We start from the raw sequence: 72,089 nt of genomic DNA on the forward strand, positions 1-72,089 counted from the left end.
TCAGTTCACTCTGTACTCACCTCAGTACTTGTCTATCTCCAGACCTGAAGGTTTTTTCCTTCTTATTCAAAAGTTCTTTCAGGTCTCTGGTGATCCAGGGCTTGTTGCTGGGGAAGCAGCATACAGTCCTGGCAGGCAAGATGGTGTTCACACAGAATTTGATACAGTCTGTGATACAATCAGTCATTTTGTTCATGTCCTCCCTATGTGGCTCACGTAACACATCCTGGATCTTATAGAGGTGTACAAAATTATGAGGTGTATAGGTAGACTAGATGCATGCAGGCTTTCCCCCTCAGGTTTGGTAAGACTAGAACTAGAGGTCATAGGTGTAGAGTGCAAACTGAATGTTTAAAAACATTCTGAGGGGGATCTTTTTCTATTCAAAGGTGGTGTGAGGGTAGAACCAGTTGCCAGTGGATACAGGTTCAGCTGGAACATTTAAGAGAAGTTGGGATAGGCACATGGATGAGCGGGATATGGAAGGCTACAGTCTGGGTGCAGGTCGATGTGACTTGGCGGAGAAGCAAGTCAGCATGGACTGGATGGGCCAAAGGATCTGTTTCTGGGTGTGATGTTAGGAAGGTCCACCTGTGGAGGGATGAAAACGAGGTTTATAAAAAGAAAACTTGGGGGATAAAAAGCTATGCAAAAACAGTATGGCTGATGCAGGCACAGACAAACCAGAGAAACACAGTGAACTATTAAAAGCTAAAGATATAAATTCCTAAAAGTGCAATTAGTAGTATCTCTACCTTACTTACTTGAAAACCTCAGGGTGAAACCCCTGGAGGAGAAACAATCGCGACAAAAGATTTATTGAAGCTACAGCTATAACAAACAACAGCTGTAACAAGGGAATGTCAGCAGAGACAAGTGTCCAAGATATCTACTGGGTAAATGGGAATTAATTCTGTAAAATCACACCAAGGGATTAGTTCAGTTAAAAAACTTTTACTGTCCCAAGTGTATAATTTGTGTGTGAAATATGTTCAGTAGTATTGTAACTGAGAAATATTTGGAAATAACAGTGTAATATTGAGTTATTTTGAAATACAGAATATAATATATAAAATAACTTAATCCTGTTGTATACAGGTCAGAATTTTATTTTTGTGTAAGTATTGTGAGTTGACTTTCTGTGGATGAACCACCAATTCATCCAATGAATCAAGAAACATGATGGTGAACCTCCCAAGATTGAAGAACCAGTGCGGGAAAGAATGTTTCAAGACGTGGGTTATTTAATACGTTGGATGTAGAACTTTGTTTTTCATTTGAGGGACCTGAATTTGATTTTATGAAATAACTGATTATTTTTGCAAAGACTTTGATAAGTTACTGAATGAGATTTACTTTATTTAAAATTTGTAATGATGGAGAATTTGTCGTGAAAGGAGTTAAGCTGTATATTTATATTTTTGGCGATGTTGAATATGAATTTGTAGACAGTCTGACCTGGAACTGAAACTGAAGTTAACCATAATACTTAAGAATAGGAATTCAATTAATTTTCTAATGAACTAGGGATAAATAAAAAGGCAATTGTTTGTAAATCTTTAAATAGGGCATAACACTAGATCTAATTAGTTAGAGAAAATGGAGTAATAGAAGTTATTCTAATGATTCTAACTAAAAAGGAAATTAGTTTTTGTTTGATATTTGAAATCTAAACAGAATGTAGGAATTTTGAATTGTTCTTACTCATGTAAATATTTCATAGTGTGTTTTCTATTCACTGCCTCCTTCCGATATCTAGAGCTTCTGATGGCCCACTAGCACCAAGTGTAGGACTATGTAATTTGATTTTCTCATGAAGAATGCGGCAGCCAGTCACACAAAATAAGACAAGCACTACACAGGTGTTACACGTGTTCTCGGGCCTATGACTCTTGCTGCACAAGTTCTATTCAGCCAGACAGAACTCATTCAACCTACCAGAGAAATTCAACCCATTATCCTCTCCCTCCTTCTCTGCCAGCCACAACAACTCACCTTCCCCTCTTCACAGTTCTGATGAACCACCCCAGGCCTGAATCATTAACTGTACCTCTCTTAACAGAAGCCATCTGACTTGTGGAGTTTTTCTTGCATTTTCTGTTTTTTATTTGAGATTCACATCGACCGTGATACCTAATAAGTTATTCCCATTTGCCTGATTTGGCCCCAATCCCTGTAGGTGTCAAAATGTCATTTAAATACTGTTATTGTACCTGCTACAACCACTTCCTCTGTTGTGCTGCTGAACACTGAACACTAAACAGTTGCAGGATCTTCCACATCTACTAGCACAAATACACACAAACACACAGAGAGAATAAGAGCCCATTTGCATTCTTGAACACTTGCATTCTTCTGGCATCACTTACCTGATGTCAGTGAACTGTTCTGACCACCCTATCATAGGAAAGATGTGGTTAAATTGAAAAGGTTTATGAGGATATTGCAATCACTGGAAAAGTGCTCTAGACTAGGTCCTTATTCCTTGGAAGGGAGGAGAGGAGGGGAAATCTTAAAGAAATGTTTAAAGTTATAACAGGCATAGATAAGTTGGATGGGAGCAGTCTTTTTCCCAGGGTAGAGAAGTCCAGAACTAGGGAGCATAGGTTCATGGTGAGTGGGAAAAGATTTAAAAGGGACTTGAAGAACAACTTTCTCATAATAGTATCATTTGGGACACCTGGACAGGAGAGGTATGTGGAGGGGTATGGGCTGAACATGGGAAATTGGGACAAGTTGTGTGGGGGCTGTGGTCAACATGGATACTTAGGGCTGAATGGCCTGCATCTGCGCTGTATTGATTTATAACTCTGTGACTCTATCTGCTGTCACTTATGTTTCTGTGTTTCCATGTTAAATTCTAACAGCCCAGTTTTCACCCACTTCTGTAATCTATCCATATCGCTTGCAGAGTCTCGGCTTTGTCATTATCACCTAGGACCAGGAAAGCCAGACCTAAGATGAAGGGAGACAAGACTGTCAAATAAAATGCTAGAAACACTCGGTGGGTCAGCCAGCGTCCATGAAAGAAGATACGGACTTAACGTTGAAGGTCAAAGATCCTTTTAGACTGGGAAAAAGTGAAGAGGTTGGTATTCATTTTCAGAATTCTTACTGGAGGGAAGGATAGAACAAGGGCAATAATAATAGCTGAGGCTTGTGTTTGTGAGTGTTGTTACGCAGACTGGTCAATGCGCTAATGGCAGCAGTTTGAAAGTGATAATATAAACAAAAGACTGAAATGTTACAAAATAGAGGGCTGTTGGTCAAGCCCAGGTCAGGTGGTGAGCTTCTATTTTCTTAGAAGTTTGTGAAGATTCAGGTTGTCATCCAAAACTTCAGCAAACTTCTTTGTACCATGGAGCGTGCACTGACAGGCACATCATGGCCAGGTATTGAACACCAATGCCCTTGAATGGAACCGCCTACAAAAAAATGAATACAGCTCAGTCCATCACCGGTAAAGCCCTCCCCACCACTGAGAACATCTATAAGGAGCTCCGTAGCAGGAAAGCTGCATCCATCATTAAGATACTCTACCATTCAGGCCGGGATATCTTCTCATTGCTGTCATCAGGAAGAAGGTACAGGAGTCTCAGGACCCACCAGGTTCAGGAACAGTTATTACCCCTCAACCACCAGGCTCTTGAACCAGCAGCACGAGTGAATCTGCAGATGCTGGAAATAAATAAAAAGCAAAAAACACAAAATGCTGGCAGAACTCAGCAGGCCAGACAGCATCTATGGGAGGAGGTAGTGACAACGTTTCAGGCTGAAACCCTTCATCAGGAGTGAAATAACATGGGATGGTCGAGGGGGGATAAGAAGTGGGGGGAGGGATGAAGTAGAGAGCTGGGAAGTGATAGGCTGGAGGGAAATGGGCTAGGGGGAAGGTGGAGAATTATGGGAAATAAAAGAGAAAGAAAGGTAGGGTTGGGGGGAGATTGTAGTGAAGGGGGAAAAAGAAAGAGAAAGAGAACCAGACAAAATTATAGATAGGGATGGGGTAAGGGGGGGGGGGGGGCAGGGGTATCAATGGAGGTCTGTGAGTTGAATGTTCATGCTGGCAGGTAGGAGGCTAACTAGGCGAGAGATAAGGTATTGCTCCATCGACCTGCGTGTGGCCTCATCTTGATTGTAGAGGAGGCCATGGACAGACATGTCGGAGTGGGAGTGGTCTGTGGAATTGAAGTGTGTGGCCACAGGGAGATCCCGCCACTGCTGGAGGACTGAGCACCGGTGTTCGGCGAAACGGTCTCCCAGTCTGTGGCAGGTCTCCCCAGTGTATAAATGATCACATCGGGAGCACCGGATATAGTATATCACCCCAGTTGACTCACAGGTGAAGTGGTGCCTCACCTGAAAGGACTGTCGGGGACCTGGGATGGTGGTGAGGGAAGAAGTGTGGGGGCAGGTGTAACACTTCTTCCGTTTGCAGGGATAAGTGCCTGGAGGGACAGGCTCTTGAACCAGCAGGGACAGTTTCACTCAATTTCACTCACCCCAACACTGAACTGTTCCCACAACCGATGGACTCACTTTCAAGGACTGTCCATCTCATGCTCTCGATATTTTGTGTTTACTTATTTATCATTTGCACAGTTTGTTGTCCTTTGCACGAGTTGTTCATCCATCTTGTTGTGTGCTGCCTTACATTGATTCGGTTGTGTTTCTTTGTATTTATAATGAATACCTACAAGAAAATGAATCTCAGGGTAGTATATGGTAACATATACGTACTTTGATCATAAATTTAATTTGAGCTTTGAACTTTCAAGCTTTAACTGGCACCTTTCTGTATCTACAGTATGTCTTTGATGGTGGATAGGCTGGTGCTGTCAATGCGTTATATATCTTTGACTACCCATTTTAGGGTCTTCCTGTCTGCTGTAGTGCAGTTTCTGTACCATGCAGTGATGCCGCATGTTAGGATATTGTCTTTTGTGTATCTGTAGCAGTATGTGAGTGTAGATGTGCATAGTCTTGCTCCCTTCAGCCTCCTCATAATGTAGAAGTGTTGGTGAGCTTTCTTAATTTTGTTGGATGTGTTATGAGACCATAGGAGCTTGTGTGAGATGTGCACTCTTAGCAATTTGAAACTGCTTGCGGTTTACACTGCTGGGCTGCTGATGTAAACAGAAATATGGGTGGTATGAGTTCTCCTAAAGTCAATAACCATCTCCTTTGTCTTGTTGACACTGGGGAAGAGGGTATTGCCTGCAACCAGGCCTTGAGCTCTTCCATCTCCTGTCTGTAGGCTTACCTCATCCCGAATGTTAACTGATCACCCCTGATGAGGCCCTGATGTGGGTGGAGAAGAGGAGAGAAAAATCTGTACCTTTCCTTATTGTTCAGTCTTGGAATTGTTACGAACCCCTTAACTGGGTCACTTACCAGCAAAGATAGAGACGTCTGTTGAAGTCTGATGATACTATTTTTAACAGTATTTATTAGAAAAAATACACAAAAATAATATCAATGCAAATATACAGATAATATACGTCGTCAATACTAAATCTAAAAGTGTGGGTATAATAATAATCAATAAGAAATAAGCTCTATCGTTGTCTAGGGGATAATGAATTGTCTGATGGAAATATAGAGTTCACTACAGTTCCACAACCTGCCGTTTTTTTGTTGTCGCTGTGTTGCACTTTGTTGGAGGGAGAGGGAGAGAGGGAGAGAGGGAAAGAGAGAGGGAGAGAGGGAAAGAGAGAGGGAGAGGGAGAGGGAGAGAGAGAGAGAGAGAGAGAGAGAGAGAGAGAGATCCGTGGTGAGCCCGCCACCCAGGCAAGGGAGGACGCACACGAGCTCCCACCGCCTTTCACTATAAGACGCTGTCACGGGATTTCTAGCGTTTCTCCTGGTGCGTCTCAAGGGGTGTTCCCCAGACCCTCTTTTATCCTTACTCAGGGTCTCAGATGTCAATCAGGTTGGGATGATGCAATCCCTCAACCAGACCACTCTGGTTGTCCCCTGAGGGGTTTCAATGAATAGTACGGTACTCAATACACAATTCCATCTCCAAGAGACAATGGCCGTTGTCAGTGGTTCCGTTCTGCTGATGTCAGGACACTTACCAAACCTTGTGTATTCTGGATGTCTCTCTCTCATTTCCTGGGTCCCAGACCCGAAATAATAGTGATCTTGCGATTCTCAAAAAGGAGGGGGCAACTTTGTACCCTTCGGCCCCTCAGAGTTGCTCCACCTTCGTAACAGAATGAATTGTTGTTTGAATGACTGACTTCAGAATCATGATCGTTTAATCTGGGCAAGAACAAAGAAAGCTTTAGAATCAGAATCAGGTTTATCATCACTGATATATGACATACTACATGACATTTGTTGTTTTGAGGCAGCAGTACAGTGGAAATGTAAGGATATATAAAACAAGGTTCATGGGTCAGAGGGGAAGAAGTTGTTACTGATGTGGGTCCTGTACCTCCTCTTAGTGGGTAATAACAAGAAGAGGGCATGCCCCGATGCTGATGGATGGAGTTTTCTTGAAACTGTCCTCAATGATGGGCTTGGTTGTGCCTTTGATGGATGTGGCTGAGTCTGCAGCTCTCTGCAACCTCTTGTGATCCTGTGCAGTGGAAAATGTGTCTAAAAATCATATCAAAGTAGGGCTGTCTAAGTCATTCTTAGCTAAAACCCCAGGAAAATACCATCACAAGAAGCAAGGTCCAGCATTTGGAACTCAGAGAATTCTACGTACTGGAGTGAATGTGGCCAATGTCATCTCATACAGGTAGTATTTATGCCAAAGTTGTGAGTCTTGTGATTTTATATAATTGATAAGTTGTAATAGTCAATTAAATGTGAATTTGTTATAAGTGGTAGGCGTTCATGTTTAAGTTACTCAAGTGCTAATAAAGATTGTTGATACCCTATTGAGGCAATATGGTCAATAAATCTGAGGCGCATGTATAATGATATGAATCTGCTATCTGTCATAAAATAGCCAAATGTATTCCAGCTGACTCACTGTTTATCTGCACAGTACCCTTTGCTAAGCAAACCCAGTGTTTACAGTTCCTTATCTTTCTCATTGGACCAGTTTTGCCAGCATTAAATATTGAATTATCATATTGATAAATTCATTAATCTTCCTTTCACATGGAAAGATTTATAAATTAGTTTGTAAGATTTTCTACCTCCTCTTTGAAGAGGGTATTTATTGTGAGGAACTCTCTGTTGAATCTGTAAGGGGAGTGAAATGAGACTAGGTGCTTAACTCTTACCTAAAGTTGTCCAGATTGTTTTCACTGGCACATCAAAGGCGTGGGAAGATTTATGATAAGAGAGGAAAATGATAAGAGACTCAGAGAGGATAAATTGTAGGAATTTTTTCCCCAGGGTGGGAATGTAAAATACATTGAGATGAGGGGATGTGTTTGCCATCTGTCATGAAATGGACATACACTGTCCAGTTTACTCTACACTTAGCGGCACAATACTGTCTGCTGGGCAAATCCAATGTTTACCCTTTCTGATTAGGATGAGGGTTGCCTTGGTAACTTTATCTGTACTGATTACAAATCTCCCACTCTCCTAACCTAGACAGTCATCTCTAAACTCTATGGTTGTGCCCTTTAGCATTCTAACCTCCTCAAAGATAATATCTGCTATTTTATCATCCCTTGTCATCAGTTTTGCTCTTTGTGGTGCCATGTGCTGGAATTAGAACATAGAACAGTACTTCATGATACAGACCCTACAGCTTACGTTGTTGTGCCAACCTTTAATTCTACTCCAATTTAACTCTTCCCTTTCATATAACTCTATTTCCTGTTAAATTCCCTAATGGATCTACCTCTACCACCAACACCACCAGCAGTAGGTTCATTGGCATCCCCTCTCCGTTTTCTTGTGTTTATTGCAAGATGTGGGAGATTTTGATGAAGTCAGCACAGGCTGATTTTACCTAAATGCTTCTAGGGATTGGCAAGTAACAATGTTCTGCACATTTCCCATGAAAAAGTCAGTTGCAACAAGGCTGTCTTGTCTAATTGTTTCCCTTCAACAGTCAAAGAAATTTTTATGCTGAGTCCATAGAATTAGCCGGGTAAATTAGTAAACTGGCATTAGGATTCCCCCCCAAACAATCCCTTTGTTCTCTCCAGACCCCCATTTTCTTTCTTCCATGGCCTTCTATCCTTACCTATCAGACTCTCCCTTCTCCAGCCCTGTATCTCTTACACCAAACAACTTCCCCCTCCTCCTCCTGGTTTCACCTATCACCTTGTGTTCCTCCCTCCCCTCCCTTCCCTCCACCTTCTCACTCTGACTCCTCATCTTTTTTTCTCCAGTCCTGCTGAAGGGCCTTAGCCTGAAACGTCAGCTGTTTACTCTTTTCCATAGATGCTGCCTGGCCTGCTGAGCTTCTCCAGCATTTTGTGCGTGTTAACAATTTACTTTTATTTTTGCACTGTTTACTTATTTGTAATTTATAGGCATTTTATGGCTTTGTGCTGTACTGATGCCATAAAACAAAAAATAAATCATACCATATAAGTCGGTGATAATAATCAGATTTTGATTCTGTAATTGTATCTGCCCCTACCACTTCCTGTGGCAGCTCATTCATAGATCCACCTCCCTCTGTGTGCAACACCTGCCCCTAAATTCCCCTTTAAATGTTCCACTTTACTGTCTGCAGCAAACATTCCAGAACTAGTGGAGTTCAGGGGGATGATAAGCAGAACATCCACCATCTCTTAGTCTCTTTTTTTTAGTACTGGAGGACACAGTATAGCCTGTCTTTACTGGGTTGACCCTCTTGTCTTCAGGTATCAGAATTTACAAAGCTCAATGAGGACCTCTGCTGGTGGAAGTTGTCTTGTTCTAAGGCAGGACTGCAACCACCTGAAGGAACTGCTTTGAGTAAGACGTTAACATACAGGAGCAAACCACTCAGCCCATCAAGACCACTCCACTGCTCAACCATTGCTTAATTTTTTCATCTCTGCCTTCTTCCCATAACCTTTAACAACTTACCAAAAAGAACCTATCAATCTCTCTTAAATACCCCAAATGACTTGGTCTCCACAGCCCTCTGTGCAAATAATTCATCAGCCTCTGGCTGAAGAACCTAATCCAAAGTAAAGCACACCCAGACCTTTCTGCCCACAATGTTGTACTGATCTTTTAACCCTTTCATTCCACATGGTCCTCCTTTTTTCTTTCATTTGTGTGCACATCTAAGAGCCTCTTAATAGTCCCTAATATATCTGCCTCTACCGCCACTCCCAGCAGTGCCTTCCACGCACTTAGACTTTCTGTGTAAAAAGCCCCACTTTGACCCTCTTCCCATGACACCCCCCTATACTTTCCACTAATCACCTTTAAACTGTGACCTCTTGTATTAGCTATTGCCACCCTGGGAAAAAGGTGTTCGCTGCCCACTATGCCTTTTATCATCTTATACACTCCTATCAAATCACTTCTCAACCTCCTTTACTCCAAAGATAAAACCCTAGTTTGCTCAACTTTTCCTGATAAGATATGTTCTCTAATCCAGGCAGCATCCTGGTAAATCTCCTCTGCAGCCTCTGGAAAGCTTCCACATCCTCCCTATAGTGAAGCAACCAGAACTGAACACAATATTCCTAGTATGCTCTAACTAGAGATGTATAGAGCTGCAACATTACCTCCTGGCCCTTGAACTTAATCTCTCGACTAATGAAGACCAGCACACCATATGCCATCTTAACTACCTGATCAACTTGTGCTGCACTACCTCCCCCAACTCCAGGCACTTCTTCCTTCTTTTGTTCCTGATTGGTGCTAGTTATCCTCTTGTTCTTTACATGCACGTAGAATACCTCGGGGCTTTCCTTAATCCTAGTCTCCAAGGCCTCTTCATGTCTCCTTCAAACTCTCCTAATTCTCTTCTTAAGCACCTTTCTGACTGTCTAAAAACTCTAAGGAAGTAGCTTTCCGGAGTGCACTCTTGGCCATTGCATATACAGGCTTCAGGAAGCAGAGGTAAGAGCATGTCTGGAGAGAACAAAGGGATTGTTTGGCATAGAGCGGACAAGAAAAACTGAGTGACACAAGTGGTGGTGGTGTTGGCCAAGAAAGAGGGGAATAGTAGTCAGAATGTCTGCGGGAGGTTTTAGTAATTTCTCAAATTTTGTACAGAGCATTGAATTTCCAAAAGTGACCAACAGAGGGTGACGCGCCTTTGGGAATGTGAGGCTTCATCTGGTTAATGGTGCTAAACCTGAATTCAGCCTTGATAAAGAAATAAAATCACTCCACAATGGAGACACAAAAAGCTGCACACACTGCAATCTGGGGCACTAAACAATCTGCTAGAGGAACAGTGTGTTGAGCAGCATGTGTTGGGAGGGGGTGGGGGTGGTAAAGAACTTCCAGTCAAAACCCTGCATCAGGATCTCAGGTTAAAAATGTCTTAAAAATGCCTTTTCCTTGTGTCATTTACGGTTCTTTTCCTGATCACTTTCAGCAACTGAGACCGGTTTCACTCAATCTGCTTTGACTTTACCCTCATGATCTTAAATTCCTTTTGTTCGATCCCTCACAACCTCTTCTTTGTGAAGGAGAACAACCGCTACCTTCTTTCCTCCAACAACAGAACTAAAGTCACTCATGTTAAAGTGATCATGTTAAAAAAAAAGCTCTTTAACCAGGAAGTAACAAACATTCTGGCAGAAGAGCTCAAACTGTTCTCAATATCTAATACTGAGTTTCAGCTCAAAACATCAACAGTTCCCTTCCTACCCTCAAATGCTGCTCAGCCTGCTGAGTGACTCCAGTGGGTTATCTGTTGCTGCAAGTCATGCAAATTACTCTCCATATCTTTCAGTGAGACTGACACACCCTCTGTTCCTTCAGGTGAATTTAAAAAGTTCCATGACAAAAATGATTAAGGGATCAATGATCACCTTGGTAACAGCTTCAACAGAAGTACTGAAACATTTCAAGAAGGCAGCTGGTTACAACCTTCTCAAGGGCAAGCAGGGATGAGTAATAAATTGGAAAGGGTGTAGCAACAATGTTATCAGGAATGAAGGGCTTGGATTATTAGAAGAAAGATAGACTGGAGCTGTTATCTCTGGACCATAGGAGACTGAGGAGTGACCTTATAGAGGCTTATAAAATCATGAGAGCCAGAGATAAGGTGGATGGTCATAGTCCTTTTCCCAAGATAGGTATTTCTAAAACTAGAAGGCATACGTTTAAAGTGTGGGGGGAAGATTTAAAAGGGATCTGAGGGGCAAATTTTTCACACAGAGGGTAGTGGGTATATAGATTAAGTTACTAGTGAGGCAGGTACAATTGCAAGGTTTTAAAACACATATGGACAGAACATGGATAGGAGAGGTTCAGAGGTATATGGACCAAAAGCTCATAAATGGAACACGTTCACATAGATATCTTGGCCATTATGGAAGAGAAGGGCTGTAAGGCCTTGTTTCCATGTTGTATGACTTTATAAGTGCTGGCTTGGCCAATGATCCTCAGATCTCAAAAGCTGGATAGATAAAAATTAGAACAGACCCCTGGAAATCAGCCTAGTCACACAACAATTTTTATTAAGTCAGACTGTATGGAAACAGTTCTGAGACAATTCTGAGACAATTATCTGAGACAATTTTATTAAGTCAGACTGTATGGAAACAATTCTGAGACAATTCTGAGACAACTATCAACCATACATTTGAATGTAATACTTTATTGTTATCCCCACATTCCTATTAACTCTCCTCAAATTCTACACTCACAAATTATTGGATGTGGGAGAAAACAGGAATATCCAGAGGAAACACATCCATTGTTCCTGGGAGAGCATGCAAGCTCCACATAGACAGCAGCAGAAGGAAAATGGTCAATTAATTGGTAAGTTGGTTTATTATTGGTATATGCATCAAGTTACAGTATAATACTTGTCTTCCATACCATTTAAGCAGATCAAATCATTACAACCATACATTGAGGTAATGCAAGTTAAAAAAATAACAGAGTTAAGAATAAAGTGTTAAAATTATAGAGAAAATGTAGTGCAGGCAAACTTTAATGTGCAAAATCATAACACGCTAGATTGTGGGGCAAGGAAGAAGGTGGAGCTTATGATGGCACGGAACACCGACTTCTTTGCTTGCATCTTCAGAAGCAGCTCTATTTCCATCTTTAATATCTTTATTTTTCCCTTTCAGGGTTCTTTTGAAGACCCTGACCTGGAGTTACGTGCTGACCCAGACTCTGTGGGAATGGGACCACTCTCGGGGTGTCACGACTGGCCGTCATCTGACATGCCAAGGATGTGGCCTAAGAGCTCAGCTCGCCTTCAGAGGCCTGGGATCTGGTGGCTCTGGAGACGGACGGGCAGATCAAAGTTCGGTGTCCTGGCAGGAAATCAGTGGGTCAGGGGAATCAGATCTCTGGCTGTGTGCCCAGAGACCCACAATCTTTGGGCACAGAGCTTGGAAGAAGCGACACAAATGGACTTTTAACGTCGTAAACCAGCAAGTTATTTGTTATGTGTCCCCTCTTGCTGTGAAATAGGGAGAGAGAGAGCCTGTGGGATGTTGAATACCAGATGAATGAGTAGTCTTTGGGGTACTACAAGTCTGTGTTTTTGCTGTTACCTTGCTGCAGGCTTGAGTGCTCGGTGGTGGGTGCCAATGCCTTTTCTTTTGCTGGTGGGGGGAGGGAGGAACCATTGCTTTGCTGCCGCTGATGTGCTGGAGCGAGAGGAGCAGGGGGGACTTTGGGGTTCTAATATTTAACTGTCATTCATTCTTTGGGGGCACTCCTCTGTTTTCATGGATGGTTGTGAAGAAAAAGCATTTCAGGATGTATATTGTCTTTAAATTTACCTTTAAAACCTTTGAAAGTGTCTATTTAATAGGGGAGCCATTCAATAGTCTTATACCAGACGCTATCTGGTGGTATGTGCTTTCAGGTTTTTGTATCTTCTGCCCGATGGAAAGAGGAGGAAAAAGAATGTCTGAAGTAGGTGGGGTCTTTGATTATACTGACTCCTTTACTGAGGCAGCAAGAAGTGTGCAGAGTACAAAGTACATTTATTATCGAAGTATGTATACTATATACAACTGTAACACCCTGGTTAAGATTTTATTGCTAATGTAGCATGGTATTTCATTTAATGGTTTTCTATAGAAGCAGTGTGTTCTTCTGGTAGATTTTGGGTTATCATCAAAGATAAGGGGTTGTGGTGTTCATGCTTGGGAACGTAGTGTCATCCGATCAGGATGGTGGAATTGGGAGAATGTTCTAGAGAATATTGGATGGAGAGGTTTTTGTGATGGACATTGGGATGGGGCGAGGTCTTTTCAGCAGGAGATGGAGAAAGGGTAGCAGCTCAAGAGAACTGGCCCTGGGACTCGATCCAACAGGAATGTGCGATTCGATGGAGTCCGAGGGGGAAATCCTGCTGGTGATCAGTGAATAGGAGATGGTGCGGTGCGTACATCGGACATGCCAGCTTTTGAAGATTTGAGCTCCAGCCTTGTGCACATTTGACTGTTTTAATTATGATGGACCCTTCTGTTTGTTTTTAACTTCTTTAATGGTTTGGTTAACATTGATAAATATAATTTCTTTATAATTGCATGGAGCGTACAGTCCGCTATTTCTTGCCGATGGGTCATTGTATGGGGGCAATAGTTACACAGTATTCACACAGATTGAGGTTCGGGTGGGGGAGACATTCCAACTTCCCGGGTTTGGTGAAACCCAGGTCATATTGACCCTAAATGTTCGGAGATTGAGAAAGGTGGTTTTCTCTCCGCAGAGTCCAGTGGCTGTTAGTGAGGGGGTTAAAGAGCTGCATCTCTAGAAACACCCAGTAAAAAAGAGTTTCAGCGTTGGTGTGATTCAAAGAGATTACTCATAACTAAGGCTTGTGTTCTGAGCGAGGGCAGATATCCACAGCCCAGATGAATTGCTGATTTGAGTTTTAAGTTGGGTTCCAGTATCAGGGAAAGTTATGATCATGGAGCGGCAGTTTGACCAAACAGCAGGCAAAGGTGTCGTTTTAGTTCAGACTAGCAATGATGTGATAAGAGTGGATCGGTCTGTTACGTTTGGTGCATCTGGAGAGGAGGGGCCATGTGCCATTTGTACTTTTAGAGAAGAGGGGACTGTAGGTGAAGGTTGCGAATTGGAAGTTGAGTCTCCCGTACGTGAGGGTGGAGACTTTAAAGACAGGTTGCTCTCATTTCTGCGGATTGAGGGGAAGGAGTGGTCTGATGTGGAGGGTCAAGTGAGTCCTTCAGCGAAGGGTGAAAACTCTGAGTTGGTATCGGCAATTACTTCCTGAGTGGATAGACCAGAGTGCACCGGCGGAGAGTCGAAGTTATCACAGGTTTAGAATGTTCTTGGGAGTGAAGCCTACCCCTGAGGGGGAAAAGGAATATGAGACTTGGACAGAGCAGACATCTCAGATGTTGGGTGAGTGGTACTGCTCCAATAATGTGAAAAGACAGGGACTGGTATTTGGGATAATGTTAAAAATAATGTGTTGTGATATTCATGCTTAGGAATGTAGTGTCATCCAATCAGGATGGTGGAATTGGGAGAAGGTTCTAGAGAATACTGGGTAGAGAGGTTTTTGTGATGGACACTGGGGTCGGTCAAGGTCTTTTTCACAGGAGATGGAGAAAGGAGAAGTTCGAGAGAACTGGCCTTAGGATTCGGTCCACCAGGAATGCGCGATTCTATAGAGTTCAAGAGGGGAATTCCTGCTGGTGATCGGTGAATAGGAAATGACATGCCAGCTTTTGAAGATTTGAGCTCCAGCCTTGTGTACATTTGACTGTTTAATTATGAAGGGCCCCTCTATTTTTTCCTTCTTTAATAACAGTTTGGTTAAGTTAACATTCATAAACATACTTTCTTTATAATTGTATGCCGTGTACGGTCCGTTATTTCTTGCCAATGGGTCATTGCATGGGGGCTGTAGTTACACAGTACTCACACAGATTGGGGTTCAGCCGGGCGAGACATCCCAACTTCCCGGGTTTGGTGGGATCCACATCACACCGTCCCTAGACATACAAAGTTTGAGAAAGGTTTTCTCACTGCTGCGTCCAGTGGCTGTTAGCGAGAGGCTATCGAACCACATCTCTAGACATGCCTGGTAGAAAGGGGATTCACAACTTTGAGATTTGTCTCCTCACGGGCAGCCATAAAACAAAGAAACTCAACAGAATCCATCAAACAAAGACCATCAAACATCCAGTGTGCAGAAAAAAACAAGTCATGCAAACAATAAAAGCAAATAACATTCAGAACTGAAGCTCGCAGAAGTGAGTCCACAGCAGTGAAGCCAGTCATCACAGCTTCAGTTCAGTGCAGACCTCACAGAGCAACAAGCTGAACTAGCCCGTCCCTCGCCTCTGCCCCCGACATCCCGACATTTTCAATTTGTCCCAGCACTTAAATTGATTAAACCTTGAGTTGTTCCTTTGGACCAGGGCCTGCAGCTGCTATACACCCTTGGGCCTGGGCCCTGCTGTCTTGATTTAACTCACGCCTTATCTTTCCAATCTGGCTCAGTGCTTAAATCAATCAAATGTCAGACTTTTCCTTGCTCTCGGTCCCCTGCCTGGGTCCCACCCCTCAACTCTGCCTCGCCTCGGTTCAACCATATCGAAGCGCCCCCAGCAATGGCTGGACATTGGCTCATTTCTGCACTGATGGGCCTGAGCCCCATGGCCTTGATTCTGTCCATATACACCACGCCACAACCATCCGGCACCTTTGAGGGTTCAGTTCACACTGCAAAAATACTGGGTTGTATAGCCGGTTCAAAAGCTGAGCTCTGACAGGGAAGTTACAGGCTATTGTTTCCAGTGATGAAAAAAGTGTTTGTTTTGTTTCCTACCAGCAAGTAGTTGCTGAGCATCTTCAGTGCTATCTGAAACCAGAAGGAGACCACGAAGGGGGAACTGGTTTTTGTGATGTGCTGAACTTTGCCCTTAACTCTCTGCAGTTTCTTGTGGCCACGTGCAGAGCAGTTGCCGATCAAGCCATGATGCATCTGGAAATGATGATCCCTAAGACGCATCCATAAAAACTGATGAGGGGCACAGGAGACACGCCAAGTTTCTTTAGCCTCCTGAAGAAGTAGAGGCAGTAGTGCCTTTGTGGTTAGACCAGGACAGTTTATTAGTGTGGGTCACTCTTAAGAACTTGAAGATCTCAATCCACTCAACCTCAGCACCATTCATGTAAACACAAGCATGAGCGCCACCATATTCCTGAAGTCAATGCTGGTCATTGATTTGCTGATGTTGAGGGAAAGGTTGTTGTCATGACGCCATATCTCCTTCCTGTACTCTCACTGATCCACGACAGTCGTATCATCTGGAAACTTGTAGGTGGAGTTAGAGCAGAATATAGCTACACAGTCATGGGTATATAGGGAGTAGATAGGGTGCATCCTTGTTTAGAATAATTATGACAGAGATGTTGCTACATACACTTGCTGATGGTGTTCTATTGAGATCACTCGAGGTGAGAGACACAGAATATGGGTTGAGTGGAAGGGAAATGTTACTTTTGGATTGGTGTAAGTACACAGTGCATTCATACTATGACAATATACCATAATGCCATGGACTTGTGCATACAGCACAGAAACAGGCCCTTCAGCCCACCATGTCCATGCTGACCATTGTACTATATGTGTCTAATTTACTCATATTTGTCCCATAGCTTAATAGGGTTCAAAATACTGAGCACATACATCATCAATTATTGCTTTCTCTTCTCATGACAAACTGAGTCAATTTCCTTTGAGCCTTTGAATTATTCTCCACTCATTGGAACTTGCTTTAATTTGCTTCCTCCATTGACAGACAGGAGTATAGGAGGCGTACATTCTTGCCAAGAATCCCCAGTAACTGCCATTCCAGATGGACCCTCAGAGGTCAATCCCAGGACCTCCTTCTGAAGTCCTCACCATGGGTTAAATAAGACATAAGTCGTTCAAAACTACGTAAAGGCAACCTACTTTGACTGACAGCTGTCACTGTGAGCTGCAGGTGAAATGACTGCATAAGAATGAACTTGGATAGATGAGTGTTAGCTCATGCATAAACATTTATGGAAGACAGTATCAGTTTGATCCCTTTGAAATCCCACATACTGTCACAAATACACAAAGTGACATCTAATCTTGCTAAAGAGCTATATTATTGAAAGCATCCTGTCTGAATACATCATGGTTTTGTATGGCAACTGCATTACCTGGGAATCTAAGAAACTGCAGACAGTTGTGGACACAGCTCAGCAGATCAGGGATCTCCTCCACGCACTCTGGAAAGCAGCCATGGACCCCTGCCCTCCAGATAATCTCTCTTCTGCCTCCTCCCACTGGGCAGAAAATACAATAGCCTGACAACAAGTGCCACCAAGACCAAGGACAGCTTCTTTTTCATTGATATAAGAATATTGAATGGTTCTCGTATGATAAGATGGACACCTGGCCTTGCACCTTATTGTCTGTCTGCACCGCACTTCCTTGCTGACTGTTACACTTCATTCTGTACTCTTTTATTGTTTTTCCCTTGTATTGAAATCACTTGCAAAATGATTGCAAAGCTTAAGTTTTCATTATATCTCAGTACATGTGACAATAGTAAACAAATTCCATTTTTTTTCCATTCTTGGAAAAGTTAGTGCATCTGTTTCATGACTCCAATGAGTTAAGTTCGGTTGCTGACTCTGAACTTTGCACACTCTCCTTGTGACCACAGGAAAGTTCTGCACTTTCCTCCCATCCTCCTATATCCCAAAGATGTGCAGATTGGAAGGTCAACTGGCTGCTGAAAGTTGCCTCTGCTGTGTCGGTGTGTGGCAGAATCTGGGAGGCGGGGGTGAGTGGGGGGAAGAATTGGTGGGAGTGTGATGAGAATAAAATGGGATTAATATAGGGTTAATATAAATAGATGGTTAATGGTTGCTTTGGACTCTAAGGAGATGCTATGATATTATGAATCTAACATCTGTTTTTTCCTTAATAGCAATATCGATTAACATTTGGATTAATAACTAAAACATTTACAATGGATGACACGGATTATAGGATGACTGTAGTTTGGTTAATTGATAATTAAAGCAGCTATAGACGAGTGTGTCCCCACAAAATCATTCAGAGTCTTCCCCAGCCAGAAGCCCTGGATGAACCATGGGATCTGCAATCTGCTGAGGGTCAGATCAGTGGCGTTCAGGTCTGGCGACCAAGTAAAGTACAAGAGGTCCAGGTATGCCATCTCACATGTGAAGTAGCAATTCCAGACCAGTCTTCAATCAGTGAAGGATGCTCAACAGCAGGGCTTGAATGCTATCACCTCTTAACAAATGAAACCAAGCAACATAGGTGACAATAACATTTTGCTCCCAGATGAGTTCAATGCCTTTTATGCTCAGTTTGACCATCAAAGCCTGGAGGCACCTTCACAAACCCCCACAGCCCTTTGATAACCCTGCAATTTTAGTCTCCAAGGCTGACATGAGGGCATTCTTCTCGAGGGTGAACCCACAGAAAGCGTCCAGTCCAGTTGGGGAACTTGGCCAACTACTAAACACCTTTGCTGATTAAATGGCTAGAGTATTCACTGAGATCTTTAATTCCTCACTCTGTCAGTCTGAGGTACCCACCTGCTTCGAGCAGGTTTCAATTATACCGGTGCCTATGAAGAATGTGGTAACCTGTCTCAATGAGTATCATCCAATAGCACTTATATCCATAGTGAGCAAGTGTTTTGAGAGGTTGATGATGGAAAATAACAATTCCTACCTGAGAAGTTACTTGGATCCACTCTAGTTTGCCTACTGTCACAGCAAGTCAAAAGCAGATGCCATTTCATAGGGTCTTCACTCAACCCTGGAACACCTGGACAACAAAGGTGCATACATCAGGATGCTCTTCACTGACTACAACTTAGCATTCAATATTATACAATAGCTTCAGGACAGTGGCCTCAATAACCCCTTATGTAACTGGATGCTCGATTTCCTCACTTGGAGACCCCCGTCAGTTTGGATTGGCAACACCATCTTCTCCACAACCTCCATCAGCAAAATGTACCACAAGGCTCTGTGCTCAGCCCCCTGCTCAACTCACTTTACATTTATGACTGTAAGGATAAGATAGCTCCAATGTCATATTTAAGTTTGTTGATGACACCACTGCCATTGGCTGAATCAAAGGTGGTGACAAATTAGCAAATAAAAGGAAGACTGAAAATTTGGCTGAGTGGTGTCACAACAACAACCTCTCACTCAATGTCAGCAGGATGAAGGAGATGATTATTGACTTCAGGTGGTGGAAACCAGAGTTCCATGTGCCAATTCTCATCAGGATATCAGAAGTGGAGAGGGTCAGCAACTTTAATTTCCTCAGTGTTATAATTTCAGAGGATCTGTCCTGGGTCCAACACAGAAGTGCCAATACGACGAAAGCACAGCAGCGCTTCTACTTTCTTAGAAGTTCGCAAAGATTTGGCATGTCATCTAAAACTTTGACAAGCTTTTATAGATGTGTGGAAAGTATATTGAGAGGTTGCATCATGGCCTGGTATAGCAATTCCAATGTCCTTAAATGGAAAAACCTGCAACAAAAGTGGATATGACCCAGCTCATCAGGGATAGCACACTCCCTCCTTCTGAGCACCTCAACAGGGAGTGCTGTTGCAGGAAAGCAGCATCCATCATCAAAGCCACCAACCATCCAGGACATGCTCTCTTCTTGATGCTACCGTCAGGAAGAAGATACAGGAGCCCCAGGACCCACACCACAAGGTTCAGGAACAGTTATTACCTGTCAACCATCAGTTTCTCGAACCAGAGAGGATAACTTCACACAACTTCACTTGCTCCATCACTGAACTGTTCTCACATCCTATGGACTCTCTTTCAGGGACTCTTCATCTCATGTTCTTGATATCTATCGTTTATTTATTATTATTATTACTATTACTATTTTCTTTTTGTATTCACACAATTTGTTGTCCTTTGCACATTGATTGTTTGTCCTGTTGGTTGAGGTCTTTCATCAATTCTATTGTGCGTCTGGTATTTACTGTGAATGCCCACAAGAAAATGAATCTCAAGTTTGTATATGGTGACTTATACTGCATGTGTTTCGATAATAAATTTACTTTGAACTCGGAACTTTGAACTTCGAATTAGGTTATTATTGTCACATGTACCAAGGAACAAGGAAAACAATTTTGTATCATCCATACATACCATTTAACAACCCCAGTCCATTGAGATAGTACAATGGAAAAGCAGTAACAGAATGCAGAATATAACATTTTACAATTATAGATAAAGGCATTGCAGGTAGTTAATGAGATGCAAGGCCATGGGTTTTATCGTACAAGTGTACTGTTCAATAGTCTTAGAACAGAGGGATAGAAGCTGTCCATGAGCCTGGTAGTATGTGCTTTCAGGCATTTGCTTCAGGATTAGTTGGGAAAGCAGAAGCTCTCCAGCCTTTTTGGGTAGAGGACCTCAAAGACTCTTCACCCTCTGCGTGAATAAATTTCATCCATTCTCATGTGTTTGGACAACCTTTGATTTGAGATATGGGGTAATACCTTCTGGTTCTACATAATGCAGTCTGAAAAATTCATTATCTCAACATCCATTCTATCGAGCACTGTAAGAATTTAATAGGCTCAGCCTTGTTCTTCAAGATAATGTAGTCCCATTCTGCCTGCTCTCTCCTTCTGCCATGTGCAGTACTTGGGGTTAGTAATACTAGTGTTAGCTTCAACATTGGTACCCAAGACCTGGGTGCAGAAATCAAATCTACACCAACAGTACAGAGCAAGTGTGCAGTCAGTGACAACCCCAACTAAACCAAAACTTCGCTCTAATCAATGTTTTACTTTTTTTATCATTACCAGACACTTCAGTAAAGCTTTACGGTTGGTAATTAATTGCAAGGTTAATGATCTCTTGCTGTGTAAATTAATTACTAATGCCATTCAATAATACACACATTAGTTTGCCCGTCTGATGCAAGTGTTACTTACACCAATAATTTAACAGTAGCTCTTTTTCCATTAACATTTTGAAGAATCATTACACATCATTTGTAAATAACAACACAGACATGAAAACTTGCTTCTGGCAGATGTGCATTCTACTCCTTTTGCAAATGCATGTTACATAAGAACAATAGAAATAGAAACCGATTTGCCCATTTGCAGAACATTCAGAAAGAACACTGGTTATTTTTATCCTCAATAGCTTTTTCCCAGCCTAGCACTATATTCCTTAGTATGTAAATCTAACCACCCTCTATTTTGAATACACTCATCAGTTGAGTCTTCATGTTCTCTTATCTACAGAATTTCAAAGGTACATCATTCATAAATTTTCTGATGATACTACTGTTGTTGGCAGAATCTCAGATGGTGAAAAGGAGGTGTATAGGAGTGAGATAAATCAGGAGGCTGAATGGTGTCACACCAACTTTGCATTCAACATCAGCAAAACCAAAGAATTGTTTGTGAACTTCAGGAACGTGAAGTTTAGAACACACCAGTCCTCAATGATGATACAGCAGTGGAAAGAATGAGAAGTTTTAAGTTCATAAGACTATAAAAGATAGGAGCAGAGTTAAGCCATTTGGCTCATTGAGTCTGCCCTGTCATTCTCTCAAGGCTAACTTATTATCCCTCTCAATCCCATTCTCTTGCCTTCTCCCTGTAAACTTTGACACCCCGATTAATCAAGAACTTATCAACACACCTTAAATATACCCATGACTTGGCAATGAATCCCACAGATTCACCACCCTTTGGCTAAAGAAACTTCTCCTCATCTCTGTTCTAAATGGTGTCCCTCAATTTTGAGGCTGCGCGGTCTGGTCCTAGATCCTCTCAGATATTGACACCCAGGAACTGGAGCTGCAGCTGAATGACCTTTGGCTCATACAGGAAGATGAGGAGGTGATAAAGAGGAGTTATAGGGAGGTAGTCACTCCTAAATTGTAGGAGGCAGCTACCTGGGTGATGTCAGAAGAGGGAAAGGGAATAAGAAGCCAATGCAGAGTATTCCTGTGGCCCTTCCCCTCAATAATAAGTATTGTGCTGTCTTTACGACAGTTATTTAGTTTATAATATTTTCGCTTAGTAATTCATTCAATAGTATTTTCTAGTTAGAATTAGAAGTATTTAAAGTGTATTCATTGCATGTAAAATATATCGGCATGCGATGACGTCACATCCGGTTTCGCCGCGTCTTATGGGAAAACACCGGTTTGAAATTAGCGCGAGGGTGGGGGCTTTCCACGAGGCTCACCTGAGCAGAAGCAGTTTTGCAGGCATGAGAAATCACAGTGAGAGCAACGCTGTAAGTTAATAGATAATCGATATATTGAACTAAGATGTTAATGCCGATCCTGTTAGAAGTAACGACGGTAGATAATGTTTATGCTTTCGTTAGTTAGAGAGTCGCGGATAGTTTGCATGGAAGTGTATTTAAAGTAGTCAATGGAGCAGGTAAACTCTCCCTGTATACTGCACCTTAGTGTAATGTAGTTATAGTCACCTTTGCAAGTATTTACACTTGAAATGTGATATTAAGGAAGGAACAAATACTGTATCAATCTTGTATTGTTTTATCAACAGTTTTCACCATATGTTAATGTGAAGAGTGAACAGTAAATGGTTAATCTTACTGCGATCTGGTTTCATTGACTGTGGTTTATCCGGACGTTAAATTCGGCGTTTCGTTACACCCGAAGGAGAACGTTACAGTGAAAAAGCGGCATTATCAGGTGTTTCAAGTGCTGCAATGTCAGCTCAATCCAGCATCAAGTCGACGCCGCCCAGCGACAAGGGCAGTAAACCGACATCAAGTAAGCCCACCCAGGCGTTATCAGGTGTTCCAAGTGCTGCAATGTCAGCTCGATCCGGGATCAAGTCGATGGCGCCCAGCGACAAGGGCAGTAGAACGACATCAAGTAAGTCCACACAGGCAAGAGCCAAGGCAGAAGCCACCAAGGTGCGACTGCATTACGCCAAACAAGAAGCAGTTTTGAAAATGAAACTGGCCACCAAAGAAGCCGAAAGGGCCGCCAGACAAAGAGAAGAGGCCGCCAGAGAAGCCGAAACCCAGTTGGAAATGACAAAAATATCGACAGAGTTGCATGTGCTGCAGCTAGAAGGAGAAGGAGAAGCTGCCATGGTGGAAGCAGAGTACATAGAAGAAGCTGAAGGGTCGCGTGATCTGACCGAAACAAGTTCTGCTTTGGAAAGGACCAGACTGGAACGCACGAGCGACTATGTACAATATCAAGCAGACAGGCAGGCTCGTCTCCCCTCTCCATACCTATTCGATAACTTCCCCAGCTACGAGGAAGAGAATTTACCCTCGCGGCCCCGCGATGAAGTCAAGAATGAAAGAGCTGACAACCGATATACTTTGACACCAAAGTTACAAAGTTCGATGCGAAGAGACGCGGAGGTTGAATCCAGGATGGCAAATTCCATGAGAAACGTGCGTTCTCAGTCATATAGGCGCCAACGTACTTCTCCAGCCCGCATGCCGCTTGCAGCCGATCCCACGCTGCAGTATTTAGCACGACGGGATCTCGTCACTTCGGGACTGTACCAGTTTGACGATAAACCCGAAAATTACCGTGCTTGGCTCTCCACATTCACCAACGTGATTGACGGGGTCCAGCTCAGTGCAACCCAAAGGTTGGACCTTATGGCGAAATGGCTGGGGAAAGAATCGCGCGACCAGGTGAGACGCATGCGTTCAGTGTACATCAACAAACCTGAGCTAGCCTTAAGCGAAGCGTGGGAGAGACTTTGGGAGAGATATGGGGCCCCCGACATTATTGAAGCGGCGCTATATCGACGTCTGGAAAACTTTCCTAAGGTGTCAGCCAAAGATCACTTTAAGTTAAGAGAATTCGGAGATTTACTCATGGAGATCCAAGGCGCCAAAGAAGATGGCTATTCAGCTGGTCTAGTATTCCTAGATACTCCATCCGGGATTAGACCAATTGTGGACAAACTTCCATTTGGGCTGCAGGACAAGTGGCTGACTGTTGCCTCAGAGTACAAGGAAGACCACGATGGTCGATTTCCTCCCTTTAAGCACCTCACTAGGTTTGTGTGCAAGGAGGCGAAGAGGCGAAACGACCCTAGCCTTGTAGGTCCAGGAAGCAGTTCGATTTACACCAAGCCAGGCAGATCCGTTTCGAATGTTTTCAACATTGATAAACCCGTGTCAGTGCTCAAGACCGAAGCCCTTACGACTAACAACGACCCTGGCAAGTATTGTCCATTGCATAACAAACCTCACCCCCTGAAAGCATGCAGAATGTTTAGGGAAAAACCCCTTGAAGAGAGGACGGCTCTTCTCAAGGAGAAAAGAATATGTTTTAGATGCTGTTCCTCAACCTCTCACCTCGCCAGAGAGTGTACGATCGCCGTGAAGTGTCCGGAATGTGGCAGCCCAGATCACGTCGAGGCCATGCATCCCGACCTGTCACCACAAACCGAGAGCGCTCATTCACCCCCACAACAGGACGGCGGGGAGGGAGAGGTTCACTCCAGGACAACAATTGTCAGCTCGAACTGTACAGAAGTTTGCGGTCAAACTCAGTCAAGCCGTTCTTGTTCCGAGATCTGCCTCACTGAGGTGTACCCTAAAGAAGCACAACAAGACATTACCAAGCGTAAAGTAACCGACGAGACGCTAGGTCAGTCAGTTTTCGTTCAAACCGAGGACGGAAACAAACTTGCACAATCAGCTCAAGATACCATTTCTTTAAAACCCAAAGACACCAAGGTCTTCAGGGATGAAGCAAATAATGGGGTTGCCCCATTGCCTATCAGAGAACCATGCCAGCGCTCACCAGATAACAAAGAGCAGGCAGTCAAACGGTTCACGTCCTTACGGAAAACCCGGAAAAGGAAACCTGAGATGCAGCAACGCACCCGATTGGCCCACGAGGTACTGTGCACCCTAATGGCAGAGGTCACAGCCATTATAAACGCACAATCATTCCTACCTGTGTCCTCTGACCCAGAAAACCCCTTCATCCTTTCGCCATCAATGCTCCTTACACAGAAGGCAGGAGCACCTCCTCCACCAGGAGACTTTTCAGACAAGGATTTGTACACAAAGCAATGGAGACAAGTCCAGGCTCTGGCAAATCAGTTCTGGCCTCGCTGGAGACAAAAATATCTACCCTCGTTGCAACAGAGACAAAAGTGGACAGGACCCCACAGGAATCTGGCCAACGGCCAGAATCACTGCTACATTCCCTAGCGAGGATGGACATGTCAGGAAGATCGAATTGAAGACTACCGACCAAGGCGATGTGAAAGTTTACCAAAGGCCAGTTACAGAAGTTATTCTACTTCTACCCAATGACTGATTAAGAGACTAAGTGTGTACTCTGCTCATTGTGACCTTACGAAGGTCAAGCGGGGAGTGTGCTGTCTTTACGACAGTTATTTAGTTTATAATATTTTCGCTTAGTAATTCATTCAATAGTATTTTCTAGTTAGAATTAGAAGTATTTAAAGTGTATTCATTGCATGTAAAATATATCGGCATGCGATGACGTCACATCCGGTTTTGCCGCGTCTTATGGGAAAACACCGGTTTGAAATTAGCGCGAGGGTGGGGGCTTTCCACGAGGCTCACCTGAGCAGAAGCAGTTTTGCAGGCATGAGAAATCACAGTGAGAGCAACGCTGTAAGTTAATAGATAATCGATATATTGAACTAAGATGTTAATGCCGATCCTGTTAGAAGTAACGACGGTAGATAATGTTTATGCTTTCGTTAGTTAGAGAGTCGCGGATAGTTTGCATGGAAGTGTATTTAAAGTAGACAATGGAGCAGGTAAACTCTCCCTGTATACTGCACCTTAGTGTAATGTAGTTATAGTCACCTTTGCAAGTATTTACACTTGAAATGTGATATTAAGGAAGGAACAAATACTGTATCAATCTTGTATTGTTTTATCAACAGTTTTCACCATATGTTAATGTGAAGAGTGAACAGTAAATGGTTAATCTTACTGCGATCTGGTTTCATTGACTGTGGTTTATCCGGACGTTAAATTCGGCGTTTCGTTACACCCGAAGGAGAACGTTACAAGTATACTGCTTTCGATACTAATGGAGGTGACAACATACCAGGCAAAGCTGCAGCAAATGGGTCTCTGGCACTGAGTCTGGCTCAGTGGCTCTGTAGGGAAGTGGGGTGGGGTGTGAGGAGAGGAGTGCAGTAGTGATAGGAGATTCATAATTAGGGGAGTAGAAAGCTAGTTAGTGGATGTGAAAGAAACACCTGAATGGTATGTTCCCTCCCAGGTGCCAGGTTCAGGAATGTCTCGGACTGAGTCCACGACAGTCTAAATGGGGAGAGTGACCATCCGAAAGCCATGGCTCATATCGGCACCAGTGAAATAGGTAGGGAAAGGGAGGAGGTCCTGAGGAGAGAATATAGGGATTTAGGCAGAAAGAGATTATTGGGATATCTCCTTGGGAAGGTATGTCCTGTACAAAGGGATGGGTTACATCCTAAACCTGAGAAGTTCCAATATCCTTGCAGGCAGGCAGATCTGCTGGAGCTGGGGGGGAGGGTTAAAGCTAACTTGGTGGTGGTGGGGGGGTTGGGAATCAGAGTGATGGGGCTGAGGATGGAGCAGATGGTATACAACTGGATGCAGTGGGAAGTGGGACTGTGAGGATGTATAGGGAGATAATGGGGCAAAATTGCAGTCAGTGAGATGAGTTACGGTATCCAAAAGGCTGATGAATACAGGGCTGAAGGTGTTAAATTTGAATACACACAGTATACAGAATAAGGTACTGATCCTGTAGCGTAGTTAGAGATCGGCCAGCATGATGTGTGGGCATCTGAGTCATGACTGAAAAAAGATCATAGTTGGGAGCAAAACCTCTAAAGATACTATTGCATCAAAAGGAGAGGCAGGCGGGCAGAGGGATGAGAGTGGCTCTATTGGTAAAAAATGAAATCAAAAAGTCATGACCAAAGGTCAGAAAAAGTAGAATTCTTGTGGGTAGAGTTAAGAAACTGCAAGGGTAAAAAGACCCTGATGAGAGTTATAAACAGGCCTCTGAACAGTAGCAAGGATATGGGCTACAAATTACAATGGGAGATAGAAAGGCATGCAAAAAGGGCAATGTTGTGATAATCACGGAGGATTTCAACATGGACGTAGATTGTGAAAATCAAGTTGGAGCTGGATCCCAAGAGAGGGAATTAGTAGAATGCCTACAAGATGGATTTTTAGAGCAGCTTGGGGTTGAGCCCACTAGGGGAATGACAATCCTGGATTGTGTGTTAGGTACTGACCCAGATTTGATTAGGGAGCTTAAGCTAAAGGAACTGTTAAGAAACAGTGATCGTAATATGATAGAATTCACCCTGCAGTTTGTGAAGGAAAAGCAAAAGTCAGATGCGTCAATATTACAGCAGAATGAAGGAAATTACAGGAGCATGAGAGAGGAACTGGCCAAAATTGTTTAGAAGCAGACATGAGTAGGAATGATATCAGAACAGCAATGGATGGTGTTTCTGGGGGAAATTCAGAAGGCATAGAAAAAGTACATCTTAAAGTTGAAAGATATTCCAAAGGGAGGATGAGGCAACCGTGGCTGACAAGGGAAATCAAAGACACCATAAAAGTAAAAGAGAGAGTATATAACATTGCAAAAAAAATTAGTGGGAAGCTAGAAGTTTGGGAAACTTTTCAAATCCATCAGAAGACAACTAAAAAGAGAGAAAAGATGAAATATGAAGGTAAGCTAGTGAATAATGTAAAAGCGAATTCAAAAAGAATTTTAAGATGTATAAAGAGTAAAAGAGGGATGAGAGTAGATATCAGACCACTGGAAAATAATGCTGGAAAGGTGATAATGATGGAAAAAGAACTTGCGGATGAACAATAAGTATTTTGCCTCAGTCTTCACTGTGGAAGACATTAGCAGAATGCCAGAGATATGAGAGTGTCAGGGGGCAGAAGTGAGTGTCATTGCTATTACTAAGAAGCTGCTAGACAAGCTGAAAAGTCTGAAGGTAGATAAGGCACCTGGACCAGATGGAGTCCAACCCAGAGTTCTGAAAGAAGTAGCTGAAGAGATTGTGCAAGCACTTGTAGTGACCTTGCAAGAATCGCTAGCTTTAGGAATAGTTCAGGAGGACTGGAAAATTGCAAGTGTCACTCCATTCTTTAGGAAGGTAGGAAGTCAGAGAGAAGAAAACTATCGGCCAGTTAGCCTGGTTGAAAAGATGTTGGACTATATTATTATTGTGGATAGAGCTAAGCAACTGTAGGGGTAAAAAGACCCCCAGACAGTAGTAAGGAGATAGAAAAAGCTTGCCAAAAGGACAATTTTACAATAGTGATGGCGGACTTCAATATGCAGATAGATTGGGAAAATCAGGTTGGTGCTGGATTACAAGCAAGGGGAATTTCTAGAGGGGCCTATGAGATGGCTTTTTAGAGCAGTTTGTGGCTGAACCCACTAGAGGATGAGTGTTTCTGGATTGGGTGTTGTGCAACGAAACAGAATAGATGAAAGAGCTTTAGGTAAAATCATCCTTACAGGGTAAGTGATCATAATAGGATCGACCTGGCAAAGGGTCTCGGCCCGAAATGTCGACAGTGCTTCTCCCTGTAGATGCTGCCTGGCCTGCTGTGTTCCACCGGCATTTTCTGTGTGTTGTTTGAATTTCCAGCATCTGCAGATTTCCTCGTGTTTGCATAATAGAATTGAACTCACTCTGAAATTTGAGAAGGAGAAGCTGAAGTCAGATGTATCATTATTATAGTGGAGTAAGGGGAATTACAGCGGCATGAGAGAGAGGTTGGTCAGAATTTCACACACGTCTGCTCTTACCCCATCCTCCCAACACCCTACCAGGGATAGGGTTATCCTCACCTACCACCCCACTAGCCTCTGCATCCAGCACATAATTCTCCAAAACTTCCGCCACCTCCAATGGGATTCCATCACCAAGCACATCTTTCCACCCCCCTCCCCCCCAACTTTCTGCTTTCCACAGGGATTGCTCTCTACGTGATCATTCATCCCTTTGTCCCTCCCCACTGATCTCCCTCCTAGCATTTATCCTTGCAAAAGGAACAAGTACACCTGTCCCTACACCTTCTCTCTCACAAACATTCAGGGCCCCAAACAGTCCTTCCAGGTGAGGTGACACTTCACCCGTCAGACTGTTGGGGTTATATACTCTGTTTGGTGATCCCGCTGTTGTCTCTTGTATATCGGTGGGAGCCAACATAGATAGGGAGATTGCTTCGCCAAGCACCTACGCTCCATCCACCTGAAAAAGCAGGATCTCCCAGTGGCCACCCATTTTAATTCCACTTCTCATTCTGATATGTCCATCCAAGGCCTCCTCCACTTTTGTGATGAGGTCACACTTAGGTTGGAGGAACAACAACTTAGATTCCGTTTGGGTAGCCTCCAACCTGATGGCATGAACATTGATTTCTCAATCTTCATAATGCCCCTCCACCTCCCCTCCTTCACTGTTTCCCATCCTCTTTCCCTCTCTCACCTTGTCTCCTCGCCTGCCCATCGCCTCCCTCTGGTGCTCCTCCTCCTTTTCTTCTGCCTCTTTCACCAATCGACTTCTCAGCTCTTTACTTCATCTTTCCTCTTCCAGGCTTCACTTATCACCTTCTTTTTCTCTCTTCCCTCCCGCCACCTTTTAAATCTACTTCTCAGCTTTTTTTCTCCAGACCTTCCGAAGGGTTTTGGCCTGAGACATCGACTGTACTCTTTTCCAAGATGCTGCTTGGCCTGCTAAGTTCCTGTTGCATTTTGTGTGTTGTTGGATTTCCAGCATCTGCAGATTTTCTCTTGTTTATAACAACCAAAGCCAGGGCATATAAATAGAGCAAAAATAAGTGGGAAGTTAGAGGATTGGGAAGATCATCCAGCCTCATCACAGGCACAAGCTTCCCTACAATCGAGGGTGCCTTCAAAAGGTGGTCCCTCAAGAAGACGACAGGGACCAGCAGTGGAAAGGGTGAGCAGCTTTGTTCCTGGGTAGCAATATTTCTGAAAATCAATCCTGAGCCCAACATATTGATGCAGTTACAAAGAAGGCACACTATTGGCTGCATTTCAATAGGAGTTTGAGGAACTTCAATATGTCACCAAGGATTCTAGCAAATTTCTACATGTGTACCATGGAGAGCATTCCAACTGGTTGCATCATTGGTATGGAGCTGCCGATGTACAGGACTGTAAAAAGCTTGTAGAGGGTTTCAAGTTCAGCCAGCTTTATTGTGGGCACTAATTTCCTCACCACCGAGAACATCTTCAATAGCCAATGCCTCAAGAAGGTAGCATCCAGTATGAAGGACCCTCACCATTCAGGACATCCCTACTATCAGGGAAGAGGTACAGGAGTCTGAAGGCACATACTCATTGTTTTAGGAACACCTCCACCATCAGATTTCTAACCATGAACAGTGCCTCACTTTTTAATATATTTCTTATGGTAAGTTATAGAATTTTTAAAATATTTTGCACTGTACTGCAGCCACAATTTTATAACATATGTCAGTGATAATCAACCTGATTCTGACTCTGATAAAACTCATGGACTAGTGATACCTGCCTTTCTATGTGCCTCTGAGTACTAGATTAACAGAAACCTAAAGGCTCTAGTAAAATAACCCCATTCTCTTCTTATAAAACCTTGCAAATGCACTGGATTGATAAGGGACAGAGAGGCATCTTTCTTCACAAATCATTCACACACCTCACTGTATTCTCTCTTACTTTCCCTGTTCTGAGGAGAGCGTTTGTTTATCCGCATTACTGCATCTTCTCCGAAACCTCGCCAGGAACTGAATATCTGGAAGCTCTCCCTCACTTCAGCAGGACCTTGTTCAAGGTTTCGGCTGTTGATCGCATTATCAGAACAGAACAGCTTTCCTGCTTAATCTAAAACACATTGTGACTCCAGTGACAACAACAAATTGCATAGAGATCGCAGAACTAAAATAATTGAACTCACCACCAGGACCTTCAATCTAAATATCAGATAATCCTGTCACAATTATGTTAATACTTTTCAAAATGAAATCCCAAATTCATGCCTCTGGCTAGAATGAATTGACAGAACACTCTTCTATTCCAAATACTATCAATCCTCCACCTTTATGTGAGCATTATTCTAACTCAGAAGGAGGCCATTCATCCCTTTCGATCCATGGTGGCTCTGAGCAGAGCAAATCCCTTCATTCTCTGTATCTCTGCAACTTGTTCTCTCTTTCCTATACACACCATTTTCTCTTTTACTCTTTTGCCCCTGTGTACACTGTTGGGCAATTTACTGCAGGCACCTCACCTACCCATCTGCAAGTCTTTGGGACGTGGAAGGAAACCGGAGCATCGGACTGAAACACCCGTGGTCACAGGGAGCAAGTGCAAACTCCACGCAGACAGCACCAGAGGTGGGAATCAAATTTGAGCCACAGAGCCTGCGGGCAGCAGGACTACCTGCCGCATGACCACGCTGCCCACCCAGAGACTCATCTCAGGGCTGCATATCTCTTCACAGCTCTGCTCTGCGGTCACGTGACCGCAAGAAACTGCAAAGAGTTGTCAGCACATCAGGCAAACCAACTTCCCGTCCACGGACCCTCTCTGTACTTCTTGCTGCCTCAATTAGCAGCCAGCATCATCAAAGACCCCACCCACCTTTTTTCTTCTCCCCTCTCCCATCAGGCAGATGAAGCAAAAGCCCAAAAGCACATACCACCAGGCTCAAGGACTACTTCTATCCCGCTGTTGTCAGACTCTTGAACAATAAGATGGAACGTTGCCCTCACAATCTGCCTTGTTACCATCTTGTACTTCATTGCTTACCTGCCCTGCACTCTCTCTGTCATTCTTACACTTTCTGCTACATTGATATTATTTTACTTTGCTCTCAATACAGTTTTGTAATGAAATGACACACACAAAATGCTGGTGGAACACAGCAGGCCCGGCAACAACTATAAGGAGAAGCACTGTCGTCGTTTTGGGCCGAGACCCTTCATCAGGGGTCTCTTCGTCACCCTTTCCTCATGTTTTTAATGAAATGATCCATTTGAACAGAACTTGAAACAAGCTTTTCACTTTATATTGGTATGGTACATGTGACAATAAACTCATTGCCAATATAGCATAGAATGATGCCAATTCAGACCCAAGATCACAAATCAATCCCATTCACCCATCAATTTTATTTGTAGGTTATTCCTCCTAATTTCTCATCAACTCAATCTAGGTTCTACCACTTTTTACAAATGTTCATAAACTGATTTTGTCTGTAAATTGGAAATTACTGTCAGGGTCCGGTCCGGTCTGGAATCCGCGTTCCGGGTCTCGATCCGTTCCGAGGGCTCCGGACTCTGGGTCCTGCAGTTGCCCCTCTGTCACCCGTGAACTAGTAGGACCCTCCTGACTCAAGGAGGCACACCTGTGACTCATTGAACTGCAGGTGTTTATAAGGGGCCTTGGGACTGGGACCAGGCGGGTGGTCGTTTTGTTCCGTTTCCTGTTCTCCACCGGCTCTGAACTCTTCTCTGCATTCTGTTATCCTGCCTGGGCTCAGATCTACTCCTCATCATCCCCGTACCAGTACTGCCAGGTTGGTCCTCTCCCCCACCTTTCTTCCCAAGTGCTGGTCCTGCTTCTCTGCTCGTTTGTGTTGTTTGCGCGGTTGTGCTGTCTGCTGGTCTTTCCCAATCTTCCTGTTATTATGACTGTTGTGTTGGTCACCCTGGACCTATGCCCATTCCTATCCCTTGCCTCCGTCGGGCGGATCCGGCCGGTCTGCTGCTGCCCGGTGGGGGTTCTGCCCCGTCCTCCTCTTCCGCCTGAACCCTGGGATTGTGCCCTGCACCCGCCTAGGGGTCCGCGTTGTGCCCAGGCCTCCGGTGTTTCTGCCTGGGAGGTGACCCTACCCGGGACATATGCGGCCTGCCCACGGAGGGCTCTCCACCAGCCTATCTAGCCACCTAGACCTACCTGCCTGCTTGCCTGAACCCCGGGAGCCTGTATACCTGAACTTGAACTCCGGGAGCCCACTCCGCTCTGCCTGCCTGAACTCCGGGAGCCCGCTCCGCTCTGTCTGCCCGAACTCCGGGAGCCCGCTCCGCTCTGCCTGCCTGACACGCTATCGACCTGAACCCCAGCTCTACCCTTAAATGCCATGGCTTCCCCATCCTGTCCTCCCCCTAGTACTTCAGTGTCTGCACCCTGTGTTTGGGTCCATCCGGCCACATTCCTGACAATTACACAAAAATCACCCATATGGTAACCACACCTCTGCAGTATTATAATGAACGATGGTTAAAACATGTACAGCTGATATGAAAGAACAATTATTAGAAGTGGGGACAGAGAAAAATAAGTTCAGCCATTCTTGTGCACATGTATGCTGGATTTTCGAATTTAATAATATTCCTGGTGCTCATTAGAATGCATGGTAATCATTCATAATTCAGGGAAGTCAAGAGAGCACGATGCAACAAGTATGAATTCTTTAAATCACACATCACTTACTGATGTCACACTAGTGACACACAAGCATTACACAAGTGTGCTGAGGAAGCTCACATCAAGGCAACGGCCTGCCCAAAACATCGACTGTACTTTTTCCCGTAAATGACGCAGAGTTCCTCCAGCATTTGTGTGTGTGTGCTGCTCAGATTTCCAGCATCTGTAGATCTTCTTTTGTTTGTGATTTATCACAGCAGCTGTTTTTTTTAGGATTTGTTAACCAGTTTAACAGGTTTCTGCCAACAGCTTCACTCTTGAACTCTTTACTGCTGACAGGGAAGAAATGACTACAGACAAAACAATGTGAGATGCCTTTCAAAAAGGGAAAGGAAATGGTGACATCAGACATTGTGCTCACACAGTGTGATCCTTGTCACCTAATCATACAGTGAAACTTGCTGTGGTGCCACACCTTATGGTATAGAGCAGTCACATTACAGGTTATGAGTTATGGAGGTGAATGCCCCATAGCCTTTGTATCACGGTCCCTAACCGCTGCAGGAAGAAAATACCATACTGATTGACCTTGAATCAGGTTTAGGGTCAAAATGGTTACTGATCATGAAACAACAGTGTCCATTTTCAATCCAGAAAAGAGTGTTCTGCTAACAGCAGCAGCATGAATGGAAAGACAATTACGAGGTTCAATTAAAGAGAGTGAGTAATCACGGAAATGCAGATGGATTGTCTTGTTTACCCTTAGGAAAAAGAAATTCCAGAAAAATTTACAAGAAAGGTCACAGTGCAAAGTCCCTGTTACAGCAGAGGTGATCCAGAGGAACCAAAAAAGACCCCACACTGTCTCAGGTCTGCATGGCCACCCAAAATGCCTGGAGTGTGCAGCAGAATCTCCAGTTTCCCCGTTTTACCAGCACGGGATTAATTTGCCCTTGATGGGGTTGCCATATGCGGTGGTTCAGAGCTGCTGTACCATCCTAGCTGAGAGTTAAAGTGTTGGAAGAGTTGCGTGCCAGCCAGCTGGGCGTGGTCAAAATGAAAGCATTGGCTCGAGGCTATGTCTGGTGACCTGAGATAGATCAGTAGATTGAGCAGTTTGTCATGCACTATTGGGGATGTCAACACATATCGAAGATGTCAGGAGCAGTGCCTCTCCATCCCTGGGAATGGCCTGCGTTGCCCTGGTGGAAGATTGATGTGGATCTTGCTGGATCGTTCATGGGCACAACTTTCTTAGAAGTAGCAGATGCAGCTACACAGTGTTCCCAATAGCCTCCACTACAGCCTCACTCACTGATGATCTGTTGAGGAGCCTCTTTGCAAAGACTGGAGTCCCAGAACACTTAGTCAGTTCCAATGGAGCACAGTCTGTTGTGGAACAGTTCCAGTCATTCCCGAAAATTAATAGCTTAAGACATATTTCATCCGTGCTGTATCACCCAGCTACAAACGACTTGGTGGAAAGGTTTGTCCAGAGTCTGAAGAACACAGTGTGAGCAAAGGCAGCAGAAGACAACACTAACACTGAAGCAGAAGCTCGACAACTCCCTCCTTGCATATGGCAGTGCAGCACACCCCACAACCTCCAACTCCCCAGCTCTCCCTTAATCTCACCTGGATCTCCTCAGACCCAGTCTCAGAAGGTCAACCAGCTGAGACAGATTGAAGGCTCCTCAGAAAAGGAGGTTCAATGTTTCATTCCTGAAGTGGGTCCTTGGAAAGATTAAGGACAGAACTGGACAACTCTCCTACACGATGCTGATTGTGTCTGATATCATCTCGAGGGGACACATTGATCAGTTGAGCAGAGCAGAGTCAATTATTGGAGGCTACTGCTGTCAGAACCACTTCCTGCAGTCCCAGAGTCAACTCATATAAACACCACAGAGACTGCTCCACAGCCAGAAGTCTCATATGTGTGATCACCCATATCGGGGAAGACATTCCCACAAGAGTAAGAAATCCTCCATCGTGATTAATCAGACTTCAAATTTGCTATGCTGTGGATGGCTGTATCTAGTATTATATAGTATACTGTGTATATGGTAGAGTTGCATTTTCTACTGAGTTGGAGTTTATAGCTAAGTAGGAACGAGTGTTGTATGTTTAATGTTTCAGTAATATTGTAAATATATTGTTTGGTTAAGCATTTTTGCTCATTTAAATATTTCAGGACAGGTTATGTGTAAAAATATGTGAATTGCTTATGTCAAGACATTACCACGTGATACATGCATGTTTCCTTTAAAATAAAACTAAGTTAGACTCACATTTAGACTCCCATCTTTTCCTTTCAAATTAGTTTTATGTTTTGATGTTACAAAATATAACAATAGAACCTATTAACCCCCCCTCCACAACAAATGTCCTACATGCAAGTAAAACAAATTGTACAAATACTAAAAAAGTAAACGAACATGAACTGAGGAGGTCCCGATAGCTGTAGACCCCAGTCACGGAGCTCGTTCAGCACTGAAGCAAGTGACGCCGGCCCAGGAGCCCAGTGGTTGCAAGATGACAACTGCTCCCAAACCTGGCGGTGTGGGACCGAAGACTCCTGCATTTTCCACCAGGCAGTAGAGTGAGAAGAGAGGGAGACCAGTCAAACACAGGCAGACAGCTCCGAACACCCGTTCATTTTCTGCTCTCAACCTTGATGGTTTTAATCTTGCTGAGCACTTTAATCAGTGCAGAGAAATAGAGCCGGCCCAAGGTTCTCCTTCAGCTATCAGGCCTTGATGCAGAGTTCACCCCCGCGATAGCCACACTGGCTGTACCTGCACCCATGACCGCCTAGTTTGCTGAATCCTCCAGGAGATCACAAACCACCAGGTTGTTCAGTCAGTTGAAAAGAATCTCGTCCAAAATGGAAATGACAAGCTGCAGGCTGTTGTGGTCTCAGTTCAGAAAAAGTATATCTGTTTGAGTATCCAGTAGTTTCCGCAAAATGTCACCATTGGACTCTGGCGCCATCTTGTGTTCACCCATGTCTCTTTCATCTATGTTGTGCCCATTACAGAGACTTGGATGACACAAGGGAGTAAATGACTGCTGGATGTTCCAGGGTTTAGCTGTTTCAAAATGGACAGGAAGGGAGGCAAGAGAGGTAACAAACTGCTAATCAGGGATTGTAGAATGTAGAAATGGAAGACATCACAGAACGATCATCTGGGTCATTGGAAGTGGTGGTCAGAAACAGGGTAGTATTCTATACACTTCCTCCCCCTCCCCATAGCAACAGAGATACTGGGGAACAGATCGGGAGTCAAATTTTAGAAAAGTGTAAACATAACTGGGTTATTGTGATGGGTGACTTCAACTTCCCTAATATTGTTTGCCTCCTTTGTAGTACAAAAGGTTTAGATGGGGCACAATTTGATAGGCGCGTACAGGAAAGATTCCTGACACAGTATGAGAATAGGCTGACAAGTGAAGAGGCTGTGTTAGATCTGGTGCTAGGCAGTGAACCTGGCCTGGTGACGGATCTCTTGATGGGTGAGCATTTCAGAGACAGTGACCATAACGCCATGACCTTTACCATAGCCATGGACAGGGATAGGAGGAGATGGCATGGGAAAGTGTATAACTGTGGAAGGGCCAATTATGATGTGATTAGGGAACATAAATTAGGAATAGATGTACTTGAAAATTCAGAATAGAAATGTGGAGGTTGTTTAGAAGTATTTGTGTGTGGTTCTGGATAGGTTTGTCCCATTGAGGCAGGGAAAGGATGGTAACATGAAGGAACCCTGGCTAAGAAGAGATCTGGAACATTTAGCCAAGAGGAAGAAAGAAACACATAAACTTGACAAAGCAAGAATCAGACATGGAGGTCTTTCAGTAGTTTGTTAGTTGCACACCAGTGACGCAAGACTCACTGGTCTACAATCCCTAGGATTGTCCCTTGTACCTCGAACATTTGGCAACCTCCAATATTCCAGTGCTACTCCTGTGGCCAGTGAGGATGTCTCCTGATGAAGGGTTTTGGTCCGAAACATCGTCACTACCTCCTCCCATAGATGATGTCTGGCCTGCTGAGTTCTGCCAGCATTTTGTGTTTTTATTTATTTCCAGCATCTGCAGAGGATGTAAATATCATTGCCAAAGGTGCAGCAATTTCTTCCCTCATTTCCTGTTGTAACCTGTGGTATATCCATCTGACCCCAGAGACATCTATCCTGATGTTCCAGTCAATGTTCCTCTCACTAGTGAATAATAAAGCAAAGAATTTATTTGGATCTCTCTCACTTCCCCTGATTCCAGATATATGTTTCCTCATTTATCCCTGATCGGTCCTACCCTCAATCTAATTATCTTCCTGTTCTTCACATACAGTTCCTTTTTGGCAGAAGATACAGGTGTTTGAAAGCCCATATGACCTGATTCAGGAACAACTTCTTCAGCTATTGTAGTCAGACTTCTGAAGCAGTCACCTCTTTTACTGTACATCCCTTCCCTGTGCAGTCACATTCTCGAATCCTTAAGTTTACCTCTTCTGTTATTGCCACCTTAAAAATTTGTTTTTCAGATTACTTCAGATTACACAACACCCTTTGTACCATTCTGCTATTTAGTGCTCATCGCTGTATTTAATGTTACATTCATTACTATGGTATTCACTTATTTACTCTCTCAGCTTCACACAAACAAGGACAATTGCAAGAATAAGGATGATAAGCTAATCTAAATTTGAATCTGAGTTCAGGATCAAACCTCTGCCCCAATAATTCTCAATAACTTTAATAATTTTTAGCTTTATTGTTAAACAGGTTCCAAGTGATTCAAAACTGTATGGCTCTCTCACTTGACGTCTGAGAAGACTGAGGTTTCACAGATGCTGGAAATTGTGAGCAACACACACAATTGCTGGAGGAACTCAGCCGGTCAGGCAGCATCTATGTAGGTGAATAAACAGTTGGTGTTTCGGAGCAAAACCCTTCGTTAAGACTTGTTCATTTCTGACTTGCTAAGTTCTTCCAGCATTTTGTTGTTGAGGGAGTTCTGTCCACTGTCACTCTGTCACACTGACATTCCACTGTTTGGGAATCTGTCCTTTAGATGAGGTAGCTTAAGATCCTTAAATCAATCCTAAATTGTTTTCACTCTGCGGGCTCTCCTGATTTCTTATGCATCATTATTGCATCATAAATTCAGGATTGATTCAGAACTTTAATATAAGTTTGCAATTCAAATGAAAGCCTGTCACTGCATTAGAAATAAAAGCAAGCTCTGATTTAAATTAATCAGACTTCCTGGCTTGGAAGGATGAAGACCAGTGTTGTATACTCATGCAATGTATAAGCTGCCAGACAAGAATAAATTAAGTTGACATCTAGTGATAAAAAAATTCTGATGTTATGCAGAAGCAGTAGATGTTCCTTGCAATTTGGCTAGATCTCCTCCTGGAATAGTATCTCACCTTGGGCATCTGACCACACTGGAGAATACTCCTGTGTTATTTATACCCCATTCCCAGTCAGTTTGAACACCTTTGAACATTTACTCACTCCAGAGGCTTGCAGCTGACTGGCTCATCAGAAGCCATGTGCTTCTTAGACCTATTTTCAATTCCTTTGAGGAATTACTGGATTTGAGCTCACAATCTTCTTGAGGAGACACGCAGGAAAAGGGCGTCTGGCATTTCAGCTGGTCTTACTGAGGTATCAAGGTGTCCTAGAGCAGCGCACCGCCCAGGAGAAGCTCCCTCAAAAGCACTGAGGTGATAAGTAAATACTTGGGGATGCTGGGCCAGGTGAAAAGCTTGGATTAGGCTTTGGTATTGAGCTTGTTAAAGAGAAATCAGCTTTATTTGCCACGTGCACATCAGAATATTGAACCATACAGTGAAATGCATCATTTGCATCAAATCAAATCAGCAAGGGTTGTGCTGGGCAGCCTGCAAGTGTTAGCATGCTTCCAGCACCAACATAGCGTGCCCCACAGTTCATGAACCCTAACTGTGTGTCCTTGGGTTGTGTGAGGAACCTGGAGTGTCTGGAAGAAACCCGCCCAGGCAGTGCGAGGAATTGAAAGTGATAACTTGGCAGTGTAAAGTGATGTACTAACTGTTACACCACTGCGCATTGAGCAGCATCTGGAGCAGGGAGAGGAATTATCAACATTTCACATCGCAATCCACTGTGGGTTCGTGGAGAAGGTGTGGAGGAGGATGGAAAGGGCAGTGTCGAGGTTCATCCCCAGCAGCTACGTGACAGAGGACTCTCTGATCTACGGGCTGTTCCCGGGGACGCACACCGAGACCAACATCCGGTGCTGCTGGCAGATCATCAACTCAGTCAAAGACGCTCTTTGGTCGGCCCAAAACTTGATGGTCTACCAGCACACGGAGATGTCTGTGGGGGACTGGCACATTCTCAGCTGCAGGAGTATGTGCTGAGGGACACACTCAAACTGGATGCAGCCACCGCAAGGGCCCGGTGGGGAAGGACCACAGTCTAGGGTCCTTCTCCCGGGGGAGTTGAGGTGTGGGGGGTTGGGGGTATACCCCCGAATGTAAATATGAAAAAACAAAGTGCTACGTGGGTGGCAAAACATTAGAACTTTGAAAATCTAAAGACAGTAATGGTACCAACTGTAAAGAATTGAAAGTCTTTGAATGGCTATTGTATATAATTTTATTTTGGAATAAAGTATATTTTGTTTAATAAAAAAAAACTCTGCACCAGTCCTTGACCAGCTGATATCCTCCAGCAGATTATTTGCTGTTCCAGATTCTAGCATCTGTAGTCTTTTGTGAGCAGAGGTGAGCTTCCCACTTTCCAATTTAATTACTTGTAACTGGATAAAGGACTATTCAGCCCATCAGCTTCATGCTAGCTCACAACAGAATAACACATTTCCCCTTCTCTGCTCACTTCCTTGTACCCATCCAGCTTATTCACTGCCACACACACGTTTATCAGATCACTGGGGTACAATGAAATTCCTCGCTCACGTGAAGCTCACAGCAACAGAATCAGATTTATTGCCACTGCGTCACGTCATGTGATAGTTGCTGTTTTGCGGAGGTAGTGCAGTGTTAAGAGATACGCCTTTGGGCAATGAGACACAGAAGCCTGAATTCCCTCACAACCAGGTTCAGGAACCTCTATATTTCCTTCAACCATCAGGTTCTTGAACCTGACCGTACGTCACCAGTGATTGTCTGCACACTACCACGGACTTGCCTGGGCGTTGACATTTTGCACTGCAGTCTTGTTTTCGCACAGTTGTTTCCCTCTCTTTCTTCGCTGTCTTGTATAATTGATGTTTAATTTACTGTATGTACTCTGCTGTCTGTACCCACACACCGGTGATGCTGCTGCAAGCAAGTTTTTCATTGTAGCTAATCCTTAAGCACATGACAATGAACTTCAATTGAGAGGCTACAATGAAATCACAGGCAAGTGCATGCAGACAGCTACGCCGAGAGGGGCCGTTAGGGAATTGTTAATTCTCGTCTCCTTGCCAACCTGCAGGGGGGTTTGGGTTCAGGTTTCACTGGGACCATGAGTCACACATTATTACCGTAGCAATTGACAACGTGAAAGGCACTGGGAAAATGGCAGGTATGCTGGAGTAAATTGTTGGGATTATGGCAGTCCATCTTCCTGATTGGTAGAACATCCATTTTCACTAGAACCAGGATCCAATTTATTATCACTGATTTATATGATGTGAAATTTGTTGTTTTGTGGTAGCAGTACAGAGCGAAGACATAAAATAGCTTTAAATTACAAATATAAATCATTTGGAAAAAAAAAGAGAATACTGAGCTAATGTTAATGGGTTTATGGGCCTTTCAGATATTTGAAAGTGGAGGGGCAGAAGCTGTGCCTGAAATATTGAGTGTGGGTCTTTAAGCTCCTGAATCTTTTCCCTAATGGTAGAACCCTGTTTCCAGCACTCTCTCTGGTAGTGTTTTCCAGGTGAAGAAGGTGCCCTCTGAATCTTTTCCCCCTTACCCTGAAATTATGTCCTTTATGCCTGATGAGGTGGAAAAGTTCCCTGTCATTTCCCCTAAAACAGCCATTATCATTTTATACTCCACTGTATCCTCTTCTTTCTTTGTTTCCACACTCTGATGCATCTTGATTACTGATGCATCTCTATCCAAGGTCGCAAGAGGCTACAGAGGATTGTAGACTCATCGCAAGAGGCTACAGAGGGTTGTAGACTCATCACAAGAGACTACAGAGGGTTGTAGACTCATCGCAAGCGGCTACAGAGGGTTGTAGACTCATCGCAAGAGGCTACAGAGGGTTGTAGACTCATCGCAAGAGGCTACAGAGGGTTGTAGACTCATCGCAAGCGGCTACAGAGGGTCGTAGACTCATCGCAAGCGGCTACAGAGGGTCGTAGACTCATCGCAAGCGGCTACAGAGGGTCGTAGACTCATCGCAAGCGGCTACAGAGGGTTGTAGACTCATCGCAAGTGGCTACAGAGGGTTGTAGACTCATCGCAAGAGGCTACAGAGGGTTGTAGACTCATCGCAAGAGACTACAGAGGGTTGTAGACTCATCGCAAAAGACTACAGAGGGTTGTAGACTCATCGCAAGCGGCTACAGAGGGTTGTAGACTCATCGCAAGAGGCTACAGAGGGTTGTAGACTCATCGCAAGAGGCTACAGAGGGTGGTAGACTCATCGCAAGAGGCTGTGCCTCAAGAATGCAGCACTCGTAATCAGGATCCCCATCGTCTGGAACATGCTCTCTTCTCGTTACTACCATCAGGGAGGAGGTACATAAGTTTGAGGACAGCTTCCTCTCCTCTGCCTTCAGAGGTATGAGCATTCAACAAGCCCATGAATGCTACCTTGCTATTCATCTTTTGAACTATTTAGTTATTTTTGTAACTTAAGGCAGATTTTATGTCTTGCACTATACTGTTGCCATTAAAGAACAAACTTCACATCACATGTCAATGATAATAAACCTGATTCTAATTCTGATGTCTTAACTTTCATGGGAGACCACATTACTGTGATTTAACACCGGTTAAACTGCCTGCTCCATGTTCGCAACTTGCTGTGAAGTGATTGTGTGATCACTCATCTGAAAATGCGCAGGTGCAATATCTCATTAAGGTCACAAGTAGTTCTGAATTGGACAAGAGGTCATGGTTTAACCCTTGTTCCAATGCTACAGCTGATTGGCTATAATCACAGCAAAGGTTCAAATAAGGTAAAACTACTCAACCTCAAAGGCTAACTGTGTGACAGTTAGATTGATTGCATATTTATGGAACTGTTCCCCAGTCCTGTTTAATTTTGCAGCCTCTCTTATTGCAAATGACATTTTTTGTATTAATTTTTTTCCTGTGATGATATTCTTCTCAGCTGCTTTTCCCAGAGATTATCTATGATGCAAAATAGTATTGCAAGTGACTTGATTTAAAGATACATTTAGAGATGATAGTGGAGAGATATATCTCAATTAAATAATAATGAGCAGGAGATGGTTCGTTATTGTGAGACAGTCAGAGACATGATGCATTTATTTTACAGGGTAATCTTAGAAATATTGGGTATTAATCTGCTGAAGTATCATTCATTCAATAAAACATTCAGCAAGCTACCTACTGATATTGATCATTCTATTTTATAAGCATTCAAAATGATTAAATGCTGAGGAGAATTGTTTTGCTCCTGTATTAGAAGGGAATTGCATTCAAAAGATTGCAGAATATTTTATTATCCTTTCAGGTTGGACTTTCAACTCACTGGGTTAAATGCTCATCATATCGGTCTCATTCACCAAACGACTGAGATGATTCAAGATTTAACCTTTGAATGGAACTAAATATTAGCTGAAACGCTGTGCTGTCTGTGCAGAACTCCAGAAAAGAAAGTACTGAGTGTAAAGCACCTGTCCAGTTGCAAGGTGTTATATTTATGTAAGATATCCTAATCACTGCCTTAGTATAGTAACACGATGACTCCCATCAGCCAAGGCATGCCCTCTTTTCATTACTACCATCAGGGAGGAGTGAAAATGTCTGAGAGTGCACACTCAGTGCTTTAGGAACAGCTTCTTCCTCTTCACCAGCAAACTTATGAATGATCCATTAACCTATGATCACTACCTCAAAGTTCCCTTTTTATTCTCTGATCATTTATATTTATAATTACAATATTATTTATTTACATAATGTAACTTATTGGAACTTTTTATGTTTTGCATGGCACTGCTACTACAACGTAACAGATTTCATGTCCTACAATATATCATTGATAATAAACCTGATTCTAAGACCAGTTAGTTTTATAATGGGTGATTTTTATTCTAATTGTGTTCGTTCTTGTATAACTGGAACTGGTGTTGGTTTATTTTTATTACGTACTGAGGTACAGGGAAAAGCTTGTCTTGCATATTGTTCATACAGATCAGATTATTATGCAATGCAAGATAAAACAATAACAGAATGCAGAATAAAGTGCAATAGCTCCAGAGAAAAGTACAGTGCGGGTAGACAATAAATGGAAGAGTATAAGAAGGTAGATTGTGTGTTTAAAAGTCCATTGCGTTGTACCAGTTAACGATTCCATTTTTTATAACAGCGGAGTTATTTGCTGGTATGAGTCTCGTGATATGTGGTTTCAGGCTTTTGTATCTTCTGCCTAATGGGAGAGGGGAGAAGGGAAAATGTTTAGGGTGTGTCGTGGCTTTGATTATGCTGGCTGCTTTACCAAGGCAGTGGAAAGTATAGACTGAGTTGATGGAGGGGAGGCTGGTTTCTGTAATACGTTGAGCTGTGTCCACAACTCTCTACAGTTTCTTTTAGTCACAGGCAAAGCAGATTCCACATCAGACCATGATGCATCTGGATAGGATGTTTTCTGTGGTGCATTGATAAAAATTGGCAAGGGTTGATGGGGGCATGCCAAATTTCTTTAGCCTTCTGAGGAAATAGAGATGTTGGTGAGCTTTCTTCAGTATGGTGTCTACATTATTGGACCAGAACAGGCTATTGGTGATGTTCACTCCCAGGGACTTGAACCTCTCAACCCCAGCAACCTCAGCACAGGAGAATGTGCACCGCGTTCTTTTCTGACCAGCTCTTTTGTTTTGTTGACACTGAGGGGGAGGTTGTTATCAATACACAATGCCACTAAGTTCTTTGTCTTCTTCCTGTACTGTAACTCATCATTATTTGAGATATGGCCAACTACGGTGGTATGTATCATCTGCAAACGTGTGGATGGAGTTAGAGTGGAATCTGGCCAACCAGTCACGGTGCACAGAGAGTAGAGTCGGGAGCTGAGAACAGTCGTGGCAAAGATGTTACTGACTATTGTGGTCCTTTGGTCAGGAAGTCAAGGATTCATCTGCAGAGAGAAGTTTTGTATAACTTACAGTACATTTTTATTTTGTGTGTTGTGTATTTGATGCTATGTGCTTGTGATGCTGCTGTAAGTTTTTCATTTTACATTTCATTTTACTTGTGCAAGTGATAACTATCTTGAATTTGAGTTTTTTGATGCATCTTGTCCCCATTCATGTGCCTATCTAAGAGCCTCTTGAAAGCCTCTATAATATTTGCCCCCACAACCATCCCTGGCAGTGCCCAGGCATCCACAGCCCTGAGCTGAAAATCCTGCATTGCCTGTGTCATTTAATTTACTCCTCTCACCTTTTTCCCAGCTATGTCCACAGCTGCCAAAATTCAACAGCTTGAGCACGTAGGATGCGGAAAAAAATTCAAGCTGTCACCTCGTTTCTGTAACAAATGGTGAAACATCTTCACTTCACTGCATCAAAATGATTTTTATTTTAATAATCACCTTATTAAGGTATATAAAATCATAAGGGACAGAGACAGATTGAATGTGCATATTCGTTTTCCCAGGGTAGGGGAGTCTAAAACTAGACATCATAGGTTTAAGGTAAGAAGGGAAGATTTAAAAGGGATCTGTGGGCAATTTCTTTCACACAAAGGGTGGTGAGTCTAGAGACCAGGCTGCCAGATGAAGTAATGGAAACAGCCACAGTTATAATATTTAAAAGGTACATGGGCACACTTGGGCAGGTACATGGATAGGAAAGGTTTCGAGGGATATTGGCCAAATGTGGGCAAATGGAACTAGCCAGTATGGACCATTGGGCCAAATGACCTATTTGCCATGCTATATGACTCTATGACTTATCTAATACCAGAGATGTATCTGAGGGATTGCTTTGAAGGTGAGAGGGATAAGTTCAGAGGAATTGTCTGGGGCAAGTATTTCACACAGGATGCTGGGTGCCTGGATTTGCTGCCAGGGGTGCTGGTGGAGATGGATACAATATTGGTGTTCAACTTCATTTCATTGAAGATCTGACTTAGGCACTTCCACTGATAGAACAGTTACTTTCCCTGATTTCAATTAATGTGCATCTTGAACTTACCTTCAGCATGTTGATGTCCCCTTCAATGCAATTCTAACCTGCTGAAGCTAATAAGGGTTGAAGATCACAGACTAAACAAATGTTCCAGAGCAGAAGTAAAAAGAAATCAACATTTTCTGATAAATACTATACTTCAAATTCTCCAACGTGGTCCTAAAGTTTCCAGAAGTTAACAATTAACATAATGCCGGGGGAACTCAGGTTGCATCTGTGGAGGGAAATGGATTATCAATATTTTGAATTGAGACACTTCATCTGGACTGGAAGATTGAGAGGAGATAGCCAGTATCAAACGCTGGAGCGAAGGTGTGTAGTAGAAGTTGGCAGGTGATGTCTGAATCCAGATGGAGGAGATGATAGATGGAGAAGGTGGAGTGGGAATAGTGACAGAGGCTGAGAGGTGATAGGTGGAGTTGACAAAGGGCTGAAGTTAATGGAATTTGATAACAGAGGAACATGCAACATAGAACTAAATAAGGGAAATGGGGAGGGCATATGGGAGCAGTAGGAGGAGGGAGGAGTGTGTAGGTGATGGACAGATGGAGTGTGTGGGAAAAGTAACAGAGAAAAGGATATGAGGGCTGGGATGTGTGCAGGGTGAATTGAATTGATCAAGAAGAGAGAGGAAAAGGACAGAAAGGGAGCAGGAGCAGATTGTAGACTACCCAGCTAATATGAGGCGCTGTTATTTTTAGCCTCACACTGGCTATAGTGGAGATTGAGGACAGATGGGTTGGCATGGGAATGGAATGGGGAATTAAGGTATCTTGCAATTTATATCTCCAGAGGAAATAATGATTAGCAATCAGAAAAATATTTGAGGTACCAAAAATAATAGTGCAGTTTATTGGTCCCTTTTTTGGAAATGTTTCTTCAGTAATGATGAAAAGCTCTGGAGATAGGAGTGAGAGTGCTGATTGAGTGATGTGGGTGGTTACATGATCTTACCCACATCCAACACTTGGTAACCCTCAGAGGGAAGAGGGGATTGGCAAGACCAGCAGCGCAACTAGTAAATTTCTGTATTGTGGCTGCTGTTATACTGGTTCAATCCTGACCTCAGATACTGGCCGTGTGGAGTTTACATTTTCTCCTTGTGACCTCATGTTCCGGTCTCCTCTTACAACTCAAAGATGTGTGGGCCAGTGGGTAATAAGCTGCTGTACATTTCCACTAATTTGTAGATGAGCAGTGGAATCCGAGGAGAATATGACAGACTGCAGATGCTGGAATCCGGAGCAACAAACAATCTGGAGGAACACAACATGTCAGGTAGCATCTGTGGAGAGTGGGGGTGCTGAAAGGGAAGGAATTGTTGATGATTTGGGCAAAACTCTGAATTAAGAGGGGAGGAGATGATGAGAATGTAAGGAGAATCAGGGCGTTGAGTACAAAATTTGGAAGTTATTTTGAAGTTGTAAAAGACACCGCTGAGGCTAGATTTGGAATACAGTTTTCGGTTCTGGTCATCTACCTACAAGAAAGATATCAACATGCTTGAAAGAGTGTGGAGAAAAATTTATATTGCTGGAACTTGAAGACCTGAGTTATAGGGAAAGGTTGAATAGGTTAGGAGCACAGGAGAATGAGGGGAGATCTTATAAAGGTATACAAAATTATGACAGGCAGAGATAGAGCATATACATACATGCTTGTTCCCCTCAGGTTGGATGAGACTAGGATTATAGGTCATAGGTTTAGAGTGAAAGGTGAGATATTTAAGGGGAATCTGAGGAGAAATGAGAGGGTGGTGTGAATGTGCTGCCAGTAGAAGTGGTAGATGTGGGTTCAATTGTAACATTTAAGAGAAGTTTCAGAAGGTATAAAGATGGGAGGGTTGCGGAGTGCAGATAGATGGGACTAGGCTGAATATCAAACCAACACTAGATGGGCCAAAGGGCCTGTTACTGTGCTACAGTGCTCTGTGATTCTATGACTCTATAACTTGAGATTAATAGCGATTAATTATAAATGGGCTATGAATGGACAGCAGAGACTTTGTGTGCTGAATGGCCTGTATTACAACTCTAGGAACATTCTTTCTCTGAACTATTTGAATTGAGCTTTAGCAATCATGAATTGAGATCCTAGACAGTAATTCCTCTTGGGTGAAATGGGAATTTGCATGGAGAATTAGTCTCAGAATGCAAGTGATGACTTTCCCAGCACCTGAACACAGATCAATGATCAGAAATAAAGCTCAAACCTTTTGCTCGGTGGGCAAGGGTGAGTGGCAAATGATAGATGCAAGTGATGCATCCATAGAGCCACAGAGTTATAGAAGCAGACCCTTCAGCTTGTGTCTTCTTGAACTATTCTCCTTTACCTATGTTTGGCTTATGTTCATCTAAACTTTTCTCTCCATGTACCTGACATTTAAACATTGTAATGGTCCTGCGCCTCCAGCTTCCTCTGGCAGCTCATTCCATATACAGTATATTCCTCGCGTGATGTAGTTGCACCTCAGGTTCCCTTTACACTTATATCCTCTAGCTTTAGACATTCTTACCCTGATAGCATTGCTTTGGCTATACATTTGATCTATTCCACTCATGATTTTTCAAACCTCTGTAAGGGGCTCACCCCCAGTTCCTGTCGAGCCAGGGAAAACAGTCCCAGTCTGTCCAGTCTCACCTAATAACTCAAGTCATCCAGACACAGTTACATCCAAGACCTACAAAAAAGCTGGATGAACTCAGCAGGTCGGGCAGCATCCGTTGAAAGAAGCAGTCAACGTTTCGGGTCGAAACCTTCGTCAGGACTAAAGAAGGAGGGGTGAGGGGCCCTATTAGAAAGGTGGGGAGAGGGTGGAAAACCAATCAGAGGAAAGATCAAGGGGTGGGGGAGGGGATTCAGGGAGGGGATAGGCAGGAGAGATGAAGAAGAAATCTAAGGGGAAAGCACTATGGGTAGTAGAAGAAGGCAGAGTCATGAGAGGTGATAGGCAGCTAGAAGAGGAGACAGAGTAGAAGTGGGATGGGGAAGGGAGAGGGAGGGAATTACCGGAAGTTGGAGAATTTGATGTCCATACCAAGGGGCTGGAGACTACCCAGACGGTATATGAGATGTTGTTCCTCCAAGCGAAGTTTGGCCTCATCATGGCAGTAGAGGAGGTTATATATGTCCCTCCCCACAGATCTCCCACCTGGCACTTATCCCTGCTAGTGTAAGTGCTACACCTGTCCCTACACCTCATCTCTTACCACCAATCAGGGCCCCAAACAGTCCTTCCAGGTGAGGCAACACTTTGCTTGTGAGTCTGTTGGGGTAATCTATTGCATCCGGTGCTCCCGGTGCGGCCTCCTCTACATCAGCGAGACCCGATGCAGATTGGGGGACCGCTTCGTCGAGCACCTCCGCTCCGTCCGCCACAACAGACAGGATCCCCCGGTTGCCACTCACTTCAACTCTCCCTCTCATTTCCATTCGGATATGTCCATACATGGCCTCCTCTACTGCCATGATGAGGCCAAACTTCGGTTGGAGGAGCAACACCTCATATACTGTCTGGGTAGTCTCCAGCCCCTTGGTATGGACATCGAATTCTCCAACTTCTGGTAATTCCCTCCCTCTCCCTTCCCCATCCCACCTTCACCCTGTCTCCTCTTCTAGCTGCCTATCACCTCTTCTACTACCCATAGTGCTTTCCCCTTAGATTCCTTCTTCACCTCTCCTGCCTATCCCCTCCCTGCTTCCCCTCCCCCACCCCTTGATCTTTCCTCTGATTGGTTTTCCACCCTCCCCCCACCTTCCTAATAGGGCCCCTGCCCCCTCCTTCTTTAGTCCTGACGAAGGGTTTCGACCCGAAACGTTGACTGCTTCTTTCAATGGATGCTGCCCGACCTGCTGAGTTCATCCAGCTTTTTTGTACGTCTTGACTTGACCACAGCATCTGCAGTGCACTTTGTGTTTACAGTTACATCCAGGAGAGTCTCTTCTGCCCACACTAACTCAGTGTTTAACTCCTGCCCCTCTGCAATTTGCTCACCAAATTGCCTTTAGACTCCATCTTCATCAGAGTGCTGAGATTAAAATTTGATTCCATTACTGAGAGGCAACATAATGATAGAGTTACAGGGTGCTACAGGACCGAAAAAGACCTTTTGGCATGTCTGGTCCACTCCAGACATTCATTCTTCTTCCCCAGCACCCCCCACCCCCCCACAACTGGGCAGAAGATTCAAAAGCCTGAAAGCATGCAGTACCAGGTTCAAGGACAGCTTCTATCCTAATGTTTTCAAATTCTTAAATGGACCTCTTATAGACTAAGATGGACTCTTGATCTCACGATCTATCTTATTTTGATCTTGCGCTTTGTCTGCCGGAATTGCATTTTCTCTGTAGCTGTTATGCTCTGTTCCTCATTGTTATTGTTTTACCTTGTTCCACCTCAATGCATTGTGCAATGATTTCATCTGTATGATACTGTGGAGATCATAAAGCAGTGGTGATTGGAGGGGGTCAGTGATGCTCTTTGCAGGTTTGTTGATCTTCATCATATTTAAGCATCTTGTGTTCTAGTGTCCACAGCACTACAGCCCTTTATATCATAAATAAAAAACACAACCAAAGTAGTGATGTAAGGTACATGGGTATATTGTCCATTCAAAAATCTGATGTTGAGGGGAAGAAGCTGTTCCTAAAAAGTTGAGTTTGTGTCTTCAAGCTTCAGTACTTCCTCCTTGATGGTGGTAATGAGAAGAGTGCATGTCCTGGAAGATGGAGGTCCTTAAAAATAGAAGCCACCTTTTTGAAGCATCTTCTTCTGAAGATATCTTTGATATTGGGGAGGCTGGTCCCCATAATAGAGATGGCTGAATTTGCAACTTTCTGAAACTTTTTCCGATCCTGTGCAGAGGCCCTTCCAGACCAGATGTTCATGCAACCAGTTAGATTGCTCGCTACAGAACATCTGTAGAGAGACTTTGGTGACATGATAAATCTCTTCAAACTTATTGTGAAATATAGCCACTGTCATACATCAATATGTTGGGACCAGGATAGATCTACAGAGATGTTGATCCCAGGAAATTGCAACTCCTCACCCACTCCACTGCTGATCCCTTGACGAGGACTGTTGTGTTTTCTCTGACTTCTCCTTCCAGAAGTCCACAATCAGTTCCTTGGTTACTATTGTTGAGTGTAAGGTCGTTGTTATGACACCAGTTGATCTGTCTCACTCCTATATGCCTCCTCGTCACCATCTGAAACTCTGCCAACAATAGTTGTGTCAGCAGCACACTTATAGGTGGCTTTTGAGCTGTGCCTGGCCGCACAGTCATGAGAATAGTGTTATGAATCCCGTAACTGGAGAACTTACCAGCAAGGATAGAGAGGTCCGTTCAAGTCTGATGTCACTATTTTCAAACGTTTTATTCATAAAGGGACACAAAAGTAGGGTTAATACATACATTCAGATAGTGCACATCGTCAACACTCAATCTAAAGCGCGGGTATATTAATAATCATCATTAAGAAGTGAGCTCTGCTGTTGTTTAGGGGTTAATAGATTGTCCGTTGGAAATATAAAAGTCACTCAGAAGGCTGCAGGCCTCAGCCCTTTGAAAACCGCTGGGTTTCACGTGGGGCGACCGAGAGAGAGAGATTGGGGGAGAAGAGAAAGAACTTGCCAAGTCTTGATGAATCCTCCGTGAAATCGGGGGAGCGTTGGTTTCCTCTCCTTGATGTTAGTTAAAAGCGGTTTTCTGTGATTCCAGCCACAAATTCCAATCCCGGAATCTAACACACATGGCTTCCTTCAGAATGGCTTCCCGCTGCTGCGGGAACACTCTCGTGTCTTCTTGGTGCGTCTGAGGGGCTGTCCCCCTGAGACTCTCCTTTATCCTTCCTCACGGGGTCGCAGGTGTCAATCAGGTTGGGATGATGCAATCTCTCTCTCAACCAGCCCACCTTGCCCGAGGGCTTTTCACGTGGTCTCCATGAGACCATAGTCACCGTCGTCTTATTCTGTATCCCTGGTGGGACGTGCAACTTGGCACATTTCTCTCTCTCTCTCCTACTGGGTCTACTGAACCCCCCCCCCCCCCCCGCTTTCGACGGGTGCTCTTGCGATTCTCACAAAGGAGGGGGCTGGGATCATAACACCTCCCCTCTTAAAAAACGTTTTTACCAGCGGTTAAAACGGAGTGGTCCACAGCCTTACAGGAGTTTTGAATCTAACACAATACACAAGTTTTTCTTTTCACAAAATACTACCGTTATACATTCCAGTCAGTATCTAAATAGTTAACGATTACAGTGTCCCTTTCTTTAATATCTTAACATTGCAAACCGTATATCAGACTTCAATTCAATAACCACCTATTTAATTTTTTTTTTCTTAAGCAACAAAACTAAGGAGGTGTGACCTTAGCTTAGGTGCATTTACAAAAGTTTACGCGAATACTAATCGTTTCAGTCGTTTAACTTAACCGGCAGGTCTCCAAAGGGGCTGTCTTTATTATTCACAGCTTTGGCGCAAACCTGTTCAACCTAATGGCATCCCCATTAAACGTCGCCTCTTTTTCGGCGAGCCCCCCCCCCCCCCCCGTGGGGAACTTGAGTAGTTTTGCGTGGTGAACTCCCGTCCGCCCCGCTCATCGGGGTTATTTTAGCAACACCATGCCCCAGACTTAGACCATTTCCACCCAACTCTTTGATTTTACCCAGGTGGCTGGCCTTTTTATCAGTACCCTTCAGGCTATTGGTGTTTGATTCGAACTCTTCGCTCAAGTAGCCTGTCGAAGGCAGCCTTTTCACACCCCATCCTGGCATAACAATCGAGTGGGGGGCCCCGCTATTCCCCGGCTCACTCTGTGAGCGATCTGCCAGATTTAAGATTTCTTCCTTCGATTTGGAAACTACAGACTTTTTGTTTCCTTCGCTAACAATCCTCACTCCCCCATTCTTAAATTCGGCATTAACTTTGAACCCACCTTCGAGTACAAACACCGGGGAACTCACACTTCCCCCGGTTACCAAGGTTAACCCTTTTCCCACTGAACCAAGTCTATCTGACCCACAAGGACGGCCGCCCCGTTCCACTGAATCAGATACCTCAGACTTCTTCTGAGCTCCGTTACCAGGTTCAGCACCTTGTGCATCCCCATCTCGGACACACTCAAACGGGACATTGGCCTCTTCCAGGCTTTCAACACCCGTACCTTTTTCAAATTCTAACTTCCCCCGATCCTCCCAGTCATTCTCTGGGCAGCTCCCACCCGGGGAAGGCGCAACCCTGCGAGCTGAAACAACCTCCTCGGCCTTTTCAGCAGACTCCTTCGAGGCAAGGTTACCCTTTCCATCTAGGACTGCCCTCCTCTCATTATCGGGAACACCTTTAGAACTCTCAAGTTCTTCAAACAACTCTGCCAAACCAGACAGATCATCCATGTCCAACTCTGGACCTTTTAACAGCTTTATCTGTTTCTCATCTTTATTTCCTACCTTTAGGACCTTTCTCTTCACTAAAGGCAGATCTATCTCCTCTCCCTTACCCCCTTTCACTTTACTACTCTTTGTCTTACCACCCTCGAAACCCGCATGGCACAGGGTCAGCAAAGACGTCTCAGCCAAATCAAAACTGACCAGATTTAAACTGCTCTCGTTCACAGCTCTCTCTCTCGACAGGCTGCGAGTGACCGCGCCGGCGAGATGGTCCTTGGGCGCTAGGGACGGGGCCACCGTACTCGCCGGTTGCCAGGTTGGCAGCATGGCTGACCAAACCTTACCCCCTGCTAAGTCGTTCCCCAGCAGGATGTCCATGTCAGCTCTCGGGAATTCTGAGGGCACCCCTATTTCAACTGATCCATACACCAGCTCACAATCCAGAATGACCTTATATAAGGGCACCATTTCTATCCTTTTATTTATTCCTTCCACCTTTACCATGCCCGTTTCCCGACCAAATTCTAGTACCTTACGGCTAACCACGGATAGTTCAGCGCCCGTATCCCTCCAGATTCGTACGGGAACTGGTGTGTCTCCCTCCGTCACAGACACGGTTCCGTGTGACAGACAACTCCCAGAGCCTTCTCGTACTCTGTCTACCCTCGGCTCTCTGGTCGATTTGCTGATTACCACGGCACACCCGAAGGGACTGCGGCTTTCCCTCTTCCTATCTCCTTCCTCGGAGCAAAGCATCGAGATGCAATGTGCCCCTCCTTTCCACAACTAAAACAGGTCAAACCCGGAGCCCTCTGGCCGTCTTGCCTTTCCCCCTCAACCTTACCGCTAGCTCCCGGTAGAACCTCTGCCTCACTCGTCGGACTTTCTCGATCGTTCCCATGGTCTCTCTGGGGATCTTTATTCGAGGAAGTCTTTGTCTTGTGGGTTAGGACATATTCGTCCGCAAACCTAGCAATTTCTGACATGGACTTATCCGGCTTCTCATTCAAATACATCCGGATCTCCTCCGGAACACAACTTTTAAATTCCTCGATCAAAAGTAACTCCCTGAGATGCCCATAATCCTTGTCCACCCTTTCCGCGGTGCACCAATGGTCCAAGAGCACCCCCTTTTCATGGGCTAGCTCGGTATACGTTTGATCCCATCCTTTCCTTAAATTTCTAAACTTTTGTCTATAGGCCTCAGGTACCAATTCGTAAGTCCGGAGAATGACCTTTTTTACCTCATCATAATTCTCCGCTCCTCCCTCCTCCAGGGACAAGGCCGCATATGCTCGTTGGGCCTTCCCCTTTAACACACTTTGTAACAACGCCACCCGCTGCTCTTTTGGCCACTTCTGATTTACTGCCACCTTTTCAAAAAGCAAGAAATAGCCATCGACGTCTGTCTCCTCGAACGGGGGCACCAATCTCAACTCCCTACTAACATTAAACCGCTCTGCTTGGTCTAACCCTTGATCTCTTCGCTCGTTCCTCATCTTCTCAATTTCCCAGTCATGTTGCCTCTGTTTCTCTTTCTCTTCTGCTTCTAGCTTCTTTAGGTTAATTTCATGCTGCCTTTGCCTTTCCCTCTCTCTCTCTTGCCTTTCCCTCTCTCTCTCTCTCTCTCTCTCAGCCGCTTCCAGCTCTTTTAACTTAATTTCACGTTCCAACTTCAATTTCTCCACCTCTAACTGAACCGTCCCACTTGATGGTACCTCTTCATGGATATCTCCCAATACCTCAGCTTCAAACACATTCTTCCCAATGTAATACTGGGTTATGGCCCTTCGTACCTCTCGCTTTTTCATGGACGACCTCACTTCTGTGAGGTTCAACCCCTTCGCTAAATTTAACAAGTCTGATTTTGTGGCCGCCTCTAGCACCCCCACCATCAGGTTTTCCATAAATTCACCCACGTCCATCTTTGCTGGTTTCCCGTCTGGCTACCCGCATAACCAGATTCAAGTTTTTGATTTACAAGCCCGATTCACTGGCCTCCCAATTTGGTGTCAAATCCCAAGACGAGAACCCCAACTGTTATGAATCCCGTAACTGGAGAACTTACCAGCAAGGATAGAGAGGTCCGTTGAAGTCTGATGTCACTATTTTCAAACGTTTTATTCATAAAGGGACACAAAAGTGGGGTTAATACATACATTCAGATAGTGCACATCATCAACACTCAATCTAAAGCGCAGGTATATTAATAATCATCATTAAGAAGTGAGCTCTGCTGATGTCTAGGGGTTAATAGATTGTCCGTTGGAAATATAAAAGTCACTCAGAAGGCTGCAGGCCTCAGCCCTTTGAAAATCGCTGGGTTTCATGTGGGGCGACCGAGAGAGAGAGATTGGGGGAGAAGAGAAAGAACTTGCCAAGTCTTGATGAATCCTCCATGAAATCGGGGGAGCGTTGGTTTCCTCTCCTTGATGTTAGTTAAAAGCGGTTTTCTGTGACTCCAGCCACAAATTCCAATCCCGGAATCTAACGCACATGGCTTCCTTCAGAATGGCTTCCCGCTGCTGCGGGAACACTCTCGTGTCTTCTTGGTGCGTCTGAGGGGCTGTCCCCCTGAGACTCTCCTTTATACTTCCTCACGGGGTTGTTGGTGTCAATCAGGTTGGGATGATGCAATCTCTCTCTCAACCAGCCCACCTTGCCCAAGGGCTTTTCACGTGGTCTCCATGAGACAATAGTCGCTGTCGTCTTATTCTGTATCCCTGGTGGGACGTGCAATTTGGCACATTTCTCTCTCTCTCTCCGACTGGGTCTACAGACCCCCCCCCCCCCCCTTTCGACGGGTGCTCTTGCGATTCTCACAAAGGAGGGGGCTGGGATCATAACAATAGAGAGAGTAGAGCAGTGGGTTAAGCAGGTGTTGATTGTCAGTGAGGAGACGTAAGTTCCGATCTGCACTGACTATGGTTTCCTGAAGAGGCATCAAGGAGAGGAATGTACAGAGGCCCAGGTTTTGGTGCTTGTTCATTAGTACTGTGTTGAATGCTGAGCTGTTATCAATAAGCAGCAGCCTGATGTAAGTATTGTAATCATCCAGGTGGACCAATGCCAAGCGGAGAGCCAATGGGAATGCATCCACTGTAGACTTATCATGGCAACAGGCAAATTCCACCGGATTCAGTGTAAACTGAGTGAGTTAAAGGGCCTCTTTCACTGATGTAGGATTATATGAAACAACCATTTGTTTATCATCGCTTTCTTTATTTCTGGAATCTTGCTGTGCCTATCTACCGTATCTCTTCCATCACAGCACTTCAAAGCAGTTAACTTGGTGACCTGAAGAAAGAGACTTCTATCATTCAGAGGAGTGGTCTCAGCCAAAAATGTCAACTGTTTGTTCATTTCTCTAGATGCTGCCCAACCAGCAGAGCGCCGCCAGCATTTTGAGTGTCACTCCAGATTTCCAGCATCTGTAGAATCTCTTGAGTTAATTTGGTGCACAGGTCTTTTGCAGAAACCAAAGTCCTCCTTAATGAGGTCACAGATTTATTTATTAAAATAAATTATTAAATTTTATCTCTGAACAATCCCACAGAAGATAATTTACTAAGCTTCTTAAGAATTATTTATGAAGTCTTAATTAAGCAGGCTTGAAATGTGAAGGCATTTTTCATAAACTGGCTTTACTTCATCGGGCCGGTAGTTGGCAATGTTGAGCAGTGGGTGGCAGCGTGAGGATATGTTGCTGATAACAAATCCTCATCCCATACTGCTACACGTCTGCAGAGGCAGGAAGAGAACCAACCCATCATCTGTAAAGAACTTCGGTTGACTAGCCTGGAAGGTTGAGAAGCCACAATTATATTGACAGCTTGATACAACTGAGACCGTTTCCATAACAACAGGAGACAATTCTCCGAAATATAAAAACAGCGCTGAAGCTCTCCTGATGGCTTGTTAAGGTTAGCATTAGAATAGCTGACCCTCGCTAGCGGAGGGTGAAGGGTGAATGGGGGATGGTAGCTGAATGGGCCTGTTACCAGAAGCCTGGGTTGTTGAAGTGACAATGAGTTTAGCTTTCAATTAAATTCAAGAAATTGGCCAAGAGCTAGAAAACAAAACTATTGCGAAACTCTGATAATCTGGTACCTGACCACTCAGAAATCATAGTGCCAAACAATTATCGACTACAGACACTTTGGCCCATCTAGTCTATGCTGAGCCACTAATCTGCCTAGTTCCATCAGCCTGCACCTGGACCATAGCCCTCCATACCCCTCTCATTTATATACGAATCCAAATTTCTCTTAAATGCTGCAATTGACCTTAGATACGCTGTTTGCACTGGCAGCTTCTTCAACACTCTCACTACCCTCTGAGTGAAGTAGATCCCCCCTCTTGTGCCCCCTAAGCATTTCACCTTTCATCCTTAACCCATGACCTCTAGTTGTAGTCTTCACCTAATTCCAGTGGAAAGCAGCTACATGCATTTACCCTATAGTGAAGTACAGCACAGAAACAGACCCTTCAGACTCTCTACTCCTCGCCAGACTGCCTACTCCCATTGACCATAGTCCTCCATATCTCTGCTATCCATGTACCTATCCAATCTTCTCTTACATGTTGAAATTGAGCTTGCAAGCACCACTTGTGCTGGCAACTCATTGGGCACTCTCACAACTGTCTGAGTGAGGAAGTTTCCCCTCATGTTCTCCTTAAACTTCTCACCTTTCGCCCTTAACCGTACTCCTCAGTGCCCTACCGTTCACTGTGAAAGAGCTACCCTGATTGGTCTCTCCAAAGTGCCACACCTCACACTTGTCTGCATTAAATTTTATCTGTCATTTTTCAGCCCATTTTTCCAGCTGGTCCAACTCCCACTCCAGGCTTTGATTGTCCTCCTCACTATAGTCTCCTTAGCCCCAGGGGCTATGCTTTATCTGCTGCATGAGGTGTAGGAGTCATTGAGCTGCCAGTCCTGCCCCTCCTGCTACTAAGTCTCACTAATGGCTACAATGTCATAATTCCACATACTGATCCATGGCCCAAGCTCTAATCTCTAACCTCTCTAATTCCAAATGGCTTGGATTCTATCTCATCATTGTTTCCAAAAAAATGCATTAGAGCCCTGCTTTCTGTGTTCCCAGTAAAATCAGAACCCAAATTTCCACAATTCCTCTAACAGACTGGGACCCCAGTTCCCACTCTCCCTCTGAAACACTGGGACCCCAGTTCCTACTCTCCCTGTAACACACCAAACCCCACTCTCCCACTTATGCAGCAGGACCCCAGTTCCAAATCTCCCTCTAACACACCGGGACCCCAGTTCCCACTTTCCCTTTAATAGACGGAGACCCCAGATCCCACTTGCCCTCTAACACACCAGAGTCCACTCTCTATCTATACTGTGGGACCCCAGTTCCACACTCTCTCTAATACACCGGATTCCTTGTTCCTACTCTCCCTCCAATACACAGAGAGCCCAGGTCCCACTTTCCCTCAAACACACCAGAACTCCAGTTCTCACTGTCCCACTTACACAGTGGAACCCCAGTTCCCATTCTCCTTATAACACACCAGGCCCCCAGTTCCCTTATTCCCTCTGACACACCGGCACCCCAGTTCCTGTTCTCTCTCTAACACACTGGAACCCTAGTTGCCACTTGCCCTCCAGCTCACAGAGACCCCAGTTCCCACTCTTCCCCCTCTGACTCACCAGGACCCTAGTTCTCATCCTCCCTCTAACAGACCAGGGCCCCAGTTTCCACTTTCCCTCTAACATACAGAGATCACAGTTCTCACTCTCCTTCTAACACATGGGAACCCCAGGTCCCACTCTCACTCTAACACACTGGGACCCCAATTCCCTCTCTCCCTCTAGTACACCAGACCCCAATTCCCACTGTCTCTCTAGTACATCAGGACCACAATTCCCACTCTCCCTCTAACACACCGGACCCCAGTTCCCACTCTCCCTCTGACACACCAGGACCCCAGTTCCCACACTTCTAACACAGTTTGTCCTGCATGCTGTTATTGCTTTACATTATGCTACCTCAATTATAATGAATTGATCTGTGTCAACGTATACATATTAAAGTTTTTCCCTACCTCAGTATATGTGACTACAGTAAATTATTTTGCCAATTACTTTTCACTCAATTTGGGAATCCCACATGTGAGCGTAGTAAGCAATAACTTCTGAACCTGCAAGCTGCCTTTCCACCGGCTCTCTCCTGCGGGAGACTCCTCATGAGCTCTGCAATTGATTAAGCAATTCCAGCATTTCTCTGGCTTATAAACAGTGTCATCTTAATGGAGAATATATTGTCTACAAGGGACCCAGGTAACTAGATTCTAATTTCTACCTTTTCTGTAATTGAGTTGTATTTTTAGTTACTTTTAAGAACTTTAGATATCTTCTGTCTCAAACATATTGTGAACTTTTTGAAGTAGATTTGAATGTTGAAGAGGGAGAAGGAAAAAGGGAAAGAATGGGGACAAAGAGATGAAATGATGAGAAAAAGAAAGTGATGTAAAGTAAAAGAGAATGTGAAAGAAGAGAGCAGAATGAGAGTGAAACAGAGAAGTGGGGCCTATGGAGGGAAGAGTGTGAGATAAAAGAGGAAGAATGGACAGAAAGCAAAGGAAGTGAGAAAGAAAAGGGAATGAGAGAAAGAGAAAGATTAAAAAAACAGAGAAAGAAAGAAACAGAGAGAAAAAGAGAAAGATAGCAGGAAAATAATTTATAAAAGAAACGAAGGAAGGAACACGGTAAATTCCCAACTATATTTAAATTTGGTAAACTGGTTTGATGGATTTGCTATCAGTCATTTCAACTTTGGCCAAGGGTGAATACTGAGTGATTATTTTCAAAATATTCTGATCTTCTATGTAAATGGTGATGATTTATCTTCAACGACAGCTCAAACTAGCATTCTTGTTCATTACACAATGCCAGTAAGGCATGAAATAAGATTTACAGAGTCTTCAAAATAGTGGAAAAGAGATTTGGTGTGAATGAATTAAGTACTTATGCACTAATATTTTCACAGTATAATTTTAAAGCCAATGCAATTCCAATAATTTGTCCTTATTCATAACACATCTCCTTTGCTCAAGAATAGGTATTCCAGTGAAAGTAAATCGATCAGTATTATTCCCATAGCTTACTAATAAAAGCCATCAGAAATAAAGATTTCCATTTCTATGAGACTGCTTTAAGCCTCAGGGACTCAAGGTATTTTATACTTTTGCTATTTCTGATGCAATGTCAGATACCTGTCAACCAATCTGCGAAAGGCAAGATCCTACAGTCCTTTGTAAAAATTGGCTTTATTATTGTCTCATATATGAATAAATAGCAAAAAGATTTATTTTGCATGCCATGGAGACAGATCGTTTCATACATAGGTATGTTGAGGTAGTACGAAAAGGGAAACAGAATAGAGAATGAAGTGCAGTGTAGGTAGACAAAGAAGTGACAAGGTCCACATCGAGGTTGACTGAAAGACCTGCAGGCAAGGATGGTGCCTTTCTATCTCAGTGGGCTGATTTCTGCCTTGCCAAAATCAAGAGCTCTTGGATAATTCCTCTTACTTATTCCTGAATGATGACCCACTGACAAACAACAGGTCATGATCTCCCACCAGGGAGATCTCTTAGTTCTTCATCCCACAATTCCTACTCCCAGGTCTTACCCACATACAAGCCCCATTGTTTATACCTACTCTTGCCTCACCAATTTTATCTTATAGAACATAGAACATTACAGCACAGTGCAGGCCTTTCTGCCTATGATGTTGAGCCAGCCTTTCGACCTACTCTATGATCAAGTTAACCCTTCTCTCCTACGTAGCCCTCTATACTTTATCATTCATGTGCTTATGTAAGAGTTTCAAAAATGCTGCTCCCTCAGCCATGACCTGTAGCAGGGTATTCCACGCATGCACCTCTCTGTCACACCCCTCTTACCTCTGACTTTCTCCTATACTTCCCTCCAACTATGCCCCTTTAATATATGCCATTTTCTTCCTGGAAAAAAAAGTATCTTGCTGCCCACTCAATCTATGCCCCCTATCACTTTATGCACCTTTATCAAGTGGCTTCTGATTCTGCACAACTCTTCATACATCGACTCATACCTCAACTCCACCCTGTTCCACCTTGTCCACTCACTACCGTCATTCATCTGGAACACTTCATATATCCTCCACCATTTGGACAACTTCCGATTTCCTGGCCCTTAATACCTCATCTTCACTAGAGATGTCCAGATTTTCTCCACCTCCATTGCCCCATCAGGGAAGTCTAAAAGCCCCCTTTCTTTCTATAACAAAGATCCTGCCAGCTTCACTACATCAACACTCCTGGATGAACTTATTCTCACTTTAAACAGCTCCTGTTTTGTTATCTCTTTCTACAAATCAAAAGTGAATCTATCTTTGCTCTCATGGACCCCATCTATGCCTGTCTTTTTGTTGACTTGCCCCTTTTCTAAGGCACAATGGAGTCTGCAGATGTTGGAAATATGGATATCACCTTTCAAATGATGAAGGATGGTGCACTGGATGGGAGGCTCATAGGGTGAAAGGACTGGGGGATCTATCTCCTTTCCATTTGGGTAGGAGGCAGGATGAGAGATGAATAATGAGAAACAGAGGAGATGTGACCTACTAACCACATCAGTAGGGAAGATATGTTTCCTGAAAGTGGAGCATTTTTCTGATGTCTTGGAACAGAAAGTCTTATTTTGAGCGCATATGTGGCAGAGAAGCAGAGGAGAAACAGGGAGAAAGGATTGGCATCTTTACCAGAGACAGGATGGGAGGAAGTGTAATTCAAGTGTCATTGGAAGCCCATGGATTCATAGTAAATATCAGTGGGCAGTTTGTCTCCTGAGATGGAGACAGTGATATCGAGGAAAGGAGGAAGTGTCAGAAATAGCCCACATGAATTTAAGAGAAGGGTGGAAGATGGTTGTGAAGGTGATAAAACTAATGAGTTCTGTGTGGGTGCAAGAAGCAGCTCTAGTGCAGTCATCAATGCAGCAGAGAAATAGTCAGGAAATTGTACTGGAGAAGGTTTGGAGCAGGCACAAAATGCTGGTGGATTTGGAGTATGTCTTTGAAGGAAACCGGAGCACCCAGAGTAAACTCTCACGCTCACAGGAAGGATGAAAAGCTTCAAAGAGAACACTGACTTTTGAAGCCCCGAGTTGTGCTAACCATTACTGCTACAGCTGGCAACCATTTCAAATTCTCTTCACATTCCCATGCTAACCTTCTGCATTGCCAAGATAAAGCCCAGGACTAACTGGAGGAGCAACACCTTGCATTCTGTGTGGGTAGTCTACATCCCAATGGCATGGATATTGAGTTTTACACTTTTAGGTAAATGACCCCTTTCATTTAAAGCCCCCTTCCCCACCACCAGCTCTTCATTCCCTCCCCACCCCCCTTTTCATTCTGATCGTCCAGCCCTTCCATTTCTGTCTCCATTCCCTCTCCTGGCTCCATTCAGCCACTTCACACATTTTTTAACCCCCTCCCCCTTATTGTGTTTCATCTGTTATTCACCTCTCACTTCTATAATGGTTCCACTCTCACCTCTGTTACTCTTTGTGACCTTGCTTATCTTCTTCAAGCAGCTGTCTCCTATCTTCCCAATTCCTCCATCCCACCCCTTTCTTTCCCTTTGTCTGCCCCCAACCATCATTTACCTGTCACTGTCTCCCAACTCCACCCCTGCTCCCCTCTCTGTCTGACACTACCTGCCTGTTATCCAATTCCCTTCCTCAGTCCGTCAATTGCTTCAGAATCCTTTCTTGAAACTCCCTTCTCCCTCGCTATGCTGGCCATCTCCCCCTCCACTCTCAGTCCTGATGCAAAGTTTCGACCTGAACCATTGACAATTGCTTTTCACCCCATAGATGTTGTTTGCCTGCTGAGATTCCCCAGCAGCTTGTTTGTTGCTCCAAATCCCAGCATCTATTGGAGCTCAGGGCATCGGGGGGAAGACATTGACATGGATAGAAAACTGGTTGGCAGATAGAAAGCAAAGGGTAGCAGTGAATGGGTGTTTCTCGGAATGGCAGGTGGTGACTAGTGGGGTGGCACAGAGCTCGGTATTGGGACCACAGCTGTTTACGATTTACGTCAACGATTTAGATGAAGGCATTGAGAATAACATCAGCAAGTTTGCTGATGATACTAAGCTGGGTGGCAGTGATGAGGGTGTTAGGAGAATTCAGGGTGACTTGGATAGGCTGGGTGAGTGGGCAGATACTTGGCAGATGACATTTAATGTGAATAAGTGTGAGGTTATCCACTTTGGGAGTAAGAACAAGAAGGCAGATTATTATCTGAACAGTGTAAAGTTAGGTAAGGGAGAAATACAAAGAGATCTAGGAGTCCTTATTCATCAGTCACTGAAGGTGAACGAGCAAGTGCAGCAGGCAGTGAAGAAGGCTAATGGAATGTTGGCCTTTATTACAAAGGGAATTGAGTACAAGAGCAAGGAAATCCTCTTGCATTTGTACAGGGCCCTGGTGAGACAACACCTGGAATATTGTGTACAATTTTGGTCTCCTGGGTTAAGGAAGGACACCCTGGCTATATAGGAAGTGCAGCGTAGATTCACAAGGTTAATTCCTGGGATGTCTGGACTGTCTTACACAGAGAGGTTAGAGAGACTGGGCTTGTACACGCTGGAATTAAGGAGATTGAGAGGGGATGTGATTGCAACATATAAGATTATTAAGGGATTGGACAAGATAGAGGCAGGAAATATGTTCCAGATGCTGGGAGAATCCAGTACCAGAGGGCATGGTTTGAGAATAAGGGGTAGGTCATTTAGGATAGAGTTAAGGAAAAACTTCTTCTCCCAGAGAGTTGCGGGGGTCCGGAATGCACTGCCTCCGAAGGCAGTGGAGGCCAATTCTCTGGATGCTTTCAAGAAGGAGCTAGATAGGTATCTTATGGATAGGGGAATCAAGGGATATGGGGACAAGGCAGGAACCGAGTATTGATAGTAGGTGATCAGCCATGATCTCAAAATGGCGGTGTCTATTGTCTATTGTCATCTGCAAAATCCTGTGTCTCTCTAAACTGAGAAATTATGAGGCCATCTTTATTATACAAGAGTATAATAAAGAGTTCAACACTCTGATAACAATATTACAGAAGCTGGGTGAATGTGCTTTCAGACTTTTGTATCTACTACCCAAAGGAAGAGGGGAGAAGATAGAATGTTGGGATTGGTGGGGTTTTGATTATATTGTTTGGCAGCAAAAAACGTTGACAAAGTCCATGCAGGACAGGCTGGTTTACTTGGTAGTCTAGGTTGTGTCCAAAACTTATTGATGAGCAATGTATAGACTGGCTCAGGATAATTGAGATCTAAGTCAGGTGAACAAGCAGTGAAGTCAATTGAAATAAATCGTGGATAGAGAGCACTAAACAGAAACCGTTGGCTGCACATTTAACACTGTCCCGCTGCCAAATTCCTACCAAGCTTTTTTAACGTTTTGCCAAGCTCAAAGTAAGGTGCAGGACATACCAAAGCATGATTAAGAACAGGCAAATGTTATAAAAAAAAGCCTTAAAAAAAGGGAAAAAAGTATCGCTGCTTTAAAAATCATTGAACAGTGAAGTAATTAACTGAAGGAATAAAGTGTTACAGTTATAAAGTTAGCTTTCTTAAGCATTGGAAATCCTGTTAAGCTATAATTATGTCTTAGTGCACCATTAAAAACTCAGTTACACCTCATTCAGCAAAGATGTACTGTATTCAGGGTTTTACAACAGCAATAGTAATTTCTGAAAGTCTTGAGTTCTAGGCAGTTCATTACCTTCTGCTCTTTACATTGGAAAGGGCCTTGGAGGAGCAAGGATCACAGTAACTTCTGACTTGAAATTGGCAGTAGAATTGGTTTATTATTAGTCTTGGTTCATTATTGTCACATGTACTAAGATACAGCGTAAAGCTTATTTTGCATACCGTTGTAAAGAGCCTAGGAAGCAAAGTTAGACTAACCATGACAGAAATGGATCCAAAATGTTTGAAGAGCTGAATTTTCTCCTTTTCATACTGTATTGTTTTATTCATTATAAAATAATGCTCAAATTTTGTGTAATAAAGGACTATGGAAAATTCATTGAGAATTAGTATTGAAATAGATTTGGCATTGAAATAAAATTTGCTTATTGTCAAACGTACCAAGATATGGTGAAAACCTTTACTTGCATACTGTTCTTACAGATCAAATCATTACACAGTGCATTGAGGTATAATGAGGTAAAAAATCTAAGAACACAGCTTAAAGTTTAAAGCTTGCAGTGAAGTGCAGTGCAGGTAAACAATAAAGTGCAAGATTATAACGAGATTATGCATCTTATCAAACAAGAGGTCCATCCAAGAATCTGATAACAGTGGGGTCAAAGCTATCCTTGAGCTTGGTGGTACCTGCTTTCAGAATTCTGTCCATTGGGGAAGGGGAGAAGACTGTATATCTGGAGTGGGTGAGGTGTTTGATTATGTTGACGGATTTACTGAATTGATGGAGGGCAGGCTGGTTTCCGTGATGTGTTGAGCTGTGTCCAAAACCATTGTACATTTAACCTACATGTTTAATTGGCTCAGCTCAACATTATGGGTCACAGGCCCTGTTCTGTGCTGTGCTGTTCTATGTTATGTATTCTTGTTCCTTGTCGGTTCTTTAGAAGAGATGGGTGCTGGACTCAGTTCTACCTACCTACCTTTTTTTTCACCATAACCCTTGATTCCCCTGCCATGCAAAAAATCTATGTCTTAAATACATTTAATGAGGCAGCCTCTACTGTTTCCGTGGGAAGAGAATTCCACAGAATCACTAATCTCTGAGAAAAGCGGTATTTCCCCATCTCCATCCTCAGCCTATCCCCCATATTCTTGAGGCTATGTCCCTTTATTCTAGTCTCAGTTAGAAAGAAGTGTTAACTGAAGTAGTGCAGAAAGAAATGAACCTTAAGGACTGAAGTGGTTCAAGAAGGCAGATAACTACCCCCTTCTCAAAGGCAATAAATTAACTGCGAAGCTACTACCCTGATATAAAAACAAGAATTCCTGAAGTGTTGTCCTGGGGCAGAGTTGGCTGATCCCCAAATACCCACTATTGCTCTAGCCAGAGGAGTGTTTTCCCTGAATGGAGAATCACAAGGGTACTCAATCAGCTTGGTGCTTCATTGTCATAAAGCCATAGAGTTTGTAACCAGATTCTTCGGTCCCGCTCGTCCATGCCAACTGTGTTGCCCAGTGTGTTAGTCCCATTTGGCCACATTTGGCCCATGGCCATTTAAAACTCTACTTATCCACTGTAGATGGCTTTTAAATGCAGTTAATGTGTCACTTTATTTCTGCCTGCTCATTCCAAATATGTACCACTCTTTGTATGAAGAGACTGACCCTGATGTCCCTTTTAAATTTCTCACCCCTGGTCTTAAACTTACGCCACTCTTTCTTGGCATCCTATCCCTGGGAAAAAAGACAATGTGCTTTAACTCTGTCATTAACACTACATTGTGCAGGGTGGCAGTGTTCTTTATGGGGCCGAGTTACAAGCTCAACATCAACCCGGCACGGATGGAGAGCGCGCTCGGGGGCAGCTTGTCACTGAATCGAACTCGGGAACCTCCGTTCTCAAGCCTGGCACTGATCTCACTGCGCCACCAGCCAACCTTTGCACAACGTAACCAGTGCATGAAAGATAGTAAAGTGGAAAAGCCTTGCACACAGAGATGATCCCAGTCTCTTGGCTTCAGAAGTCTGGATCCAGTGGCATGAAAAATCGTTACGTCTGGCAACTTCCTTGGCTGCATTGGATGTCCCCATCTTCTTAAGTGCTCTGCCACGCCCTGCACACTCCACAATGCGCTGCTGCAACACCTTCTCAGCCGTTGAACCCCCGGGGTTTCCTCTGCCTGATCCCCCGACGCAGTCTTCGCATGCTGGGTGGAGCAAATTCCTATCTCACCAAGGGTTTCAGACCCATTGGCTACCCTCACCTGGTTTAGCCGGTCTGTGAAAGCCATTGCCCAGGGTATGGCCGCTGTCACATACAAACAGCTACAAGGAGCCACAGGTGAGAGCTGGGTGTTGGCGGGGACCAATAGATGATGAGCCACTCTGAGGAGTGCGACAAGCCCCCCATCTAGAGGTGCTATCCCTCCCAGGCCCCCCATCCAAGAAATCCAGTGCTGGAATATCAACCTCGCCTTGTAACTTGGGCCCCAAAGCCCAGGTGACATTCTGGTAAATCTTTTCTGCCCCCTGTTTCCAATTAAGCCAAATTAAATGTAGCACATGACAATGTTGAAGGAGTGACCAGTAGATTGGGATGAAGAGGGAGCTCTCCTATGGAGTCAGTGCAGGACAGAATGGGCTTATGGCCTCCTGAGCTTATTTGCTGGATGGATCTCTTCACCTCACCCTGTAAACAATGCAGGAAGAACACATTATGGCCTTATGTTGCTTATGTGTAAATAAACCAGTGTACAGTATTCAATTCACTTGCTTTATTTTTAACCAGGCATTCATGAATCTCACATGAAAGCAGTTAAGTGGATCTGCATTAATTCCTTTTGGTTGGAGACTTATAGCTCAGTGTTGAAGCTGAGTTAGAAGTTCTATTCACTGATATTAAATGGAGATTTAAGATTTTTTTTTGCTCCTCTGTGCTGTTCTGTGGATGGTTATGTATGTGCATCCATTATCTAAAACTGCATTCATTTGGATCTGGGGTGTAGAGGAACAGCAGGGAGAAAAGCTAGCGGGAGAGCTCACTCAAGGAATAGATTCATTCTTTGCCAATTGACTATCTCATTCGGCCTCTCCAATGATTGCAATGAAATTAAGCCTTCGATAATCCACACTCTGACTATTGAGAAATCTTGATCATGAAATCTTGAAACTCTAATTCACACAGTCTTTTTTCCCCAGGGAAAGAGAACCAAAGAGTAGAGGGCTGAAACTCTTTACAGAGGTGGTTCTGTGTAAATGGCCACAGGATGTGGTTGAGGCAGGTACCATAACAACATTTAAGAGACATCTGGAGGTACTGTATATGGAAAGGAAAACATAATTGGTAAATTGGTTTATTATCATCACATTACTGAGGTCCAGTACTACAGTGCATTGAGGTAAGTCAAGATAAAAACCATAACAGAATGCAGAATAAAGCACTACTGAGAAAGTGCAGTGCAGGCAGACAATAACATGCAAGAGCCATATTGACGGGGATTGTGAGGTCAAGAGTCCATCTTAATATGCAATGGACAATTCAATAGCCTTATAACATGGGATTGTTTGCTTGGATTTTCAGAAGGCCTTTGACAAGGTGCCATACATGAGACTGCTAAATAAGATAAGGCCCTGTGGCATTACAGGAAAGATACTAGCATGGGCAGAAGATTGGCCGCTCTCTGTATACTGTGTGGCTAGGCACAGCTCAAATACCATCTATAAATTTGCCGATGAGACAACCATTGTTGGTAGAATCTCAGGTGGTGACGAGAGGGTGTACAGGAGTGAGATATGCCAACTAGTGGAGCGGTGTCGCAGCAACAACCTGGCACTCAACGTCAGTAAGATGAAAGAGCTGATTGTGGACTTCAGGAAGGGTAAGATGAAGGACCATATACCAATCCTCAGAGGGATCAGAAGTGGAGAGAGTGAGCAGCTTCAAGTTCCTGAGTGTCAAGATTTCTGATGATCTGACTTGGTCCCAACATATCGATGTAGTTATAAAGAAGGCAAGACAGCGGCTATACTTTATTAGGAGTTTGAAGCGATTTGGCATGTCAACAAATACACTCAAAAACTTATATAGTTGTACCATGGAGAGCATTCTGACAGGCTGCACCACTGTCTGGTATGGAGGGGCTCCTGTACTGGACCGAAAGAAGCTGCAGAGGGTTGTAAAGCTAGTCAGCTCCATTTTGGGTACTAGCCTACAAAGTACCCAGTACATCTTCAGGGAGTGGTGTCTCAGAAAGGCAGAGTCCATTATTAAGGACTCCCAGCACCCAGGGCATGCCCTTTTCTCACTGTTACCATCAGGTAGGAGGTACAGAAGCCTGAAGGCACACACTCAGTGATTCAGGAACAGCTTCCTCCCCTCTGCCATCCAATTCCTAAATGGACATTGAACCTTTGGACACTACCTCACTTTCTTTAATATACAGTATTTCTGTTTTTGCACATTTTAAAAATCTATTCAATATACATAATTAATTTTCTTGTTTATTTATTATTATTTTTTTTCTCTCTTTGCTAGATTATGTATTGCATTGAACTGCTGCTGCTAAGTTAACAAATTTTATGTCACATGCTGGTGATAATAAACCTGATTCTGATTCTGATTGGCAGGACGAAAGGTAGAGGAATGAAGAGGACCATTTCTGGTTGATTGCTGGGAACTAGTCATGTTCAGCAAGGACAATGTTGGGACTGCTTCTTTTCACATTGTATATAATGATTTGGATGACAGATTTGATGGCATTGTGGCCAAGTTTCTGGACAATACAAAGATAGATGGAGGGGCAGACAGTGTTGAGAAAGTTGAGAGTTTACAGAAGAGCTTGGACAGATTAGGAGAATGGGCAAAGAAGTGGCAGATGGAATATAGTGTGGGGAAGTGTATGGTCATGCACTTTGGTAGAAGGAATAAAGACATAGACTTCTAAATTGCAAAAAGCAAATTCAGAAATTGAAGTTGCAAAGTGACTTTGGAGCCTCAGAGCAGGGTTCCCTAAATGTTAACTTGGAGTTGATAGGAACGAAGGAAACTGCAATTTTAGCATTTTTCGAGAATTTCAAAGGTTTCAAAGGTACATTTAATGTCAGAAATGTATACAATATACATCCTGAAATGCTTTTTCTTCACAACCATCCACGAGAAACAGAGGAGTGTCCCCAAAGAATGAATGACTGTTTAATGTTAGAACCCCAAAGTCCCCCTGCTCCTCTCCCTTCTGCATGTAAACAGCAGCAAGCAATGATCCCCCTCCCCCACCAGCAAAAAAAAGCATCGGCATCCGCCACCGAGCATTCAAGTGTGAGGAAGGCAACAGCAAAGACACAGACTTGCAGAACTCCAAAGAGTACTTGTTCACCCAGCATTCGACATACCACAGGCTAGTAAGGGAGAAAGAGGTGTCTACGTTTCAGAGCGAGAGGGCAGACATAACAAACATAACAGCGAGAGCAGGTTTACAATGTTAGAAGTCCATTGCATCACTTTTTCCAAGCTCTGTGCCCAAAGATCTCGGGTCTCTGAGCACACAGCCTTAGAACTTCCATCTCCCCCGACACACCGATCTTTTGCTCGGACACCGACCTCTGATCCCCTTGTCTCCAGAGCCATGGAAACTTGGTCCTCCGAAGGTGAGCAGAACTCTTGGGCCGAGCCCTTGGCCTGCTGAACAACGGCCAGTTGTGAAACCCCAGGAGCGGGTCCTATTCCTGCAAAGAACCGTAGTCAGCATGTAACTTCAGGCAGGGTCTTCAAAAGAACCCTGAATGGGAAAAATAGAGATATTAAAGCTGGAAAGAGAGCTGTTTCCGAAGATCCAAATGAAGAAGTCGCTGTTAGGAGCCATTAACCCTCCTAAGCCCTGCCTTCAAGTTAAAAGCAAGAATGTAATGCTGAGGCTTGGTAAGTCATTGATTGGACCACATTTGTAGTATTGTGAGCAGTTTTGGGCCCCGTGTCTAAGAAAGGATGTGCTGACATTGGAGAGGATCCAGAGAAAGTTCATGAGAATGATCATGGGAATGTAAGAGTTAACTCATGAAGCGTGTTTGATGGCTCTGACTCTGCCCTCTCTGGTGTTTTGAAGATTAGGGGGAATAATATTGAAACATGCCAAATATTGAATGGCCGATACAGAGTGAAGTGGAGAGGATGTTTCCAGTAGAGGGCGAATCTAGGACCAGAGGGACACTCTCAGAATATATGTTAGTCTCTTTAGAACAGAAATGAGGATGAATTTCTTTAGCCAGAGGGTGACGAATCTGTGCAATTCATTGCTACAGGTGGCAGTAGAGGCCAAATCATTGAGTATATTTTAGAGCAGAGGTTGATAGGTTCTTGATTAGTAAAGGTATAATTTTACGGTGAGAAGACAGGAGAATAAAGTTGAGAGGGATAATCAGCCATGATCAAATAGAGGAGCAGACTCACTGGCCGAATTCTGCACTGATGTCTTACGATCTTTTTGGATAGAAGCTGTCCTTGAGCCTGGTGGCACATGCTCTCTGGATTTTGTATCTTTTGCCTGATGGGAGGTGGGAGAAGAGAGACTGCTCAAGCTGGGTAAATATTGTTTTCTCTTTTACCTAGGCAAAGAGAAGCATGGATAGAGTCTATGAATGGAGGCTGCTTTCCATGATGCACTAATGGACATGGGCCACGTACAGTGAAAAGGGATTAGCTTGGGTGGGAATCTTTGTTGGCCTGGACAGCTGGCTGAAGGGTATGTTACTATGCCATATTGCTCCATGGCTCGGTAGCTCATCATCAGTCTCATTTCTTTCACTGAGCCCCTTTGTACCCCTGTTCCATTCTGTCCACTGAGGTCCTGGCTCCCCTGCTCCCTTTGAGCTCACCTGTTTTGTTTTCATTGTGTTGTTCAGAAACTTGTTGCTTTCATAGGAAATTTATGTTTACTGTGCTGCATCTAAAACATTTAAATTACAAGTGTGCTGGAGTATTGATAAGAATGCCATCCGGCAGTCTTGGATATCATTA

This window comes from Hypanus sabinus, chromosome 1, assembly GCF_030144855.1.
Source record: "Hypanus sabinus isolate sHypSab1 chromosome 1, sHypSab1.hap1, whole genome shotgun sequence".
Lineage (NCBI taxonomy): Eukaryota > Metazoa > Chordata > Chondrichthyes > Myliobatiformes > Dasyatidae > Hypanus > Hypanus sabinus.